Source organism: Ictidomys tridecemlineatus, chromosome 1 (assembly GCF_052094955.1).
Source record: "Ictidomys tridecemlineatus isolate mIctTri1 chromosome 1, mIctTri1.hap1, whole genome shotgun sequence".
In the NCBI taxonomy this organism is placed as follows: Eukaryota; Metazoa; Chordata; class Mammalia; order Rodentia; family Sciuridae; genus Ictidomys; species Ictidomys tridecemlineatus.
The window spans coordinates 7,427,617-7,498,469 of NC_135477.1; the positions used below are offsets into that span (position 1 = coordinate 7,427,617).

Here is a 70,853-nt window from a genome sequence, read left to right on the forward strand (position 1 = left end):
TGTTGGTTCTCAACTGGGTTCCATCGACAGAACTCAGTCTCTGGAGACGGATGGAAAATGACGTCCTCATTTCCACTGACCCTTGGTGGAAATGTAGCAGTGTAGAAGTACCTTTCATTATAAATGAAGAATCCACTTGAGGGACGTGAGCCCACCTGAGACTGTGTTACCAACTGAGATCACAGGTATTTCCACATTGCTCTGCTACTGCTGCAGACGTCTGCAAGATTGTTTAGACTTAAGCTTAAGATGCTCAAGATGGCAACTTTTTGACTGCCACTGAATCTTGCCACTTGGTGGGGTAATAACAAAGAACATATATTACTTTATTGCAACTATATTTTGACATGATTGGTCCCCTCTAGAGTATTTTTGCAACTATATTTTAATATCATTGGTTCCCTTTGAAATCTTATGTATTTCACTTTTCATTAAAAAAAAAAAAAAAAGAAATGTCCACAGGTTTCACAGACAGTAAGCCTGTAGCCAGGAAATAGGTGAAAGACCCTGCTGCCCAGGACTCGTCAGCGTGGATGAAGTTCATCCTTTTTTTGGTGGGGCAGTTTAAGCAGTGTGGAAAAGTGAACAAGTTTCAATAATGTGGGAAGGTGATTTTGAGTATTTGTCAGAGTTTCCAGGAGATTTACTTGCTCAACCAACTTTATTCAGCCATGATGTATCTGTATGCGGCAAATTGCACCCTTTCAGGAAAGTTCCACTAAGTGTATCACACTGTGCAACCAACAGTACAATTAAAATACACAGTGCTTGCTGGGGATATAGCTCAGTTGGTAGAGTGCTTGCCTTGCATGCACAAGGTCCTGGGTTTGATCCCCAGCACCAAAAAAAAAAAAAAACAAAAAAAAACCCACAATATTTCTTCTATAGCCCCATTTTGCTTCATGCTTTTTACATAAATCTCTACTACCCTGAGCCCAAATAACCACTGATCACTTTTTTTCATTATAGGTTAGTATAGTCTCTTTTTTAAAAACAATTTCATTTAAATGGAGTAAAAGAAAACATACGGCAGTGGTTGTTTTATGCGTTGGTGGGTGTCTGGGTTGTTTCCAGCCTTTGGTTATTATAAAGTCACTGTGAACATTCAGCTGCAGGTCTTTTGCAGACATGTTCTCATTTCTCCTGGGAGAAAACACAGGGGTAGAATCGTTGGATCATGTGGTGAGTATATGTTCAGCTTTATAAGAAACCACTGAACTGTTTTCCAAACTAGTTGTATCATTTCACATTCCCACCAGCGGTGATGGGAGTGTCCGTTGGTCCATGTGCTCCACCACACGGCACTGCCCGTCTTTCATCTTAGCTTCTCCAGCGCTGTGTAGTGGTCTGTCAGGATGTTTTGCTTTTCCCTGTCCTGATGCTCACGGTGCTGAGACATTCTTGTGTGCTTGTTGGCAATTTGAGTCTTCTTTTGGAAGTGTCTAAATCTTTTACCCATTTTTATTGGGCATTTGTCTTACATGTTATGGATACAGTTCTTTTTGCCAGACAGGATTTGCAAATATTTTCTCCATTCTGTAGCTTGCTTTTCGTTTTCTTAATGGTGCCTTAGGAGCAGAAGTTTTTTGTTTGTTTTTTTTTTTTAAGAGAGAGAGAGAGAGAGAGAGAGAGAGAGAGAGAGAGAGAGAGAGAGAGATATTTCAATATTTATTTTTCAGTTTTCGGCGGACACAGCATCTTTGTATGTGGTGCTGAGGATCGAACGCGGGCTGCACGCATGCCAGGTGAGCACGCTACCACTAGAGCCACATCCCCAGCCCCAAGGAGCAGAAGTTTTTGATTGCAATGAAATCTGATCCATCGATTTTTAAATGTTATGGTCATGGTTTTTGCATTCTGTCAAATACAGGTTTTTGCATGCCCCACAAATTGAAAAAATTTTCTCCTGTGTTTTCTTCTGGGATTTTATATTTCTAGTCTTTCCATTTGGGCCTATGAAACACTTCAAGGGAAGCTCAGTGCATGGGATGGGAGTGGATCTATTTTTTTTTAACTTATCTTTGTCTGCAGATATCCAGACTCCAGCCCTGTAAGATGAGACTGTCCCACACTCCCTCCTGAATCGTCTCAACACCTTTGTGGAATCAGTGTGTGTGTCAGTCTATTTCTGGATTCCATTCTTTCATATTGATTCCATGTCTAAATTTACACTATGGCTTTATTTTTAAAGATGAATAACTGTGACTGCGAGAGTGAAGATCTTTGTATAAGGCCAAACCAAATAAGTTAGCAGCCAGGCTGCAATGTGGCTCTTGCAAAGGCATCTTAACCCTTTTGGAATTCAGCGAGGAGAGAAACACAGGGGAGACTATGTCCCGGACCCCCAGTGGGTTCAAACGGCACTGACCCTGCCAGCTAACACCTTTCCATCTTCACTCAGCTCTTATCACACGCTGTGCCTGGGCTTTGGCAGTTGAAGATGCAGCAGCCTAACATGCATGGATTTCTTTCTCCTTCTTCACAGTTTCAAGATTCACTCTTATCCGGCAGCTTCCAGATGTTGGTAACTTCAGAATATGATTTATTTTTCTTTCTTTAAGTCAAGGACTTTCACTTTCATTGTGCACTTTATACCCCTTCTTTGGCCTATCTAGATTGCCAGCTTTGCTACTCTTATGTTCTGAGGACACTGTCGTACTGTGACAGTCATCTGCTAACGGAGGAGTGGTCAAGTGCCTGGGCAGGTTGGGCAGCACAGGGCGGCTATGTACAAAGGGATGCTTCACATCCCAGTTGAGATGAGCAAGATGGTGTGAGATTTTTCTCACTCGACTCTCAGAACAGTGTACAGTCTAAAATGTACAAATAATCTGTCTCTGGAATTTTCCATTTAATGTTTTTGAACATGATAGACTGGTAATCATGAACTGGGTAGCAAAACTGAGGATCAGGAGGAACTGCTATAATAAATGTAGACTCTGATGCGGGGGACCCTGCCCCAGCTTGCCTGGAGGGTCCCTGCAGAAGGGAGAGTCCTGCAGGAGGCAGAGAGATGGAACTGGTTCTTCATGCAGGAGCCGTGACACCTGCACAAGCTCCTCCATCCCTATAGGTTCCTTGGCTAGCTGTAAGGTGTGGGTAAGGATAGTGCCACTGTCACAGGAGCATGGGCGGGGGGGGGGGATTGGTGGAGATGATGCTTTTAGAGTGTATGGTATAGCCGCTGGGACACCATAAGTGCTCAGGGGTCTATAGCTGTCCATGCCTTCATTCAGCAGAGGGGACTTCACCCCTGGAGTTGGACCCAGAGCTGAGCCCTCATGGTGAGGGGTGAGGGTGGCCCCTGTGACCAGGACATCCCACTCCTAGGCACAGCTGCTTTCCTGCTTCTTTATACCAGGACTGGGTGCAGAAGTCCTGAGTGGGTCCCAGGGTGGCCCAGGCCCATTAGGAGGAGAAATCAGTGCCAACTGCACTGCTGGGTACAGCCAGAAAGTGGCAAATCCGACATCTGCAGCAGAAAACAGTAGTGATTTTTGAAAGAGAGAACAAAACGACTTAGATTTCCTAAGATTCCAGGAGAGCTGTGTCTTAACCACTGCTCCTGGGGAGGCTTGTATTTCTCTATACCTCAGTTCCTCCAGCTGGGAAAGGGGAGCCTCTGTCGAGTCACCTCTAAGTTCAAGAGGCACCTGATGGCTTTGGGGGAAGTGGGATGCAGCATCAGTGACACGGCACTGAAGTCTCAATGCCCCTCACCAGCTGCGTGAGCCTCACAAGCCATTGTACCTCCCCCTGGCTATGGAAGGAGGAAGCCCCACCCCTGGAGCTCTGCAGGAGAAACTGTGGATGAAGCCCCTAGCACAGCACAGCACAGGCTCACCAGGTTTAATCTCGTTCTCTCTCTCACCTGTGATGGCTTCCTCCACTTTACGACACAGCAGAAAGTCTTTTGCCAGTTGCAGACTCCTTGACCTTGGCCTTTCCAGCTTCTAGAATTGTGACAAATAAATTCTGTTCTTTATAAATTACCCAGACTCAAGTATTGCATCATAGCAACACAAAATGAACTAAGACACGTGGTATTTGGGAGGGAAATAAGCCTCTGTCCAAGCAGCTGTGTTTGCTATAGGTGTCTATAAATTAAGAGATGGTTCCAACGAATGAATACCCACCACTCAGAAGGCTGGGTGAGGCCGGGAGCACCTGGGCAGTGAATGTAGGAAAGGAGAGAATGTACAATATTGGAAGGCAGGAGGGAAAGAAGTATAAGCTTGGGTGAAATCATGGAAAACCAACTTTTCTGATAATTAATTTAGACATAAAAATGTGTTCACAACAAGTCAGTAAAACATGGATGAGATTTTATAAAGGGAGCCTTTATTGGACAGAATCACAATATATATATATATATATATGCATATATTTTAATATATTTCCCCCTGTATTGACCATCAATTCTATCATAAAAATATATTACAACATTTGATATGTGTTCACGAGACACAAGCCATTGTAAACAGACCAGGCAGCATTGGCCTTGGATTCAAAAACCTTGAGTCCCATTTCAACAGAAAACAGCCATTGGCAGGTGCAGTACATGACAGGTCGTATTGCCATGGTAGGAAGGCTTCTGGTATTTAGAAAAAATAAGCAAAGCTGTACTTCTGATTCATAAATTAGAAGAAAGTGAATTAAAGCTACAATGTCAAGAAACATGAGAAGACGATAATCTTTTGCTTCATTTGTTTTATCCTTGTTGTGCAGATGTCTGTGACATGAACATGTGCACACTCGTGGGCACACTGTGATGGGTGCACACATTTATGGGTGTCTTTGCTCCAGCACAAACACACAGATGCACCACCCATTTCCCTATGGATCTGATGTTAAGGAATTGAGACCCTGTATAGAAGGCACCATCTGCAGGTCCCTCTGTCCCCAGGAATGAAATATCTTTTAGTTTTTCTAAATCCTGATTTCCAAAAGTGATCCTCAAGTGGGCAAATATAAAAGGCCTTTCTGTGTGGATTACTAAACTAGCTGGCACGTGCTGTACGGTTCCTTAGCGTGGGGTCCCCTTTTGTCATCCCTGCCACTGTCTCCGTGTCCCCAGCTCCAGATGACATGAGTCCCCCTGCCTCAATCTGCACAGACACCAGAAGATAATGAAATACATGAAAACTCAAGGAATGCAAAGAATTGGACTTTGGTGTTCTGGTGATGTGGAGCCACACGAGTTCTAAGGGTGCCATTCACTCAGCTGTCCCCTCCCTAGTGGGAAGTGACAGTCCTTCCATGGGACACGGGGCTGGGCAAAGCTGCCGTTCTTGGTCCAGGTGGGAGGATTTGCAGGCTGGCCTGGTCTGCTGTCATCCTCTGCCCTAGACACTGTGGCACAGGGAGAGACTTACGGCTTCAGGTGCTTCCTCACCAAAATGAGAAAGGCACACCCAATGGCCAGGCTTCAAATACCTTCCAGGTTCGCCCAAGAATCTGAGACAGGCTTGTCCCCATGTTTAGCAAGACCACCAAGGGGGTCACGAGGGGAAGGCAAGGCACCTTTTTTTGGTGTGTGTTGGAATTCCACGGCTGGGACCTGTAACCAGCGGGCTTCCCCTGGGAGATGCTGGGGGGCTGGCGAGACACCAGACCTCACAAATGCCCCTGTGCTCCAAGAGAGGGTGTACTTACACATTTGTTGTAAAACAGGACTGTTGAGGTTTGGAACGATTTCAGTTTGTGAGGAAACTTGGCATTCAAAGTCTTTCCAAGCAGGGGGTTTGGTTACTATTAATAATTCAAGCAAGGATTTGGTCTGCGCTAGTGAGCGAGGGAAGGCACCGCAGGGGGGCTTTGGGGGACTGGGTGTTGGGTGTTTGGGCCAGACCTGAGCAGTCTCCAGGATAGCATGCCGGAGCATGCTATCACCCCGTTAATTGAGGGTCCCTTGCGATGGTATCTGATTCTCCCCCCACCCACCACTCCCTTTCCATGATATGGGGCATGATTGAGGCCTGGGTCCTGACAGTGGGACTCTGAACCCCATGACTCAAAGCAGACTTCCTATCTCCAAATGCAGATTTGGGGCTCTTGGATGCCATCATGGGCCTTGGGTTCTATTAAACACGCACAATAACTTCTGTGCCAGGGAAGAAGTTTGATGCTGACTGCACTGTCCCTGAGCATGCGTGTGTTATAAGAACAACACACGCCAAACGTCCAGACCATCTAAAAAGCCCTCAGCTACGGTGCACATGGTAAGCAAGCATGGCTCAGGTGGACCAGATTCACATCTGACCTTTAAATGCTGGGTACACACCAGCAGGAGGCCCTGCACCCCCGAGGCACATGCCCCAGGAGATGGAGGCTGCTGCACTGCTGAGCGGCCCCAGGACAACTGGGCAGCACAGTGGCCTCTGCTGTGTGAGCGCTTCCACAGTCCCTGGGGGTCGGTGGCAGTGACCTTTCAGACCCAGCTTGACATTAAACGTGTGGCACTCCCCTCCCGAAGAGCCACATTTGTGCCCACTCTGGATGCAGGGAGAGCACTGCCCTGGACAAATGGCTGGTGTAAGAGTGAATTGTGCTCTTAAGAAAGATGGTGCCCCTCCGATGAACCCACTCCCTAGGCCCTGCCCGCCCCTCTCCCTCCCTGCATCCTCCTCTGTCTCCTTTACTCGCTCACCTGCTCTTTCTTCATTCTCTGGCCCAAACCTCGCTGTCTCTGTGAAGCCTTCCAAAGCCCTCCTTCCTGCCAGCCCAGTCCTCCAGCCCTCTCTGCACCCCACCCCTGGGTGCCACCCCCCAGGGATTGATGCAGCACAGGGCCTGGCACACAGAGCCCAGGAGTGACAGTTCACACTTCCACAGCTCAGGGATGGAGCTGGCAGGTGCCACAGCTCATTCTGTCCCCCCTCCAGGACTGCTGTCTGGACCCCTGGAAGATCATGGCCTCTGCACAGTGGTACCGGGTCCCTACCCAGTGAAGCCACCACAGATCCTCCTCATTTCCTTCCCTCTTGCAGATCCCTGGGAAGCTGGAGAATCCCATTCCTTGGAATCTGACTCCTCCCCACTTAGTAACTCACCCCTGCCCCCCGGCCCCGCAAAAATGCATCTGGCTCCTGCCCCTCCTCCCTGTGTTTGGGGAAGGAGGCACTAGAAGGCCTTCAGCCTGGTGGCTGCCTCTGAGAACAAGAGGCAGGAGGAAGCCTGCAAGCCCTGCCCCCTTCCTGGGGCTGCTCTGATCCCTGACCTGCATCCCCAGGTCTTTAATTTATTTTTTAAAATTTTTGACAAAGAATCTCACTATGTTGCCCAGGCTGACCTGGAACTTGTAATCCTCCTGTCTCACCCCCCCCCCCAAGCAGCCTGGATTCCAGATGTGTGCCACCACGTCTGGCCCCTGCCACTTTCCTTTGACCCGGTCTGAGCAGTCACTGTGATACGGTCCTTAGGTGGGGAACTGTCAAAGCACATTTCTCTCATACAATATCTAAAATGTCAGCCAGACAGATTCCCTGCAGGAACAGGGGCTTCTGGGCCAGTATTCTGGGTATGTAGGTGGCTGCTATGCTCCTTCCTCGGGATTCCTGAGACACACACAGAGGGGAGAAGGCCACAGGGAGTGGGGTGAGGGGTATGGCTGATGGTGGAGACAGTCACAGAGCCTAGGCTGGGCAAAGTGGGGGACCCAACGTCACCAACCTGCCATGCTGGGGGCTGTCCTGCTTTGCATACCCCCGGAAACCTCTCTGCCCCCAAGACCCACACATCTTCCTGGATCTATACCACTGAGATGACAGGGATCAGTGGAAACACTTCTCCAAGCCCTCAGCACCGGGCCTGGTGTCCAGCTCCCCTAGGTGTGCACCGGCTGTTGGGGACAATGCCTTTGAACTACCTGCTCCTGGGGGCCTGGCAGAGGTGGCCATCCTGGAGGAAGCTGTGAACCCACAAGGGCACCACACCCAAGGACTGGTATCCAGAACCATCTCTCCCTGGCCCTGGCTCAGAGGGCTCAACTTCCATTACGAGGCTGGATGGGATGGGGGGAGCTCTGGTCAGGGACAAAGCGTCAGATGTCACCACCTTCCACAGCCAGGCTGACCCGAGGGACGGTCTGAGGGCCCAGGTCCCTCTTCCCTGACAAGGCCCCCAACTCTTCCACATTCTGCCAACACCGAAGCACACCTGCTGCTTACCACCTGAGACCCTGGGGAGGGGCAGCGCCGCTCACAAATGCCCTGGGAGGCCAGGGTGGGCCGCCCCGCGTGATCTGGCGTCTTCCAAAAGGAGGTCTCGGCCTCTCATGGAGAGATCCATTCTGTCCTTCTGAGAACAAAATGATCCAGCCCTTGAATAGAGTCAGAGATGGGACTACTGGAGAACTGGGAAAGCACAAGATAGCGGAGACTTACCAGAAACATCCAATTCTCTGCACAGTCACCAGATACCTATGATCGTCTTTCCGGAGGGAGTAGTTTGAAGATCACCCACGTCAGTTACCTGGGCACTGACGGTTAGAAATGCAGAATCCCAAGTCCCATCTGTCCTCTTAGATTGCTCTTGGACGCAGGGACATCAGAATCTGCAATTTTCAATCACCTCCCTTGGTGACACTAGGGGATAGAAAATTTTGAGCCAATGACTCCGTTCAGGTCTGCCAGGCTTTTGGAAAGGGAGTGGGAGCCACAAACATACCCAGCCCTCTTCCTTGTGGTGTGCATGGGCCAAAGAATGTAAGCTGATCCAGGGGATTTCTGGCACCAAATAAAATGGCCTCATTAAAATCAAGCAAATTGTTTTATCCTGCCTCCGGGTTAAATCCTAACAATGTGCTGCCTTTGGGTTCCTCTGAGGGTCTCGTCGCAGCCAGACAAAGGCACCTCCCTGCACCCTAGCATATACACAGGTAAAAACCAGGACACGAGGGTGGCCCCATTCTTTCCATCTTCTCTCAGGAAGAAAGGCACATGAAAAAGGACCAGCTTCACAAACACGAGGAGAGAGCTTTATTGCTCAGGGAGACAGGAGCCTGAGCAGAGTCCCGGGATAATCACAGAGAGAAAGAAACGGTGCAAGGCGTCCGCCTCCTCCCCGCCCGCCTTCTAAGTGAACCAGGGTGGGCAGCCACCGCGAGACATCTGGGAGGGAGCTGGCCACCGGGCACATGACCCAAATGCCAAGGCACCCATCAAGTGCACTGTGCCCCGGGGTCCCCAGGGCTCTGGAATCCCCTCCTCCAGGAAGAAACCCAAGACAAACTCGGAATCAGGGCAGAGTGGGCACAAAAGCAAATTCTGAGGTGCAGGACCAGGGAAGGAGCCTGCGGGGACTGCAGAGTCAGACAGCCTGTCCCTCGCGGGCGTTATGACAAAGCTTCTTAAAATGTCCTCGCCCCGTTCTGCTGCTCCCCGAGGGTGGGCCTTGCATGTCAAGCCCTGCCCTGGCTGGAGTCCAGCAAACACAGGCCCTTGGGCTCAGTGCCTGAAATCCTGGTGGTCCTACATGTTATACCTGAGAAAACCACGTGACATCAGATCAATTCAATTTCCCAAATGAGGTAGTAATTCAGCCTGGAATAATGAAACGGGGCGGGGGGTATAGATGACTATTTATCCAAAGGTAATCCTAGGAGAATTGATTGCTGATGCAGCAGTTTTGTCGGGCTTCCCTGTGGGTTTTAACACCTGTGTCTAAAGGATAATGACCCCCCGCCTTTGACTTATCTGGGGTTTTGTTGACATGATGCCACTACAACTGGTTTTTATCAGCTTTTAAGCAGTTTTAGAGATACAACGGCAATTATGAAATGTCTCTTCCAAGACATGTGGTGTTGTGGGTGACAGATCTTGCTTCTTAGCTAAAGGAGGAAGAGAGACCTAGCTGCCACCAGAAGTACAGCTCATGCCTGTGCAGAGCAAGCAGAGAGGATCTGCCACAGCATCACTCCAAACCAATGAGTGCTGAAAACAGAGTCTGACCGCCCGCTGACCGCATCCCCGGGCTCGCCCTCTCCTCCCGTGCAGCTTTGGAGTAGTCATGAGAAAAGGGAGATTCTCCCGTCAGGTTCAGTTGTGTATATTGTCTTGGCCCCTGCCTGACTGTAACCTCAACAGCCCTTTTGGCATTGGGACAATGGAGGGTGGACAGCTGCTTGTCACTAGGAGAGCTCTGAAGGGTGTGTCGGCTGCGATTTGGACTTGAGTGGCCAAATGGGCTCTGGACAGAGTGGTTTCGTTTCATCCACACACCGTCACTGCGGCAGTGGTGTGCTGCTAGATGCTTAACAGCCGGCTCTTGGGGAGAGAGGCCTGACTTGAAGCTGATTTTCATGGTACAGAAACTTGCACCATGGCTGATCGAAAACTACCAACATGACAACCCCACTCGCAGAAGGGGGAGGGACGTGCCCCAGTGACTCCCCCAGACAGGCGTGACGTGTCTCTGCCCGCACTGGGAAGGCTCATCTGTCTCCATTCTGGTCTCCATGGAAACCTTAGAACCAGACAACACTTGGCCTGGCTGAGCTGCCTTTTCAATGAAAAGCTAAGTGTTAATAAGAGGGTATCTTTCCAGATAGCCCTGCAGACCCTTCTCTGCCTTTAAATGCGGGGGCTGCCCAGCAGGGAACACCAACAGGCTCTCCCGGCAGGTCCCTGGTGGGCGGTGTCCTGCCCCAGTGCTTCCCAGGCTAGGATGTGAGAGAGTGGGACACCTGATTCCACCGCTCCATCCTTTCCACCCTGAAGGATCACTTTAGGATTGAGCAATAACTGCTCTGTGCATTCACAGACGGATTCAAAATAGAAATAGAAACAGGATGGCCCAAACCTATGCCAACGCATTTTGGTTTGTATGAGATCAAGACAGGAGTTGGTCCTGGATTAGCTAAGCATCACGGTTACACGTTCTGTCAAAGTTTCACTCTCATCAGTAGCACAGGGCACGTTCTGGGTGACCTTGGACACCCTTTGCTTTCTGCAGATAGACTTAAAGAAACTAGGCGATTGAGCCCCTAGGATTATGGGACTCAATGCCTAAAAATAAGGGCTGGCTTCCTGCTCCGGTCAGTCCTCACCTGTCCATTTCAAGGGTGTGCTGGACCACATGCATAAAACAAGGCAAAACATTTCCTGTCAATTCAGGTCACAAATGGGGAGGAGAGAGACCCATCAGCCACCTTCTTCCTGCTTTTCCTTGCCTTCCACATTCATGGCATGTAACTCACAAGAAGGTGACTTCCTGGTCAGACTTCAAAGAACCGAGTACATGTGTCACCTGCCTGTTTAAACCATTTTCATGCTAAGATTGTCTACACACACAAACATTAGTTCTTTTTATTGGGTGTGGGGGATAAAAGTTGAATCCAATATACCGTTCCTAAGACAATGGGTGGGCAGCTGTCAGTAGCCACCAACTGTCCAACTCTTTCCCCATGGGTGTACAGTCCCAGGGTCCCTGCTAAGGGTCCCAGCTGGATAATATTTGGGTTAAAGCAGCCACCACTACCAAGTGGAAAGGAGTCACCAGGTCTGGGCCACAGGTTACTGCAGCCTTAATTTGGGCAGGCCTGAAATGTCCCATGGAGACCGTCCCTCTTCCTCTGCGAGGAGCCCCACATCCAGTGGTCAGCAAGCAGGTGGACGCATGGCTCTCCACTGCCACCAGCACTCTGCATCTTCGACAGTGACCGCACTGTCGTCCACTGGGGACCTCTCAGGAGGAAGGGCCTGAGCACAGCCCGTGGCATCCTTTGGTGATACACAGAACAATCCAGCCTCCGCCCTCAGGGGCCCTAGGCCTGGGAAACACAGCCCTGGGCCGGCCAGGGGGCGGTGGCAGGGTGTCTGCCCGGGGAGCCCAGCCGCCTCCCTCTTCTCCGGGCCACCTCCCTCTAAACCCTCCGCCGGGAGAGTGGTCCTCACTCAGACACCGGCAGGATGTTCTGGCTGTGAGAGTCACCTGTGAGCCCCGAGGAGCGGATGGAGCGTCTGTGGAGGACCCTGTTGAGAATCTCCCGGCAGCTTCTGCGGTACTGGTGTCTCAGCAGGCAGTACACGAAGGGGTCCGAGGCGGCCTTGCCGTAGGCCAAGCACTTGGACAGCACCCCCCAGTGGGGGCCAATGGGCGCCGCGGAGAAGATCTCCACCAGCCTGCGGAGAGAGAGACGGGGACGTCACTGTCACTCACAGCATAGCCATGCACCGACGTGGGCAGCCACAGGCAGGCTCCAGTCTGCACCCACCCACGGCTTCCTGGCCACAGGCCCTTGCTCAGAGACCACCTCTCAGGCAGCAAGAACAACAGCAGCCATGATGGTGGGCAGCCACAGGCTCTTCTTTTATTCTAGACATTGCACCCTCGAACTTGGGGGACGTGACATATCTCTTTATTTTTTTCCTTTATTCTTTTTTAATACTGTGGAGTGAGTCCAGGGGTGCTTAACCACTCATCCACATTCCCAGCCCTATTTTTTGCATTTTATTCAAAGACAGGGTCTCGCTGAGTCACTTAGGACCTCACTAAGTTGCTGAGGCTGGCTTTGAACCCCTGCCTCGGGCTCCTGAGTGCTGGGATTATAGGTGTGTACCACCGTGAAAGCTTTATTTCTATTTCACAGATAAAGAAACATGTCCCAGGAGGTCAGATAATTCGCCGGTCAACTTTGCATGGCTGGCCAACTGCAAAGGCAGAATTTGAACTCAGCTCTGACCAACTCTAAATCCCAAGCTTCACTACAAAACAGACTGATAGCTCATGGTGCTCTGGCTTTGGCTCCAGCTCCGCGGCTCACCTGGTGTGACCCTGGGAATATCTCTCCACACCTTAGAACTCAGGTCTTATATGAAAAGCCAGAAGTGTAGGCGAGATGGTCCCGCCATCTTTCCCAGTGGCAGAGTCTGGCACGACTGCCCCGAGCCTGCTCTGCCTTCCTAGCAAGGCCGTGCAGGAAAGGGGTGGGGGTCATTGGTGACACTGCCTGAAGCTCAAAGCAGGACAGAACCTGCTGGCTGAGAAGGTTGGGATTCTGGGGGGCTCTGATAAGACCAAGGTCCGGGTACCTTGAAATGACCCTCATTCACTGGGGGAGGACAAAAGAAGTCACAGCTCTTGTGTCCAAGGGTACAATTCTCAGGGTCCTCCTGGCACTAGTCAATGATGCCAATGCCAGGTTGTGAGGGGTGAGAGCCTCCTGCTGCATAAACAGACACGTTAGTGTTCAGCACCCTCGTATCTGGCCATGGTCCAGCATGAACATGGGATTTAAAAACAAACAAACCAAGACTCAGAACTGGGGGAGAGTTTGGAGATCATAAACCACCCTCTCCCCTGCCCATTGTAATCAAGACCCAGAGAGGGGAGGATGTTGCCCAACATCACACAGCACATCAGTGGCCACAGTAGATCCAGGCCTGTATTCTACTCTGAGATTCTTGCACCTTCTTCTACCTGAGTATCTGCAGGATGGATCTCAGCAGAGCTGAGCCTGAGCTGAGCTCTGCTGCCGGCTTTAGCCGGACGTCCTGATCCCCAGGGAACTGTGGGGCTCCATTCCTCCCCGGGACTGCCCCTTTCCCGAACAGATCTCCAGCGAGTCCCTCCAGCGAGTCCATCCGAGGCCCTTGGCTGCCTTTCCATTTCCCTCTCCCTTGACCCCCGCCCCCAGGGCACAGTGGATACGTCTCCTCTCAGGTCCTCGGGAGCCTGATGCGGAAGTGGGACTGTGCGCATTTGGGAAATACGTTCTTTTATGAGACCTATTTTTGAGAAGTGATGAATTTAAAGAGACAAAATCCTTGAATTTAGAATCCACAGCTCATGCTCACAGAGAACTAGCTGGGGGCCAGCACACGGCTCCGAGCCTGGCCGGCGCGTGCCCCAGCGTGCCTAGCCTTCTACGGGTAACTTTTGTAACTCTCCCCCAAATTAAAGAGCTGAATATCATCAACCCATCCAGCGAGAGCAAAATCATCATCTGACGATTCTGAAGATTTCACAGAATAAAGTTATTCAGAGCAGTTTTAAATTTCATCATTTGGAAAATGGAGATGATCTATTTATGGCACTTGGAAACCTCTGTCGGCTCCACACGAACACTCCCCAGTTAGGGTCCTCCTTGGGTCAAGCCCTTGATGGACAATCTCTGATCTTACAATTCTCCTGCCGAGAGGATCATTATCCCCATCTTACAGGCAGGGACATCGAGGCTCAGAGAGGCTGGGCAGCCAGCCAGAGTCTCCATCCAACCACAGTCCAAGGCCTGGCGAGGCCACCGTGGGACCTGACTCTCAGCACCCAGGGTGAAGAAGACGTGCTCCGAGGCCCCTCGTAACTCCAAGAGCCCCTTCCCCACAGGGTCGACGCGTGCTGTGCAGGACTTGGCCTCTCGCCTCTCCCTACAGCGCACAGGGCAACGACTGCTCTGAAAAGCCAGGTCTCTCCTTCCTCGGGCCCCAGGCAAAGGGAAGCTGGGTGAGCGCAGAGCTGGACGAGGCTCCCTGTGGTCTCCAGCAGGGGGCGCTGGGATATCCCCCTCCGTGGAGTACCTTGCCCCATCCTGGCTCCATTCCTTTTCGGGGGCTGAGAAGAGGCGAGGGTGTCCATACTGCCCAACTGTTTCTTCCTAATTCCAGATCTGGGTAGGTGTCGGGCTGACCACAGGGTCCCTCCCAGATGACCTTTGATAGAGGGAACACTTTAGCCCATCTTCTAACACCAAGTCCCCTCCGCCACTGCTTCCTACACGGCTTCCTACACCCTCCTCGACAAGACAGGATTCTGTGACTCAGATCAGTCCCAGTCTACACTCTACACTCCTCCATGCTACACGAGTGGCGTATTTCAGTCCCCTGCCCACCCCTCCCTCTGGTGGTCACAGTGAGTTGGTGGCCTCAGCATTTGACAGACGGGGCAACTTGCAGAGCAGCAGCCCCCCACAGGTGCAAGCCCCCCGGCTGCCATCTAGCAAGGGGCCTGGAGTTATTGGGCTCAGGTGTTAATACAGCGAGACAGCATTTCCTCTTGTCACGACACCTGTGATGAGCTAAATTGTGTCACCCTCCAATTCGTACGATGAAGTCATACCTCCAGCACCTCAGAACTGCGACCTTTGAAAACAAGGTCATTGCAGATGTAATTAATGAAGAGCAGCTCTGAGGGAGAGGGTGGGCACGGCTGACCCCACAGGACTAACATCCTCAGGCAAGCCGAGAATCTGGGCACAAACACACACACAGGAAGGACAGCAGGTGACAACGAAGGCAGAGGTTGGGGAGAGGCATGTCAGGGAATGCCAGAGGCCACCAGCACACAGCCAGGAGAGAGGCCCAGGGCAGTTGTCCCTCACAGTCCCAGAAGGAAGCAGGCCTGTCCACACCACCACCCTGGGCCTCCAGGACCACATGTAAGTGCCTTCCTGTTGTTTAAGCCCTTCTGTTTGGGGTACTACTATGGCAGCCCTAACAAACTGAGACCCCAAAGGCACCCACAGGGGTGAGGGATGGTTGTAGCATTTGGATTTCCTGGAGTCCCTGGCCACAACATCAAAATGGCACCTCGCCCCACCCCATTCCTAGAGCCCTGTGTGTACCAAGGACGACACTGGGGGTTTGCCAAAGCTCCTTCCCCAGCCTCCAGGAAGCAGGGCTTGTCCCCATACGCACTGTTCCTACTACCTGCCAGACCTGCCCATTAGGCACCAGGATGGCTTCCCACGTGCCCCCTGGGTGTAAAGCAGACAGGCATTTTGAGCACATGACAAGCGCATCTCCACCCCTGGTCTCCTGTGAGCAGGCCAGGTGAGGGGACAGCACTGGGATGGGAGAGCACAGGCAGGGGCGGGGCTCAGCTTTTTAAGCATTTCAGGCAATTCCAGTGCCAGCACTTTTGCCCTTTATGGAAGAACTCTGGGCTGCGGGGTGTGTGTGTGTGTGTGTGTGTGTGTGTGTGTGTGTGTGTTGGGGATATAAAGTGCCTCCCAGTTCATGCCCCCTAGCCCTGTGCACCTGCCTGCACCTCTACAGCCCTGCTCTCTATGTGTCCCGGGAGCCAGAGCTCTTCTTTGGCAGTAAGCCCCACGAGGCTGCTGGCTAGCCACTCCCAGCTGGCTGTCAGAGGGACTGGACATGGGAGGCCGCCCACCATGGCCCCTCACTCACCGGGTCCTCTCACCTCACCTAGCAAGGAAGGAAGGAAGATGGGGACACATCTTCAAGAACCCTGAGGCATCCTCTGGACCCTGGGGAGACTGATGTCCCCACCTTCTCCATGACAGGAATCCCCAAGGAGAGCAAGTCCTGGGGGAGGACAGCAGCCCCCGACCAGCACTTCCTCCCGGCCCCCGGGGCTCAGGATCTACCAACTGATCACAAGCATCACCCACCCCACCATATCATTCTCCCAAACTTACAGAGACAAAGCCAAAGCGGTGTCGTGTCCAGGCTCCGGGCCAGGACATGAAAGAACCAGGACAGGAACCGACACCGTGGGCACCAGTGACTAGGGCCTGCCCACGCCTGGACTCAGTTTCTGCTTCCAAGAAGCCAAGCACCTTTGCATTCAAATACTGATTTTAAAGCAGTAAATTAGAGCCCTCTCTTCCTACAGTCTGTGCTCATCATCCGTCTGTCTCATTTCTCTCTCTCTCTCTCTCTCTCTCTCTCTCTCTCTCTCTCTCTCTCTCACACACACACACACACACACACACACACACACTGTGCATTTCACAACACAGGCCACAGAACACTCCTTGGCAAGCCAGCTCATTGTCTTCCCAAGACTTTTGGAGAACTTAGTCTTCATGTTTGCAGACCTGAAAGTCATAAGCTGATGCTTGAAATTTTCATGAGGCATGAGAATGGAAAAGCGGTTTTATTGATAGAATATTAACACTCAGGAGCCACCTGCACATTGAACCTCTCTCCCAGCCACATGATCCCATTACTTTGAAAAGCCACAATAATGGAGCTGTCAGATCTGCAGATGCCTCGAAGCCTGACTGCAATGATTTAAGACGGCCACAGTTATTTGTAAGCATAGACCACTGCAGAGATGACGGCCTGACAACTGCTTCTAGATCCGTGAACTTCAGTTCAGAAAATACTTGCGAGTGCTTCTCGAGGAGGCTGCTGTGACTCTGCAGGTCCTGCTCGGTCGCTCCAGGGAGAGTCCTATTGACCCCGGATCTGAGGACACGGGAGCCAGTGTGACTGTGCAGCAGAGGTGTCAGACTCCTATTAAGACCTTTGCGAATGTCCCCCGCTGTCATCACACACCCCCTAGCACAGCTACGGGTGGCTCTCCAGCTGGTGCGGTGGGCTTTCTGAGACCATCTTTATGAGAGCCACTACTTGGTCAGCATGTGCCAACCAGGTCTGCCAACGGCTCTGCCACCAGCGCTGATGGCCTCCTGGGCTCTGCTTCAGCCACACAAGATGCTGCCAGTCAGGTGGGAGATGGGGACAGTGTCATGTGGACCCGCCATTTTTACTCAGAAAATCCATGTGCCTGCTTTACCAGGAGAGCCTGGGTGCTGTCTGGGTTCATGCCAAGGTGCTTTGTTTTGATAGTAGGAGGGGATAAAACCTGTCCAAGGGGCATCTGTGTGTCTCCAGTGCCTGGTCCCCAAGTCTTGGAGTTGTAGCATGGGCCAAAGGATCAATTATAGCCGAGTGGCTGATGCTGACTTTGACCATTGGCTTGGCCACTCCTGCTCATGTGTCCCTGGGCAGCTCACCTCTCTGAACCTAGATTAGGATCCGAGCCCCCATGGGCCTCAGTATTCCCACCCTGCAGGACAGCTGTCCCAGGTGAGGCATGGTATGTGGCGATATCCCTGGACACAGGACAGGTGTTCACCAGGTGGCAGGTATAGCCTCGCAGACTGATCTCCAGTAAAGAGCTGGAGACTTGAAGGATCCTTGTCAACGCTGGCTCCAGGCTGAGACGGGGCTTCCTGATCTGAGAAAGTCGTCAAGCAGATGTGAAAAGATGGGGGACAAAGAGAAGGAGCTCCCCGGGTCAGATGGATCTTCTCAATCAGCTCAAAGGGTGACAAATGTCACAGCACAAGCCCCCTTCTGTGTCAGTATTCCCATCCTGCCAGGTGCCACAGTCTCTAGCCACCATCCGATCTTAGTCCAGTGTCACCCTGGATGAATCACTCACGGGTAGGGTGCAAGCCCGGAACCTGACCAAGGCCCGGCTTCCTCGTCTGTATGAGGGGCATGTGACTAGGTCAAGAGGGCACCTGTCCAGCTCTGGCACAGCCTCAGGCACCGAGTGGGACTTGCAGGGTTCGGCAGGAAATCACAGTCCTGGGCGGGCTTAAGAGACAGAGCTTGCTCTTAGCTTTTCCTTCTGAATTCCCCAACATCCGTCTGTTGCTGCCTCAGTTGGATTTGATTTTCATCTCTGTGGACAGGAAGGCAGCAGAGAGCAGCACTGGCGCCTGCACCGGAGCCGTGCCCTCAGTGCCACTGGCCAAGTGAGTCCCTGGGGGTTCCCGTGTGAGCAGTGGGTGGTGGCGCTGGGGCCAGCGTGGCTTCACCAGAGCCATATTTTGTATTCATGAGGACTCCTGTGCACGGCTTTTCTCCTAGTAGATTGCTGCTTATCCCCATGAAGGATGAACAGTTATGTGCATGTTTTTTTAAAACTCAAAATACATCAAACCCATTTGGCAACATAAAACTGAAAATACATCCATCCATCCACATTGACTTGTGAACCTACCATCGATTTTACTAAAAAAGTATTGCTGGGCACCATTGAAGGAATCAAGCCACAAACAAAAATGGGAAAAGCTGGAAAATGAGATTAACCCAGAGAAAAGTCCAATTATTTGAAGCTGGAGCTATGACCTGTTCTCCAAGCGTTCAAGTTCACCTCGTGAGCCCACGCCTCCCTTCCCCTGATATGAGCCCACGCCTGATATCAGAGGGAGGGAGGACCGTGACCAGGGATGTCATCCACACAGGCCTGAGCCACACACACCGGTGCTCTGGGACCTTGTACCCTCATGACCCACACTCCCTCTGGAGGCCCAGCAAGGCCAGGGCACTGGCCCCGAGGTCATGCAGTGGAGGGGCGGAGCTGGGGTTGGCTTGGGAGGCACACACCACAGCCACGCTGCTGACCACACACTCCACCTCCCGGGAAGGCAAGGGGACCTGTTCTCCTCTGTCACTGCGCAGGGGCTTGTGTCCTGTGAGAGCTCTGTTCTGTGAAAGCTTTGGCTCCATGGCTGGATTAGTGGGTCTCAATCCATGGTTCTCAGCCAGGGAAGATTCTGGTCCCCGGCAGATCTTGGGCCATGTCTGAAGGCATTTTCAGTTACTAAAACTGGGGGGGGGGCTGGAGAGGGGAGCCACCCTCCTGACATCCAGTGTGTGGAGCCCAGGAAGCTGTTAAACATCGAAGAATGTCCATGACGCTGAGGTCTAGTAGACAGTTCTAGAAGGAAGAAGTGGTGAGTCTGCTCTGCACAGACCAACCTGTCCAGAGACCCGAAGGCAGTTCTAGGTCCTGTGTTCATGGTAGGATGAGGCCAGCTGGGTCTCCCAGAAGGAAGCAGCACACCAGGGAAGAGAGAGTGGGGGGCACCGGAGCCTGGCCTAAGGAAGAAAAGAGGACGGGGTGCAGGGAGGCGGCTCCCTGTCCATCTGCAAGGTCTGGGAGCCAAGCGCCTTCTCCTGGGCTGCAGAGGGCAGAACTGGGGTCAGCGGCTGACACTAGAGCAAACCAGGCTTCAGCGTGAGTAAGGACCACCGGGAGGATGCAGAGAACTGTCCACAGTGGGGTCCTCTCCCAGGGTGTCAGAGTGCCAGGTGACTGTGTGGCAGCGGTGCTCTTCCAGGGGCCTGCAGCTGAGGGGTCTGGGGCTCACTGGGATGCTGGGCTGTGCTGTCTCCATGTCTTTCTGTCTGTCACACACACACAACTCTGTACAGACCCCACTTTCTAGGCTTGACAGAAGCTCCTTCTCCACCTCCTCCGAAGTTCTTGGCTACCATCCACTTCCCAGACTGTGGAGCCACTTTGGATACACAGCCACCGGGTGTTTCCTGGCCTTCAGTCCACAGAACAGACTGGGTGATAAGTCATCTTTTTCTTTTTTCTGGCTGAGGCTGATACGGGGCAATGTCATGGCCAAGGCGGGCTGGCTTGAGGAAGGTGAGCCCGAGAACAGCGGCCTGCAGTCGGCCAGCTCGGGCTGCAGCTCTGGGGAGCACAAGACCATCTGAGAACATGAGAAACGTCCCAGCTCCAGCAGAGGTGGCCCACCTGGGTGCAGGACCTGCTCCCCAAGCCTGCAGTGTCTTGGCTGGGGACACCTGGGGCTGCGCTAACCAGCATTCAGCGGGCAGCAGGAGCCCAGGCCTAGAACAGGCCTCTGCTGCTTTTCTTCCTGCTTCCGTGGGTTAGGCCTCTTGGGGTTGTGGGCCTGGGCAAAGGATTGGAACGCTGTGATTTGGAATGCAGTGGAGTTGGGCGTGAGGGGTCTCTCACGCCTTTTTGGTTCTGAGTCTAACCTGAAATGATTCAAGTTGGACTAGGAGAACAGTATGGAGGGTCCTCAAGAAAGGAGATCTACCACATGATCTAGCTGTCCCACTTCCAGGTGTACATCCAAGGGAAATGAAGCCAGAATCCCCAGGAGACACCTACACACCCATGTTTATTGCGGTACTGTTCACCGTAGCTGAGATGGGAAATCAACCCCGATGCTGGTCAGCACATGAAGGGTCAAGAAAATGTGGAATTTTCAGTCATAAAAAGAATGAAATTTGGCCAGGCACAGTGACACACACCTGTAATCCCAGTGGCTTGGGGTACAGAGGCAGGAGGATTGCAAGTTCAAAGCCAGCCTCAGCAACTTAGCAAAGCCCTAAACCATTGAATAAGACTCTGTATTAAAATTAAAAAAAAAAAAAAAAAAGGCTGGGGATGCGGCTCAGTGGCTGAATGCCCCTGGTTTCAATACTCAGTCCCAAAAAAGAAAAAAGAAATTTGCAACAAAATAGATAGAACTGGACAACATTGTGTTGAGTGAGATGAGTCAGACACAGAAAGACAAATCCACACATTCTCCTATGGACGGATGTTAAGTCCATCTGGATGTGGAATAGGGATTACTAAATAGGGATTACTAAAGTAATAGGGATTACTTTGGGGACATCACAGGCTGGACTGTAGGTCCCCAAACAGCACAGACAGCAGTCATACTCTCCAGCACAGTGGGGTGACTGCAGTTCCCAACAGCCTATTACATATTTCATGAACAACTACAAGAGACAGCTCAAAGCCTCCAGACTTGAAGTAATGCTGAGGAGACAGCACTGCTAACGACCCTGATTTGATCAGTGCACACTGAAGACACATTTTGAAATATCACATTGTCCCTCATAAACACACTCAATTCCTACTTTAGTAATAAAAACATTCAAAAAAATGTTGAAGGAGATGGAAATGTTAGCACCCCAATTTGATCATTCCACATTGTACACATGCATCCAGTTATCACTGTACCTTATAACTGGGCACAATTAAAACAATAATTAATAATCATAAAAAGAATCCAAGGCTGAAGAGGAAAAGCACACACAGACTCAGGTGAGTGCCCTGTGTCCCCACTGCATCCTGGAGAAGAACTGGGGCCAGGAGAGGGTGCTCTTGCTAAGGGTCCTGGCCTGCTCTGCTCTCCTAAGCCCCACCCCGCTCACACCAGGGCTCAGCTCACCTGGTGATCACGTAGGGGCCGAAGCACACGAGGAAGGTCCCTATGAAGGTGCTGATCTTCTTGGTGGCCCGCTGCCTCCTCCGCTTCTGTTCCTCCAGACAGCGCTCCCTCACACTGTGTGGAAGAGAGAGAAGGTGACTCACAGGCAGCCTGCCAGCTCACACTGAGGTACTTCTGATAGAGTAGGCACTGGGCTATGGAGCCCAAGAGACCTGGGGTCAAGTCTTGGCTGCAGCTGTGTGACCTGACCGTGAGCAGGCTGTGGGACACTGCTAAGCCTGAGGCCATCGTCTGTAATATAACAACACCCAGGGCCTGTTGGATGTGTGTGCTCTCTTGTACACACCATAAGGCCAGGTCAGCACACAGATGCGTGAAATGCATTCAGCCCATACAGCACGTGAAGCAGGAGCAATTGTGCTTAAGTGAGTCCCAATAAAATCGACTCTTCCTGCGACACTTGCATCATTCACTCACACCTACTATGCACCAGCCCACGGAACCGCTCTTACCGAGCAGAGTTTCTAGTTCTTAACTTCACCCCGATCAGTGGATCAGGCCCGCGGGGTGCTTTTCATCTGCCCTGTTTTTCAGTGAACACCATGAGTTCTGTGAGGCCAAACAGCCTGCTCAGCTGGCCGGCAGCGGGGCTGAACCCCATCCATGTGACTCAAAGCTGGCCTTTCCCCGGGGTACCGAGAGCCTGCACGCGGCACGACATGGGGCTTCCTTTCCTCCACATCCTCAGCCTGTTTCCATCCTCACACCTCCACCCTGCCAGGAGCTCGAGAGCCCATCTTGTTGGGTCACCGATTCCTCCAGAGATGGAGTTTGGAGAAGCAAGGAGACCACCAAGTCCTCGTGGAATCAGGGAGCAGTTTGGAGAAAGGAAATGGGAGCCACCAATGCCTCTGACCACGCCTGCTCCTGCTCTGATCCACTCCAGGGCCTGCCCAGAACTGGTACCCAAAGGCCCGCGAAAAGCAGAGGCTCTGTGACCCACTGTGTGCAGCGACAGGAGGAGTGTGAGCTACAGCTATTTTGCCTGTTATCACAGGTGAGGAGGCCCTGGAGGCAAGCTGGCCCAGGCTCCATGGGCTCCATCTCACGGCACCCAACCTGGGCAGGTTCTTTTAATGTGTATGTTCTAAATAATTCAACTGACTAAAGATGGCCAGGAGGAAACTGTGGACAGCGTTCCCAGGAAGCGAAGATAACCTGGCAGAGCCAGGCACCAGCTGTCAGTGACCTGGTCTGAAAATAGGCCCCCTGCTCAACCACAGCAAGCAGCGGAGACCCCTCTGGAGACCCAGGTCCAGGAGCACCCATCATCTTACTACGTGCTCAGAACTCTTCTACTCAGACTTCCTGTCGCAGATGGACAACGCCGTGTAGGTTTGGACTGACAGGTCCTGAAATTTGCACGGAACTGTTTTCCCTTGACTTTGCCTTTCCAGGAATTCACAAAGGAACTGGGAGCTGAGCTTGGTAGGAACAGGTTTCCTATGGGTTGAAAATGCACTGCTCATGACTAATATTGCTCATCAATTCCTAATCACTAATACAACAGCCACATTCCCAAGTCTTCAGTATGTGCCACGCCAGACCCTGTGACAGGAGCTCACGTGCATTTGTTTATCGGATACTCACAACTCTACAAGCTGAGGGCTGATATCAGTATAGTCCCCATTTTTCAGATAAGGAGACCGAGGCTCAGAGGAGTTAAGTGATTTTTTCCCAAGATCACACAGTTGGTGAGTGGTGGCAGATGTCCTGTTTAAACATGACAGTCCTGCATTCTAAATGGTCTGCAGGGCGCTGTCCTGGTTTTAAAAGGAAAGCCCCAGGTCTGGGAGCCCCTTCTCAGTCCCAAGACCCTGGGTGGTGGCAGGAGTCCAGGCGCTGGCTCTGCAGCCTTCAGCAAAACCTGCTGACAGTCTGAATCACTCTGTCTCCTAGGGAGGCACCAGGACTCGGATTTCTCCACCCAGGACACGTGAAGAACATGGCAGGCACACAGTGGGGCCTAAAGTCACATCCCCAGAGATGGGCTTTAGTCTCCCGACTTTCTGATTGCACTTGAGTGCCTGCAAGTTTTCTACCCAAGTCCTCTGGCTCAGGTGACACTTGCAGGGAGGAGGAGGGAATGCCTGGGCCTCCCCCCTCTCAGGCCAGGGTGTAAGGAGGTGACCAACTCAACTATCTTGGTTTAAAACTCGACGTCCCAAGCCTGGGAAGCCCCCAGACCCAGGCAAATGGGGATCCTGTTTTGCTCAACGCTCAGCATCAGTCCCCACCACGGAGGCCCACTCATTTGACCACTCATGCATTTCCCCCAGGACTTTCAGAGCTATCCATGACAGGTGTGCTGCAAGACGCAAGCCAGTGTCCTGTGCCATCTCTGCACACCGCCCCCACGACAAGCAGAGCATTCTGGGCATGTCCTGAAAAGAAGCACCAAATTCATACACAGGACTCAGGAAGAGGACCCCAGAGCAACCGGGGCTGGGCCCTCTCCATCTGTGACCTGACAGACGGCCAACTCCCAGGGGCTTAGAACAACCCTGTGGGAAAAGGAGCTCTGGCTTAGGGGTCTGAAGCTCTGCCCTTAGCTGTGTGACCTCCTGGAAGTCACCTGACCTCCCTGAACCCAGTTTCTCATTTATCTCAGGGGCTGTCACAACAGGCATAACGAGAGCTGCTGTTCGTCATAGGGACAGATAGGGCTTGCCAGCCACGGCGGGGGACAGAGCTCCTTGGGTCCTCCCAGGAGGAACTCAGGGCCGAGAACCTAGCTGTCTCCAGGTGAGCAGAAGCCCCCTCACCTTGCCACATGGAAAACCTCTCCCCCAAAACACAGAGATCCTTGGAAATAGGGAAGGCTTCGCGGGTCTTCAGAAGGACAGTAGCACTTTGGTGACCTGAAGGAGTGAAATGGACCCTTCACAGGCTCAGATGACCAGGGCCACTCCCGGTGCTGTAAAAACTACGGGGAAATAACTTCCTGCTTCCAGAAGGCCTGGGCAGCAGGGGACATGAAAGGGCAAGCACTCTGCTATCACATACGTCGGTGGTGACCATGGTTCTAGGCTCCAAGCCTCACACCCAGAAAATACATAACGAGTGGAACATCTTGGGAAAACTCACTCCGTCAGCTTTTTTTTTTTTTTTTTTTTTTTTTTTTAGTTGTCAATGGACCTTTGTTTTATTTGTTTAAATATGTGATACTGAGAATCGAACCCAGTGCCTCGCACATGCTAGGCAAGCGCTCTGCCACTGAGCCACAACCCCAGCCCCCAACTCAGTCACTTGTTAAGTGATCTTTTCTAAAGAGATGACGGTGAGCCAGAAATACATTCTAAAATAGATTTTTTACAAAGTGAACCATGAGCATCTTAACCCTATCAGACAAAGCGAGGATGGTCAATGGTGTGAAACATCTCCACTGGCCTGGCCTCCATTCTTGGTTGCTCACCTAGTGGTTAAGAATGAAAAACCAGAGCCAGACCTCAGGATTTAAGTACAGGCACCATCACTTCATTACTGTGTGGCCTTGGGCAAGTTACACAGCTTTTCTGTGCATCAGCTTAGTCATCTCTAAAATGAGAGTAATGAGTCTCTACTTTGTAGTGTTACACTGGGAATAACCGAATCAATGCAAAAGGTACTGAGGACAGTTCCCAGCTCAGTAAGTACTCAATAAATGCTGGCCATTAATTTTCATTCTTCATTCAATAGAAACTTATTCAATAATTCCATACTGTGTTTCAACTTTGCCCTGAAACTCCTCTCCCACTGCAAGAGTCTTGCCCTGAGCATTTATAAACAGGAGCTGGAGCCAGGGGCTGCCCCAGGGGTGCGGTAAGGCAGAGCCAGCAGCCAGGTGCCTGAGACTGAGTCCTAACTCCCTGAGGACTGTGACCCCGCTGGGCCTCCAGGGACCCCAAGAGACTGTCCCTACCTGGCTGTGTGCAGCACAGAGGGCATCTGTAGACTGGGGTCGTGTCTCTGCTGGGCCAGAGCCACTAGATGCTAGGGCCATGACGGCATCCACCCAGCTCACAGCCCCAAGGGAAAGAGGAACCTGCTACCCAGACAGTGGTGTGCGGGTGGGACCGGCATCCGGCCACTGACTCCAAGCCAAGCTGCAGTCGGGAACCTCATCACCCCTTCCCTGAACTTTGGAGAAAGAAGGGGCTGGCTCCACTTTTCCTCCCTGGGATCTTCTACTTCCCAGGTGAGAAGAGGTGGCAGGAGATGAGTGAGGCAGGGGGGTCCCTTTCCCCGGGAAGCAGCCCAGCTCCTGGCTTGTCACTGTCATGGTTTAGGCACAGCCTGGGCGCCCTCGCCCACTCCCAGAGCAATGGCATATGAAACCGCTTGGCGTTGGCTGCCGCCTTCTCCCTCCAGAGCTTTGCAATCCAAGCTCCTGGAAATCTTGGAGCCTGGGAGCCAATCGTGTGCTCATCTGCACATCATGACACTGGGGTCCAGCAGAGGGGGTGGGGACATGTCTAAGGCTACTCGGGAAATTCTGTTCAGGACCAGACCTCATCCCAGGTCTGATGACCCTGGGTTCTGGGGTGTTCCCCCAACCCCACTGTCACCCATAGAAATCACCAAGTGCTGAGCATTCTGACAATCCTGGGCCTGGTGGTGGCACCTGGAATCCTTGGACCCATGGGAGGAATCTGTGGCAGAGGCTGAGCCTCCCCCACCCACAGCTGGAAACTTGGCCAGGGGGCAAGCAAGTCAGCTTTGCAGCGGGGTTGGGGCGGGTCCACCCCGGTCTGTGCAAGACAAAGGGGAGAGGCTGTCCAGCATTGTGACTCCTGGGATCAAAGACAGGCTCCTAGCAGGCCTCTGTCACCAGGTGAAAGGGGTGGCAATTCCGGGAAGGTCTGAAGAGTCATGAATGAGGCAACCTCTGCTGTCACCTTCCAGCCTCAGCTACCTCCCTGCCCTCCACACAGAACCTGGGTCATGAGTGACCCCAGCTGACTGTAGTTCAGCCTCAGCCCATGCTCAAGCACTCACACAGTGACCTATTTTGGTTTTCCGCCTTTTAAGGCAAGTGAGAAGCTGACTCACAGTAGGAAAGAGCCCTAAGTTTGGGCCAGGATGCTGGTACAACCTGACCCTGCATCTTGGGGATCCACACTGCTCCCCATATAATGGCCAGTTCACAGGGAAAAGGGGATTGCCCAGCTCACACTTCCATTGTAGACCAAATTCTCAGTGCTTGGAGCATGGCAATCTTTTCCCAAATGCCTTGATCCTGCTTCCAAAATGTGTGCAGGCATCTCCCGCTGGCCCCGTGCCTCTGAGGGTGGACTATGCGGCCTGAGTGCCCACTTTAGGCCTGAGGAGCAGCATTAGTGAGCAGCGTGTGTTTGTGGCTTTACAGCCTGCAGTGTGCTTCTGGTGCACAGGGCCCCTGCAGTGCTGGGTAGGCCAGCACAGGAGGTGAGGCTGGTGGCCCAGCTCCCCTCTCCCCAGCAAGAACAAGGCTGACCTCCAAGGAGCCTGTAGAGGCTAAACGTGAACTCCACCTTGCAGGAAAGGTGTATTTGCCAAAGTAGGGGACAGAACATGTTCCATTTGCCAGTTAGTGAGCTTAGTTTAGAGCACCTACACGTCTAGACACACTGCTGGTGAGCCTCCACTTGCCTAACTGCTCCACAGACCAGGGCATGATTCTGGACTCAAGCTACTTTCTGGATCTGCTAAATCAGGCGAGTGCCTCACTTTCTGTCTCCCAGTTTCCTCATCTGTAAAGTCAAGGGCATGGTGAGGTTCTGACTGCAATGCCACCACTTGACACACTCCAGAGCCAGCTGTCAGTCAGCCTCTGTGGGCATGGTTCATAGGACATAGAGGGGAGGCCCTGCAGACCCTTTGAATTTTTAGTGGGGAGCCCAGGCTGCTTCTGGGTTGAGTCCTGTTTCAGCATCCTGCTTCTCAAAAGTCCTTAACCCAAACCAATGAGCCTGGCCCTGCAGTGGACTGGATAGAGCAGGCACCTGCATCCATGCCTAGCAGCACCAGGGAGGGGTGGCTGTAGCGGGTCGGGAGTTGGGACTAGAGAGAAGTGCACACTGAGCTGAGCCGGTGGAGGGCTAGGTGTGGATCAGACACTGGAAACTCCCACCTGCCTCGAAAAGGTAATCACTGGAGAAATGCCACAGGCAGGCAGGGGCACGGGATGCTGCTCAGGGCCGTATTTAAAGAAGAGAAGGTCCCTGCCGTTTGGGGGTGTTGAAGAAAGGGGGCATGGCTTGCTGCACATGGCATTAATATCCTGCAGGAAGAGCTGATACCACCAGGGCCTCCTGACAAATGCCACACTGGGTCCCAGGAGGCTAAGGAAAACTTGCAGGGAGCCCAAGCTCCACCAGCCACGCTGGCTGCTGAGAGAAGGCAGTCTGGCTTCTGAAAACCCAGGACTGGACCCACGGTCACACAGGCTCTTGGCACCAAATTGGGTGAGGAGGCCCCGGTGCAGGGATGCAGAGACAGCCCCAGAGCAAGCTGTGCAGTTCTGCATTTGTGTGAAGGAAGAATTTGGAGCTGCCAGATGCCAGAGGACTGGCTGTCAGGGAGTCCCCTGAGGCATGTCTGTCTCTTCCAGGTGGGCAAAAGCCCCAGGGAGGGACAAGGCCATGTCCGCTGAGTGGCCTACTGCTCCACAGCATCCATGGAGCTGGTGCAATGGGAGTTGGGCTCGGCCTCCAGGCCCTGGACGTGAGTGGGGCCTCTGGGAGTTGGGCAGGGCCTGAGGCTGCCCAGAAACCTGTCCTCTCCAACAAGGCGGCTCTGCTCCTGAGCCCTGAAGAGCCTGGGGTGGTAGGTACAGGAGCTCCTCGGGGTCCCCAGAGGGGAGTGGGGAGAGGAGGGCCCTTCCCTAAGATCTCCCCAGGAGCTCTCCCACAGCGTCTGGCTTGGAGACAGAGAGAGAGATTTGTTGCTGGCCCCTGTCCCCTAAATGGGCTGAAAGGGAGACACTGCCACTGCCACCCCCACCCCCACCCCCGCTTCTGGAAGTCGAACAGGAACCAGTCTAAATAGGAACCGATTCTTTTCCCAGTTCCATCTCTTCTCTGCTGTGAGACTCATGGTGAGAGGGCCCTCTCCAGGGCTTGTTCAAGTCCTGGAGTTCAACAACATTTCCTTGCACCTTCTAAGAGCAGTCCTGGCCCGAGCCCCAGGGATGCACCTTCTAAAGTGGAGGGTGATGGGAAGGGGACAGGTCTGCAAGTGTGGCTGCAGCATGTTCCTCCCACATACTGAGCCGGGCACAGGCAGTGAGAGCTGCCGCAGGTGCATTTTGCATGTAACTCTGTGGGGAAGGCTCTGTGGTGAGAAGATTGTTCTAGCATGTAATCAGGAGTGGCTGTTCTTGGGAGCAACAATGGACACATATCTCCACACCTTTAGATGTGCAAGCCTGGCGAGATTCAAGGACCGCGCATTACTGCTCATGGTTGAAAAGCTTAGCAAGGAACCCTTGTTCAGACTGACACCTCTGGTCTGCTAGGTGCTGGGCAGGAACATGTGCCTCCTGGGGACTGAGCTCCCTGACAGACTGAGCTCTGCTCACAACAGGAGGGCCCTAGCTTCTCTCACCAGGGCTCTCTGCCTGCCTCACCTCCAGCACCTATTGGGATACCAGAGCCCTTACCTAGGGTCACAGGCAACAGAAGGGGAGCCTGCTTTCCATGGACATAAACAGCAGCATTTGAAGAGACACACCAGCACTTTCCCTCTTTGCTTTCCTAATCTCATGAGGAAAGCCAGGTGAGCGCAGGACAGCTCGGCTTACAGTTCCTTCCTCTCCCTGGGGGGGATCCTGGGGATGGCAGAGGTTCTCAGCAGTACTTGGGCTTGCTGCCTCCGTCTGCCCTCCTGAGAAAAAGCAGCCAGATGGGGATGGAAGTGGGTGGGCAGGCTGTCTTAGGAGTCTCCAGGCTCCAAGGCCAGGTGACACTGGACAGAGCTTTCTGGAGGGTGAGTGCAGTTCCATCCCCTCAGAGCCAGCAACAGGGAAAGGCACAGCCTGGTTCCATCTGGACACAGGCAGTGCCAGACACTGGAGAGAGGAAAGGCCCAGAGGAGCAGCCCTGCTCAGTTTGAAGAGCCCTCAAGGGCTTCCTAAGGCTCTGGCCACCCTCTCCGGGCAGGAGTCAAACCTTAAACAGTGAACAGAGCCCACTGCCTTCCCGTGTCACTTACACTGACAGCTATAAACACAGTCAAGGACAAGGAAGCCCAAGTGAGTTCTGACTGATTTTGCTTCAGAAAGTGGCATGTCCAATATCACCCAGGTTTTTGGTGGCCCTGATCTGTGGAGTTTAGGCACCTGCTAAGTCCCCAGGACGGCCCCTCCCGACCCTGGCTTTCTGAGGAGGAAATGGAGCTTGGTGGAAGAGTTGCTCCCCCACGATCCACACTGGACACCCAGACCCCCACTCCCACCGACTTCTCGCCCAGTTCCCGGAGCACCGGCTCCGGCACCTCACCTGGGATGGATGTCCACCAGCAGCACGAGCGTCTGCATGGTGATCACGTCGATGCGCTTGCAGTGGAAGCGGGCCACCTTGAGCACCTTGAGGTACGTGAAGCAGAGCACAACGAAGGACAGCAGGAAGCTGAGCGCGTGGAAGGCGCCGGTGAAGACCGCGAAGCGCAGGCGCTCCTCTGGCCGCCGGCTGCACAGCGTGCAGGACGCGTACAGCTGGTGGAAGCCCAGCCAGGACAGGGCGAGCGCGGCCGCAGGGAAGGTGAGCGCGTGCAGCCACGTGTAGGCCACCATGAGCGCAGCGTCGCGGAGGCGCATCTTAGCGCGGTAGCTCAGCGGGAAGACCACGGCCACCCAGCGGTCGATGCTGAGCGCGGCCATGCTGAGCATGGAGTTGGAGGCCAGGAAGGTGTCGAGGAAGGCGGCCAGGCGGCACAGGCGGTCGCCGGCCGGCTGCCGCTGCGCCACGACGCCGGCCAGCGTGAGCGGCATGTTGAGCACGGTGCACAGCAGGTTGCCGCACGTGAGGTTGAGGGTGAAGAGCGCCGGCGCCTGGCGGCGGATGTCGGCGCTGTGCAGGAGGCAGAGCAGCACCAGCGCGTTGGACAGCAGCGAGACGCCCATCGTGCCCACCAGCAGCCCCGCCAGGCCCGCATCCCACGAGTTCATGGTGCGCGGCTCAGGGTCCGCAACCCGGCGCTGCCATGGCGCAGCCGGCGGCCGCCTCAGCCCCTCGGCGCCGCCGCCGCCCCGCGACCCCCGGCCCCAGCCGCCATGGCTCCCTGGAGGAAGCGCGGCCGCCCCGAGCCCCGCGCCACCCCCTGGGCAGACACCTGGACGCGCAGCCACCCCGGAGCCCGCGCCACCTCCTGGGCTGGCAGCTGGGCGCTCAGCTCACCCCCGGACCCCGCACCGCCTCGGTCAAGCGCGCGGTGCCCTGCGCTGCTGAACCTGGAGCCTTTAACGCCCTGGGATCCTTGAAGACCGGCGCTCCCAGCTCTGCCTCTGCTCTGCTCTCTCTCTGCTCGCTCCTGCCCTCGCTCCGTCCCTCTCCGTCTCCTTGCTCTGCACACCCTCTGCTCTCTTGCTGTCTCTGCCTCCCTCTCTCCGCTAGCTCCTTCTCGCCTGCTCTCCCCCTCTGCTCTCCCCTCCACCCCCTCCTCCTCTCCCTCTCCCTCTTTCTCCCTCTGCTGTCTCTCCGTCTGTCTCTCCCACCCCCAATTTTCTCCTCCCCTCTTGTTCTCTCCCCTCCCCCTTCTCTCCCTAGAATCTGACTGCTTCTGTCATGGAAATCCCCACTGGTACACACGCACACACACTCTCTCTCACTCGCTGACACTGACACACTTGGAGGGAATGAGCCCTGAGGCTCCTGTGCAGGGTGACCGCTCCCCGTGGCTCTCCCTCCCCTGCCCCTGCCTTCCTCTTCTGTGTGTCAGACAGGCTGAATTAAGAAAGGCTTTCAGGAAGGGAGGGATGCCTGCGCCGTCACACCTGGGTACCACCTGTCCCCCCCCACAATGCTAGCCTAGAAGAAGGGGTACAGCCCTAGCCCACCTGTCCCACTGCTGAGCTGCCCAGGGATTGTGCTCCTCCCTCTGTGGGTTGAACTGGAAAACTCAGGTAGGCTTCTTTTGCTGAGAGGAGAAGGAGCCCACATCTCTCTCTTGAAAGGCCAGGGGCCCAGGCATCTCCTGACACCTCCTCAGTCTGTCACCAGGGCAGCTGCTGCACTGTGGGGCATTTAGTTTCTGGTGGCTTCTTGTCATTGCCTGTCAATCAGAGATTTAGCAGCATTCTCAGATCAGCTGAGGGGACAGTGAGGCTCACTATGACCTCCCTTTGGCACCACCTTGGCCAGGAGAAGACAATAGCTGGCCCCGAGGGCTCCCACCTGGGAAGCCTGCATGTCCATGGTAGGCCTGACACACAGCATCTTCGCCCCGAGTTCCAGCTGCTGCCTTCTGTCAGCCCTGAAGACTGCATACCTGTCCACTTTGAGTCAGCTGAAGCAGCAAGTTCAAGTTTATGAGGGACCTGATGACACAATGTACCAGAACTCTTCAGGAAATGGAGAGGATGGTGGCTGACATCCACAGTAACAGGTACATATAAAGTCTCAACCTCCCCTCAGAAAAGGGTGCATGACCCTCCTGCTCCTGGACCAGACTCTGGGGAAGATAGTGATGGAGAGATAGGTGGCAGCTCTCGGCCTCCACAGTTAGCCTTCCTCTCCACAAGATACTCCCTGCTCCTGTGGCCACCTGCACCCCATTAGCAACCTCTGTCCTGAGCACAGACAATCGTTTCCTGAAGCCTCCTGGTAGGGCTTGTGGTGGCTGGATGGGACATTTTCCCGTAACTGTTGAGTCGACCCTGAAGGCAGAGGTCTCATCACACTCACCTCCCCTCATCTAGCATCAGGCACAGTGCAGATGCTCATGAAATGAGACAGCAGGGGGGCAGGGAAATCAGTGGCTTCCCCCCTCCGCCCTGCCACAGAGGGCACTCCTCAGCAGTCTTCGTGTGAAAGGCAACTGTATACAGCAGAGAGCTGGAGCCAGCTCCTACCAATTGTCAGCCTCCCTCTCCAGCCCCCTTCAAAGACAGTACATTGGTGGCTTGAAATCTGCCATGCCGGGAGAACTTGCACCCTAGAAATTAGCAAATTGCACAAATCAGGCCTCACCACCCTCCAAGCCTGCGTTGAACATTTACCAGCACATCACTCACAGATTCCATGGGACCCTGGGCCACTCACTTAACCTCCAGAGCCTCAGTTTCCGTAAGTACCTTTTAGAGCTGTGGTGAGCAGTATACAAGATTGTGTGTGTGTGTGTGTGCGCGCGCGCGCATGTGCAACTTTCCAGAGAAGAAAACAGAAGAATGTCAGGAATCTTCCCTGTCTGTTGGTCCCCTCCTGTCCTATGGGGTTCAGGGCTGGCTACGTGTCTTCAACAGACATTTAGAATATGGTGTCAGAGTGAGGTATACATCTGAGTGTCTCCCCTGCTTCCAAAGACCGTTCTTCCCCAGAATAGCTCCTGAAATAAGATGGGTGCTCTAGCACTATTAATGGAGGAAACAAATCAACCAATATATTTGAGGGACACTGTCTCCATCCTTGATCCTCACATTTTAGCGTTTGGCAGAATTAACTAGTAAACCTGGGTGTTGGTTAAAGATTTAGATTCCTTGGTCACACCAAGCATTTCCCAATCAGAGGGTCTGGGATTCTGCACTCTTCATGAGCTCCTCGGGTGATTCTGAGGGTGGTCCATGGCCACACTGGAGGACCGTGCTGTATGAGAAATGGCCAGGTCAAGCAGCTGGATGCCTGAATGCAAAGTGTTAAGTAAAATCCTCATAGAATGTTAGAATTTGCAGAACATGTCCAAACATGATCACACTGTAATCCTGCAACAGTGACAGGGAAAAGAGCTTATCACTGTCCACATCATAGAGGTAAGGGCACTGAAGCCAAAGAGCTTAAGTGACAGAGTTGGCAAGGTATGAAGCCTGCACCCTAGCTCCACAGATTGGCTCCTTCTGTATATTCCAGAGGTCTCTGGATGTCTCTGGGTATATAAGTTAAAAAAAAAAAAACTCAACTTTGAAATATCAAAATAATGACCACCAACAACAGAAGCCAGTGAATACTGTTGTGCTTACCTTCACATGTGCATACATGTGTTCTCCCCCTCCTCCTCCTCCTTCTCTCTCTCTCTCTCTCTTCTCTCTCTCTCTCTCTCTCTCTCTCTCTCTCTCTCTCTCTCTCTCTCTCTCTCTCTCTCTCTCTCTCTCACACACACACACACACACACAATCATTTTGAAGATTATTTGCTTCCTGACTGCATAAAGGCAACATCAAAAGGTTAAAATGTCAGACACTCAGAATATTTTATCTCAGTTTCCTAAAGAAAACAAGCTCAATTTCTTTGGGTTTTAAACAAATTTCCTACCTGCAGTGGGGCTATGGGAGGACTGTTCTCCACAGTGACCATGTCCCCAGCCACCTTGGCCTCAGCCAGGTTGGGCCTTGCTAAGCATAGGTTCTAACATGGTCCTAGACACCAGCAAGGGGTTCACGGTCACTGAGGAAGGGAGATGCAGGCCCTGGCCTGGCCTGGACACAGGTCCGCACTAACCTTCCAGGATGAATCAAGAATGCAGCCTGCGGGACAAGGGGCAACAAGGCCTGGGGGGTGCCTGCCAGGAAACTGCTCCGTGGCAGAGCTGCACAGCAGGCGACTTCAAGCCAGAGAGGAGTCGGCAGTGATGGAATGTTGATGACAGCATTAACATGACTCATTAGATACCCAAACTGGGCCCCGAGGGAGGGCTTAATCAGCAGGGCTCCATAGAGGAGGCCGGATGCACACGCCATTGCCCATGCTTACAGCATCTGTATCATGATTCCATCTCGACCAGTGAAGGAGTCCAGACCCAGAGAGCCCAGTAGTTTGTTCTAGGTTGGCATCAATGGACTGTGATGGCACAGTCAGGGTTCGAATCCAGGTCCACCATTGCACATAAAAACCCACATTCTTTCTACTCTACCAGTATCTTTAGGACACACGCACACACACTTACTACTTTCAACATGGGCTGATGACTACACTGTTCCTTTCCACAGTTATCTTCAGAAAGAGGAAATACTGATATAAACTGAGTGGGAACCAGAGTGGTACCAGGGCTCCCAAGAGAGGTCCTGTGGAGGCAACGTGAATACCAAAAGCACATTCCTTTGGCAAAGCAGAGAGTTCTAGATGTGTGCAAGTTGAGGGGGAGGGGCAATAACTGATGTTCCATGGGGAAGGAGGTGCCCAAGCAGATGCTTAAGAGCTGAGGTCTGGCAGCTTCGTGGAGTTGTAGCTCTTGAGCAGAAGGTGAGCCTCCAGGAAGGAGCCTGGGCCGGGCTTAAGCACAGAAGTTCAGGCCCATTGAGAGGATAGCTTCCTGGCTTCCATGGCCTGGAGCCTTCAGTCACACTGAGGGCACAACCCTGCCAGCCTCTCCACCTGAGCCATCAGCTGGCTTCCAGCATTAACGCAACTGCTACTTCTTGTGATCCCTGTAGAATTCTGGGATTTCCAAGAGTGAACCACAAGTGTTCTTGTTGCACAGATAAGGACGCCAACACCCTAAAGGAGATGTCCTTCCATTCTTTGAATAATGACAGGTGGTTGGTGAGTGGCAGACCAGGGCATGGAATGCTGACCAGGGCCCTCTCACTGTCCAGTGCTCTCTGCTGTCACTATCAGATCAGATTGGCCCTCCTGCCCTTTAGGCACACCCCCAGCCCAGCCCTCACGCTGGGAAAGCAGAATCAACAGAACAGTTCTTCCAACAGCCATTGGGCCTCTGGCTCACTTGTCTACTCTCCTAAGAACTGGTTTGAGGGACGGGTCTTTGTCACTTCTGAGTCTCTGTGGCTGTCTCTGGCCCACAGGCCAGCCCTGGAAGGTGTCAGGCCCAGCCATAGGGAAGAAGGAGCCAGCTGCCTGACAGTCTCAGCTGGAAACTCCAGGGAGAAGCCGAGGCTCCCCTCTGATGGACACAGCCCATGTGGCCACATTCACCCAAGGCTTGCTCTGCTGCGGTGCTCCCTGCCTCATCTCATTTAATCTTCCCTGCAGCCCTGAGCAAGCAATGCTGCAATGACCCCATCATACAGATGAGGAAACAGAGGTTCAAAGAGGTCAGGCAGCATGCTGGGGTCCTGGAACTGAGCGGGGAAGTGAGATGACCCCAACTCTGTTCTGATGCCAGATTTGATCCCCCGTCTTTCCTAATGATGCCAATTAACAAGCACTCCCACTCTTCCTCTTCTCCCTCTCTTCCCAAGCTAGATGCTTGGCTGTAGGCCAGCTGAGTGCTGTAGGAACTCAATATCTGCCTGAGAGCTCACTGTGGGCCAGGCTTTCTGCTAAGCACTTCAAGTTCATTTCCCCTCCTGTGGTCCATGGTATAGGGGCTACGACCCGAGTGTGGATTGCATGTCGGAGGTTTACAGCAAAGCAGCTTCCCCAAGCTCTCAAATAGACTGAGGCAGATCTGAGATGAAATGCAGCTCCTCCTCAGACCAGGGCTTCATGTCCTCCACCACGATTGCCCCACTGTTGATTAGAAGGAAAGAATTGTCCATCTAGAGTCTGCCTGGCCCAGATGCAGAGCTTTTTCTCTCCACTGAATTCACACACACACACACACAGCCAGCCAGTGAGGTCTGCACCTCGCCCCAGAAATCCATTAAACCTGCCAGTGGCAGAGCAGCTCCTTTATTTGCAACTCAGACTGGCTCCAGGAGCAGAGAAGTGTGTGTTTGATCTTCCTGAGTGTTGGACTGAGAGACTCGAAACCAGTCCACAGAGGCTTCTCTTGGTTTGTGCGATCTTCTAAAGATGTCTGGCCTCGCTGATTTCCTATCTCTGGGCAGGAGTGAGGCAGTAGAGCTTGTTCTTTTATCCTGGAGAACTGGAGTCTTCAGGAAAAGTCATTTATTCCAGGTTCTTATCCCTCTCCCTTCCCCCACTAACCCACAACCACTGCCTGTGTCTGGGCCGCCTGAGTGGTTGAAAGCCCCGCCCGCTGCGGTCCTGGCAGATCAGCACCGGGATGGTGGACAGCTCCTCTCCTCCTACACTGCCTCCTGCTCACTTCACCAGCTACAAAAGCACAGAGAAGTGAACACCGGCTACAGAAGCACAGAGCTGGCCTCGGGGTGCTGTGTCTGCTGAGTTCTGAAACTGAGTCTTCAGAGCAACCAGTCTCAGCTACCGTGTACTGAGCAGATGCTAAAAGACTGGTTCCTCCCATTTAGCAAGCTCAGGAACCGTGTCTCATGGTCACATACCCAGTGGGGGCAACACTCGGGTCTGTTGGTTCCCAGAGTGGATGCTTTTAACCACTCAACAAAACTGCCCTATCATTTTGAAAAATGGAATCTTTCAAAGCAGGCCTTCCACTTCCTCTGTCCAACCTGCAGCTCCTGTAACCTGCCTATCACTGAGCCCCTGACAGGCTGCCCCAGAGGAATGGGGAGCCTGACTTGATCTCACTCCATTGGGCTTCCTGGGGGTATCTTCAGGGTCTGTACCTTTGTGAATATGTTACCAGTGTACGAGTGAAGGGGAGACCTCCTTGGCTGGTGATTCCAGGGTCCTTCTATTAATCCTCCACCCCAGGAAATGGGAAGCAGTAGGATGATGTCCTCAGCAGGCCATTTATTAGAGGAGCCCCCAGCCCAAGCCATTTCCAGTACTTTCCAAAGAGCGTGAGACCATGGGTTGGCAGCCCTCTGCAGCGGACAGAACTCTGCACTGCAAGCAGGGAGGCAGGGTCTGGTCTAATCTCTGACCCTAACTGACCACAGGCTTTTGGACAATTCCCCCCACACACGCAGGTTTCCCGTTTGTGACATGAGGTGGGTGGGTGAGGCAATCTCACTCGTGAATTTGCTCGAGGATGTCACAAGAGAGACAGAGGGAGAGGGAAAGGGGACAGAGCAGGCATCCGAGAGCCCTCTTTCCCCACTTGCTTGGAACGGAGTCCCTTCTGCTGCCGTGGCAGCTGAAGCAACACACCACTTTAGCTTTCGAGGTCTGCGTGGGCAGATGTGTGGGGGAGATCGGCTCTTCTCTGGCTGACTGTGCACTGGTGGGAGCAATCTCTGAGCTCAGCTTTCGCCCTTCATCACACCTAAGCGGCCTGTGCATTTTAGGACCTGCTCCCTATACGCATTATAATAAATGCATTCAAGGACAGCCTGCCTGCGGGTCTGCTGGGGGCAGTGCAGGGGCATGGATGTGTGTGTGTGCAAGAGGGAGGGGGGAAAGTCCAACTTGCTAGTGGTATCAGGTGATATTATCCTTCAGAAACTGCAGTGGGAACACAGGGAAGCTGAGGTAGGTAAGTCTTCTTCTAAAGGACTCAGCTTTTGCCGGGCTCAGCAAGATTTAGAAAGCAGGGGAAATATTTTTTTTTTTTATTTTGCATGAACGCCAAGGGGCCACTTTGAAGGGAAGCCGAATGATTTGCTTATGACAGAGATGTAAGGGGATTGTCGCAGGAAGCAGAGTGCTGAGCTCAGGTGGTGCCTCTCTGAGCCCAGCCGGGCCACACCTGCTCAAAAACCACTGGCCAGCATCGGAAGGCCACTCTCCCAGCCAGATCGCACACAGCAGGGTGAGGTCCCACATATGACGTCATTCTGACCTGCTCCGGCCAGATGGGGAGGAGACACCTGGGTCTGCACACTCCTGGCTCACCCTCTTGCTCTGGGTCAGGAAGCTCTCCGCCCCCGCTTCTGCCAGGCCGCCAGTAACCATCAGATCACCTGAGCCTTTCGGCTGTGTGCTGTGGCTCTGATAAGAGAAGCATTTTTCCCCTATGCAGAATTCAATTTTTTTCCTTTTATCTTAGGAGTTTATTTTTTCTTACCAAGGCTTGATTTACATAATGAAATGTAAAAGTCATACGCAGAGCATTTGATGAGTTTTGGTAAGCACAGCGTCCACGCATTCCATACGTCTAATGAGACACAGAGTGTCCTACCTCCCCAGAATATTCCCCATGTCCCTTTCCAGTCAATTCATGTCCATCCCGCCCCCAGCTCTCTACTGCTCTACTTCTATCGTCACAGATTAATCTTGCAAGTTCTAAAACTTCATTGGAATAGAACCACCCATTCCATGCTTCTTTCGATTAGCATATTTGAGGTGTATCCATGCCATTGTGTATTCCATAGCTCATTCCTTTCTGTTGTTGAGGAGAGACCTATTGTATGAATATACCACAGGGGTTTATTTTTTAGCCATTCTCCTATTGATTGACATCTGTGTTATATCTAATTTGGGAATATTCTGAATTAAGCTTCTATGGACACTCTTATACTCGTTTTAAAAACACAGATGTTTTAGTTCTTTTCAGTAAACACCTACATAGACATTTAACTTTATAGGAAAATGCCAGTTTTCCAGAATGTCTGTACAATTTTACTATGCAAGTAGCATTAAAGTAGGTTATCTGTTTCTCACTGAGTTGTAGGAGTTTTAAGATGTGTTTTGGATACAAGATATCTATTAGATATATGTGTTCCAAATACTCCTCGAATCTGTGGCTTCCCTATTTCTTTTCTAAGTGTGTGTGTGTGTGTGTGTGTGTGTGTGTGTGTGTGTGTGTTGCTGGGAATCAAACCCATGGCCACATGCATACACCACTGAGCTACATCCCCAGCCTTTAATTGTCTCTTTTGAAGAGCAGAACTTTTTAATATTTATGAAGTCCAATCTACCATATGTTTATAATTAATGCTTTTTTGAGTTCTGCTAAGAATTATTTTTTTTAACCCAAGTTGGCAGAGATTTGTTTTTTCTTAAAGTCTTATAGCTTTGACTTTTATATTTAAGCAAAGGATTCATTTAAATTAATTCTTATGTATTGTGTGAGGTAAGGGTGAGGCACATCTTTTTTACTTGATATAGTTTTTCAAGAATTTTTTGTTAAATATGACTTGCTTTCTACATTAAATTGCTTTCAGGGCTTTGTCAAACCACTGACTATGTAAGAGTGATTCTATTTCTGTACTCTTCATTGCATTCTGTGTCTTTGTATATTTTGATACAATTCTTTTATGGTAAGTCTTAAACACCAGTGTGAGACCTGTTAGTGAGATCTCCAAGTGCCACACTAAGGTTGCATAAATTTCTTAATTTTAGTCTTTAAAAAAATTGTTGAATTATTCTAAGTCTTCTGATTTTTCCTATAAATTTTATAAGTAGCTTGCCAATTTCTAATTTTTTAGAAATCCCATTGGAATTTTGACTGGACAACATTGAATCTATAGATTAAGCTGGAAAGATCCATCTTCAAATTCACAAGCATGGTGTATCTTTTCGTGTATTCAAGTCTTGTTCGATTCTTTTTAACAATATTCCTCATTTTCAGCCTTGCATCCCTTTTATCTCTAAATATATAATGCTTTTTGACGCTATTGAATACACCATTGTTTTGTAAATTTTACTGTCTGTTCACGTATAACATATAGGAACTATAGTTGATTTTTATGTATCAGTTTTTATCCTGGGACCTTGCTAAAGTCACATGTAAGTTTAGGATGTATGATAGATTTCTTGGGTTATGAATACATATAATTACATGGATTTTGAATATAAGCAATTTTACTTCTACTTTTCTTATATGAATTAATTAATTAACTTATTTATTTATTTTTACCTATTACACTGGCCAGGACTTGTACCATATCCGATGAAGATGGAATAAGCTTTGTTTTGTTCCCATTTTTAGAGGAAAGGCATTCTGCCATTCTCCAGTTGTAATGTCAGCTGCAGGTTTTCCATAGATATCTTTATCACATTAAGACAGCATAATTCCATCATTAATTCACTTGGATTTTATCATAAATGAGTGTCACAGGTAAATATATATGTATATATGCATATCATAGATCATATACATATCAAATATATGTATGTATTAATATAAATATGATTTTGTTATTGACCTTGACTCTGAGGACTTCCCAAAACTTCATTGTTTGTAGGAACATTTCTGAAGACCCCACAGGATTTTCTTGGTAAGTAGTCACATCATCCTCGACACGTATGCCTTTTACTTGTTTTGTTGTCTTACTTCACAGGTCTGGACTAGTCCTATGCTGGGAGTGCTGACAGTGGGCCTCCTGGCCTCACCCTGGTGATAGGTGGACACGTTCAGCCTTTCACCTTTAAGCAGAAGGTCCAACTTCAGATGATTTGTAAATGTCCTATCCTGTATTAGACAAACGAGTTCCTTTTGATTTCTATCTTACAAGCATTGGTATCATGAATGGATGTTGATTTTTGCAGTCATCTATGAAGACAATCGTGTGATTTTCTTCTTTAATCTTAGCATAGTGAATTGCATTGATTTTTGAATATTGAACAAGTGTTTCATTCTTAGAAAAAAATCAGCATTTTGTCTTCATATATTGTTGGATTCTGTTTGCTCATGTTTTATTGGGGGTTTTTGCATTTATGTTCATAAAGGATTTTTTTTAATTGCTAGAGACTTAATCCTTAACCCAGGGGCATTTTCCCGCTGAGCTACATCCCCAGCATTTTTTATTTTTTTTTGAGAAGGGGTCTCATGAAGTTGCTCAGGGCCTCACTAAGTTGCTGAGGCTGGTCTTGAACTTGCAATCCTCTTGCCTCAGCCTCCTGAACTGCTGGAATTACAGGTATATGCCATCATGCCAGCTTCATGAAGGATATTAATCTGTATTTTTCCCTGTAATATCTTTGCCTGGTTTTAATAGCAAGGTAATGTTGACCTCAGAAAACCAGTTGAGAAGTGTTTTTTTTTCTTTCCTAATTTCTAGAATTAGCATTGTTTTTTAAAAATGTGAGAGAATTCACAGACAAAACCATCGTGGTTTCCTTGTTGGAAGGTCTTTAGGTTTTTAACCACTGGTTGGATTTACTCAGTAGCTGAGGGCTGTTCAGGTACCTTGCGCATGTCATCTCCTGTATCTCTCCTGGTGCTGCCCAGGGGCTGAGAGGCAGCCTGGTTGGGGGAGGGCAGCAGCAAGGCTGGCGCCTCCAGAACTCTGGAAGGGAAGCACTTGTGTAGCTCAGCACACAACGTGCCCTTCCTGGCTAAGCTGCTGCCTGTGAAAGCTAAAGAGAGACGGTGTCTTTCCCACAGCGGGGGCCACAAGGTGGTAGAGCAGAGCTGGGACTGGCCAAAGGGTTGATGTGGCCAGAAAGGAGCCCAGCGATGGTGTAGAGCCAGGAGTGGGGAGAGCGAGCCTGGAGCCAAATGCAGCAGCCAGGCTGGGAAGCTGGGATCTCATCGCCCAGCAGTGCTGACAGTTGGTGCATTGAAGGCTCCATTTTACAGAAAGGGATTCAGAGAAGTCAGGAAACTGAGCTGAGTCCTGAGGTAGGAAGGGCAGTAGGACCAGAGTCTGTTGGTTCCAAACTGACGTCCTTTTCCACCTCTGGGCTGGGCCACCCATTTTGCCCACTCCAGAAGGCAGTGGGAATGGCCAATGTGAGAGTCGGGGAGTGCAGTCTCACTGCCAAGGACTTCTGGAAGGTTCCGCTCCCTGTCCAGGTTCTGGACAGTCGTGTTCAGGTGGACTTGAAGGAAGTTTACACAACTGCCTGGTGATGACGTGCAGACATGGTGTCCCCATCATCGGGGCACAGCCCTGGGGCAGAAGAGCAGGCAGAGGACCAACAGACTCCAGCCTGGTCCTGCAGACCCTCAGACTGGCCCCACCCATCACGGCCCCATTCGGCTGTGAGAACCATGTCACAGCTGAGCTGGCGTGCCTGGTCCCTCTGGGCTGGACTCATTCTCTAGGTAAGGTTCACTGCAGAATCCCCAGGGAATCATGGTGCTTTCCTGGGGGAAGGGGAGCGCCTACAGGAAGCCCATCTAGGCTGGCGGGGGTCCTCAGGGTAGGAGGAGATGGAAGTCAACCCCAGAGAACAGGGGAGAACTTGGGCAGAGGCTGCCCTGCTGGAGTGTGTGTGTGTGTGTGTCCTGTGAAGCTCACGCTCAGTGCTTTGGTGAAGATTTAAGGACACACTGATCCTGAGCAGTCCTATGCATCCTTGTGCTCCCTGTCCCCAGGATGCCTGCGTTCTTCACTCACCAGGGAGCACCTGCTGAAGACCGGCTGGCTGACCGAGGGACAGGGGACGTCCGAGCAGAGTGCTGAGCTGGTCCTGCGGAGGAGGACACTACTCCACAGGAGGAGTGCTTTGTGCCAACACACAGTGGGCCACCGAGAGCGTCAGGGTCTCTCTAGTGCTTCCGTGGCAGGAGCCAGGCTTGGTCCTCCTGAGCCCGGCTTCAGATTTTGGTGTCAGCAGGGAAAGCTTCTGAGAGCCCCCAACAGGTGAGGGACACCATTATCTGCAAGCGAAGGACACCAACAGACGCTCTCTGCCCTGTGGGAATGGAGACCATGTGTCAGGTCAATGTGCAGCCACATGGGCAACGTGTCACGTGGCAGTGTCCTGCAGGCACGAGCCCCTCTCCAGTCCAAAGGTGACTCCCACATCTCTCCCCTCCCAGTCTTTGTCCCTGCGAAGTGTGGTGAGACATGGGGAGAGTCAACGGAGAGCTGACAGAGAGAACACTTGTCCCCACCAACCTCTGGAGGTAAACCCTGGAGCCTTAGCACCTGCTCCTTCTGAACATTCTGCGGGGGCAGCCGGGACGCTGGCCTGTGCTTATCACACTGCAGGTTTGTTTCCTTTGCCTTGGGAACAGGTGTGCACCCTGAAATTCAACAGAAGCATCAGACCTCACCAGCCCTGGTCTCTTTTTTATGACTCTGGTTACTGAATTTATTTATTCAATTTTCTCTTTCTTCAAAAAAAAAAAAAAATCCATCACAAGAGGACAGGCGCTCTCCCCAGGGGCTGCCCTGGCACACAGTTACCTTAGTAAGGGCTTTGTGTGCAGAGCAGACAGAAACCCCGTATAACCAGCTGGCCAAAGGAGGCTGTGGGTGCAGGTGGGAGGACGGGTATCCACACAGCCTTGGGGTGCAGCCCCCGCTCCTCAGGTGTCTGGAGGCAGCACTGCAGCCGCGCGATCCCTGCGCTCTTCTCCCCCCATGCACCCTGCTTCTCCTTCCTCCTCAGGGTTCTTCTCCCTACTCGTTCAAACTGTCCGGTGGACCACATGGTAGCCAGGGACTTGTGCACCCAGCAATTTACCTCCAAATGGAGCTAGCCTCTTTCATTGGGGGGACCTTAACAAATCCCGGGAGGGGCTCCCACTGGCCACCTGGTCTGGTGCTCATGCCTCCAGCGCCGCGACTTTTTCTCAGAATGGCTGTCAGAGAAGAAAGATGAGGTGCCACTAGTGTGAGCCACTCAAATCCAGGATGTAACGCATAGTTGACTCTAATTGAGTGAGAAGCAGTTAGGCCAAAGGTCATTTTAAAGATCAGATTCTCTGTAGAACCTAAAGGCAGAGCCAAGTCCACCTTTCTGGGGAGCTGTAACTATGGCCTTACCGTGGAGGGCAAGGGCAGTTGAGCTCCCTGAGGACTGGAAGCATCCCTGCTGGCAGGGTGAGTGCCAGCATTTTAAGGACATGAAAGGACAGCATTTTAAGAAGCCAGGAGGGTGGCCTGAGATGCTGGGTCACTCCTCCTCTGTCGGGAGGGTGGCCTGAGGAGAAAGAGGCTCTCGGGTGGCCACTATGAACCCTGGGGTTCACACTGTGCCTCTCAACCTTCCACTTGCCTCTAGACCGGAGGCTTAAGCAATCACAAAGCATGAAGATCCCGTCCAAAAAAGGCACGGCAGCCCAGGGAGGAGACTCACGGACAGTAAAGCCTGGGGAATGTCTGCGACTGGACCTTGGGTTTGCATCTGTGAAGATCTGCTAAGGAATGCGCAGGTCCTAGGGGCAGCTGGAGGTTGCAGCTAGAGAGAAACCTGCAGCACCAGGATGGAGCTTTCTAATGTCGAGGACTCTTCTAAGCAAGCCTCATACAGCAAATCATTTAAGCTCAAGCCATCACCTGAGATAGGCGAGATTGCTAGGCCCACCTGCTCTTGCTTGAAGAGTGTCCCCCCAAAAGCCATGTCTACCTGAAACCTCAAAATGTGACTTCATTTCTAAAGAGGGTCTTTGAAGATGTACTGAGTTAAGATGAGGTCATACTGCACTGGAACATGCCCCTCATCCAGGGCCTGGAGTCCTCACAAGGAGAGGGACTTTGGGACCCAGATTGGGATGATGCGGCCACAGGCCAAAGAGCTCCAGGGATTGCCAGTAGCCCCCAGAAATCAGAAAGAAGCAGGAAATGATTCTCCCCTAAAATCTTCATGGGAAGCTGGCCCTGCCAACACTTTGAATTTGAATCCCTAGCCTCCAGGACTGTAGAGAATACATTTCTGATGTTTTGACCCCCCACACACACACCATTCCTGGTCATCAGTTACAGCAATCCTAGGACACCACCTTACACAAGAGTGAACAGCACCGACAGGTGAACTTTTCCCAAAGTCACGCAACCAGAAAGAGGGTACAGGTGGAGAGGCAGGAGCAGTATCTGGGGCCAGAGCAGAGCAGAAGGGCACAGCCTGGCCACTGCTCAGAAGCCCAGGCATCTTGCTGAGAGGTAGCAGAGTCCCCTTGCCATCCTGTGGCCTGGGCGGCTTGGCTTCTAGCTTGGGGCTGTCTGCGGTCAGGCATTTCCTTTGCCTCCCTGAGTGACCCCCCTCACCCCTGTACCTGCTAAGGTCCCTCCTTCCAGGCAGGGTCTTGCCTTTGACCTGGCCTCCTGTCCCTTTGGTGCTCATGTGCCCTTTCCTGGAGATGAGGATCCTGCCAACCTGCCAAGCATCTGTGAGAACTGACCAGCACATTGGTGGCTGCCATTCATGCCCTTGGCTGGGTTGATCTTTCTGTGCTCCTAGATTTTATAACTTTTCCCAAACCCCAAAGACTCCATGATCAGCTCCCACACTCCCACTCTCTCCCCAACCCAAGCTCTTCACCATGAACATAGTGGGCATTCATTAGCATTTGCAAATATTGAAACATGGAGGGCCTTGCCTACCACAGTCCCACCTCCTCAGCCCAATGGCGCTCACCTTTTGGAGATTTCCTTGTTATCTTTTTCAGCTACTCATTTTCCTCAGTTGGGATCATAATGTCAATGGCTCTTTTATTTAATGTGCTAATGAGACTGTTCTGCATGCATCTCAACTCTGCCAGATGCCACTTGAGTCACCGCCTGGAGTAGCGTTGGATGGATCTCGTGGTCTGCTAGGCCATCCTGCCCGAGCTGGATGGTTGGGACAGCTATGATTTTTCAGAATTATAAATAATGTTGTAATGAGCATCACATTTTTCATGTACAGGTTTTTTTTAAAGAAAGAATCCCAGAAGTAGAAGTGTTGATGAGGACATGCTGCAGGGTCCTGGTGTCACCAGATTGCTCTCTGAGAGGTGACAGTGGCTGTGCCCCCCTGCACCTCACCACACTCCTCAGCACTGGGGCTTCTTTCTCCTTTTATGGCTTGTTAATTTGATGGGAAGAAATGAGGTTCTTTGTTCTAGTTTGCATTTCCTTTATTACTAATGAGGCTGAACGGTTTCAAATACACCAGTCATTTACATTCCCTTGTTTGTGCATTTTCTATTGCCTCCTGAGCCCACACCTCCATCCCTGCAGGGCTCTTTCTTGGTAACCTGTGGGAATACTTTTCTTGGGTTATTAACCCTTTCTGCCATGCTTACTCACTGACATTGCCCAAATGGATGGGTTTTTAAGTTTTAAATAGTCTTTCATTGTTCCTAAAGTTCTTCATGTGCACCGGGGGAAATGGAAGACACAGCCAAGCAACAATAAAAACAGGGAAATTATCATATTCCTTCCACCCAGAGATTTCCACTTTTAACACCTTAGTACATCTCACTCCTTTTTAACTTCAACCAAATGAGATCATTCTGCATATAACGTTTTATAATCTGATTTTTTTTTTTTCAGTAAACAATCTCCACTTGCCTGTCAGGGTGGAATATTTTTAAGCCATCTCATACCAGAGCACTCTCGAATTTCTCTGAGAGTAGCCCAACACTGTCCTCAAGAGCGGGTTTGTCTGAGGATGCAAGACCACTCAGACCACACACCCGTCTTCCTACGACCCTCCAAGCTCAGTAAAGTCCCAGTTAAGTGTCATAGATTTCTTGAAGATACCAGGCCAGGCCTTCTGTGGATAAATCTAACTTGTCACCCTTGTCCTGCTGTTCCCTTGTGATGTTATTAACTTGTGCCCCTCAACCTAGATCTTCCATGTCCAAAAAAAAAAAAAATTTCCGTAACCTGCATGCATGAGTGACCTCTCCTCTGGTTTTGTCCCTCACTTTCAGGGCTGGGGCCCTCTTCCTGTGAGCTGTGCCAGCCTGTCTCTCAATCTGGCTTCTTTCCATATGGTTGGATGCTGCCCTCCAGCCAGCAGAGCTTGGAAGGATCTTTGCATGACACTGACATTTGAACCCTTCATGAAGGACAGACAAGGCATCTGCTGCCCTGAGACTCCCTGCAGCCCCTGGTAAGGCACCAGGCAGGGGCTGGACGTGGGCCCGAGAGGGATGCCAGTCTGTGGCAGGAAGGATTTCTCCAAGGAGAACCTGAAGCGTGCATTTCACACGTCTCTCTCTTTTAGGGATCACTCCGCCTCAGCCACTTGTCTCAAAATAAAGAATGTGCCAGTCCCCAGCATTAAATCACCTTTCTCCAGTGGACCCTTCCACATGGCCATGGGGTCTCTTCCAGGTGACTGTGTGTTCTTAGGAGCTCACAGTTCGTTCCAAAGGAGAAGCTCAGCCTAGAGCACAGCAGAAAGGGAGAGAAAGAACCCATGGGAAGAGAGAAAAGAGGTCTTTAGGTTTGGAGTGTGGCTCTGCCTGTGCCTCTTGTGCCCTGAAGACCCAGCAGCAGCGCCTGTGTTCAGGGCCTGAGTCCTGGAGGCAGAGCACAGGGTTGGGGCCCCAAGCCCGTGGGTGTGTTGCCCATCTTTCTAAATTCCATTGTTCTCTTGTACAATGGAGATAAAAATAACCACAAGGCAGGAATTCATTACCCAGAAATAACCCACGAACACGTGTGCGGAGGATGCCCTGGTGTCATGCACCTGAGCAGCAGACCCTCAGGTGGGTCTGCCGAGGCTGATGCTTGCAGAACCTGCCCTCGCCGGCAGCAGGCAGGTGAGCAGTGTGGTGGCCATAGGGGGATGCTCCTTGGGTGACCACATGTCCCCTGGCCTCCTGGTGCTGCTCCCCTCCTGCTTTGGTGGGTGGTGGCATCAGCATGACCCCAACCACTGGGAACGATCTGGCCTTCAAACCAAAGCTGTTCACAAAAAGGTTGTGATAATGACAACCACTGAGGGGCCATGTCTGGAGACAGTCCAGCTGTGACCCTTCTGGGTGCCTGGGTCCCTCCTTCATCCTCTTTCCCTTCTCTCTTCCCTCCTCTAAAGGGAAACTCTATTCTTGTGGCTACAGCAGCAATAGAAATAAAATCAACCCCAGTGGCCCGGTTCTGTTCATCCCTGATGGTCCTGGGACACTGGAGGTGGCCTTGCCTCTGAGGGTCAGTGCTCTCAAGGGTCTGCCATGTCCCCAGCCTCAGAGGGTGGAGCAGAGAGTGGCTCTGGGGTGCGTGCCCATGGTCATGATGTGGATGCCACGCTGGAGGACGTAACAGTGGGCATGGTGACGCAGCCTCACCCTCGGGGGCTCAGAGCCTGGTGTGAGGTGGGCAGGTCAGCAAAAAAGTCACAGCCCAGGGTGGTGCAGCCTGGAAGGTTTGCGGGTGGAGTGATGGGTCAGTAGGGACCTGAACTGAGAGACAGTTGGCCAGGTGAGTGGAGGCCTAGGAAAGGAGTCCAGGATCTCCGATGTGCAGGCGGAGGCTGGGGAAATTGCAGAGTGTGGCATGATGACTTCGAGGAGGGTGAGGAGTGGGGGAAGCACCCCAGAGGGCCCAGGCAGGCCTCAGGTATGGCTGAGAGGCACAAACTCATTGCCGAAGACATGGGACCTGAGCAGGTTGAAGCAGGGAGTGGCACAGTCAGAGGGCCCCTCGGCCTAGGCTGTCACTCTTCAGCTGTTTCCATGACTTTGTCTGTTCTGGACATTTCATGCAAATGGAATCAGACAATATGGGGTCTTTGGGATCTAACTTCTTTCACTTAATGTAATGACGATTCACCTATGTTGTAGCAAGTATCTGGACACTGCTTTCTTTTGATGTCCAAATCATTATATGGTTAGACCATGTTTTATGCATCCATCTGTCAGTTGATGGACATTTCCACTTGGGCTATTATGAAAAATGCTACTGGGCTGTACGTGTGCTTTCCATTCCCTCAAATCTCTATCTAGGAGCAGAATTGCTGGGCCCACCGAGTTACAGATGGAAGCTGTGCTTACCATTTTAGGAACCGCCAAGCTGTTTTCCAAATTGGGTGCACCATTTGACATTCTCACCAGCAGCACATAAGATTCCAATTTTCTCCACAATTTTGCCAACTCTTGGTATTATCTGATTTCATTATTAGAAATGTGACAGTTGTCAGAACCAAAAGGGAGTCACAAGTAAATAAATAAATAAGTAAACATGAGGGTCTGAAGGACGGGCTGTCCTGTACTTATGCCGTGAGAGGAAATGCTACAGGTGACTGCCCAAAGTCCACCACAGCCTTGCACTCCACAAGTGCAAAACCATGCTTCTGAGAGCACATCTGCCCAGCCACTGCCTGTCCAGCCTTGGACGGTCCCATCTTTCCCCCTGATCCCTGTAGTTGTAAAGCAATGTAACACTTTTCATTTTACTTTCAAAAACTGTGTTCTCCCTTCTTCTCTTTGGATGTGCCCATGTGTATCCGCCTTGCAATGTTCATTCCCAAAGGAATCCATTATATTTGGAGAATCTCTCTCTCCTCTTTTTTAGGTTGATGTAGTCACCCCAGAGGGCGGGAGGTGGCATGCACTGTGGCTTTGATTTACATTGTTGGATGACCAGCAACCTTGAGCATCTTTTTGTGTGTTCACTGGCCTTTTGTGTATCTTCTCTGGAGAAGTATCTACTCAAACTCTTCACTCATTTTAAAAATTGGACTATTTGGTTTTTTTATTATTGTGTTGTAAAAGTTCTTTATGTATCTGGACAAGAATCTCTTATCATATTTTAATTTGCAAGTATTTTCTCCCTTCAGTGGGTGAATGCATTTTATTAAAGACGAAATTTTAAATTAAACATAGAACTAAACGTGAGGCAATACCTTTCTACTTTTAAATTCCAAATTGGACACTTAGCTTCAGCAAAACGGAATCATCTGTCACATTGAATTAATGCAATCAATCAAATGTTATTGGTTTTAAAGTTTTATTTATATTTCATTTGTAAATTTATTTTGTTTCTGCAGTTGTTTGAAAGTTACCTGCAAAACCGAGGAATTGGCTTCTAGCTTAATATTCAAATACACTTCACATTACAATAAGAATGACTTAAATCAGGCCTTTCCTGGAAAAAGCAGAGCTTCATCTTCCAAACCCTGTCAGCCTGCACACTCAGGTGGTAGGTAGATCAGCATCTGTCCTGCTCACCGTCGCATCCCCTTGGCCAACAGTGTGTTCAGCATATTAAAGTGCTTACTAAAGAACAGCTGGATGAACAGAAGAATGTACCCTAATTTCAGCTCGTGGCCCTGAGCACACTGGAGTAGCCACCACCACACGTGGATAATATCTGCCTGGCCTGGCCCTGTGTCCTCAGCGCGTGGGACAGGAGCACCGTGTGCCACCCCACGTGGGGGCTGCAGCCAGGGATCTACACTCACAAAATGCAGAGCTGCACTCATGCCCTTTGTCCTGTCCCCCAGCTAGAAGCCGCGAGCTCTCGCATCATCTGAGCTATTCGCAAGTCTGCACTGATCCTCGGGGCTAGGCTCCCTCACGAAAGCGGATGAGCAGTCTCTGTTTCCTGTTCCTTAGAGAAAGTGTTGACTTTCCGTGAGCTCTGAGCAGTGGGGGTCTTCCCAGCATCACCAATTCCATGGCTTGAGTCTGCCGTGTGCTCTGCAGTGTGACCTCCGAAGAAACCCCCACGGAAGGAAGCCTCTGCGTGACTCACTTCTCTTGCTTTGGACTGCCATACAGAGCCACCTCAAAGACCTTGCACTCTGCATTCCCCAGAGACCTTCCCCAAGCCCCACATTCGCCCAGAGAGGAAGGTTCCACTCGAGGAGGTCCGTGGCAGAATCACTTGTCAGAAACAGCTGCCTATGGCGGAACACAGGCCCCTGGTGAATGCTCAGCCTGCCGAGGGCACCAGTTGGAAGCTATTTGAAACATCCCTAATATTCCATGTTTTTCTGTGGACAATTGAATTGTTTTGTTCAATTCTTTTTTTTTTTTTTTTTTTGGTACTGGGGATTGAACTCAGGGACACTCATCCACTGAGCCACATCCCCAGCCCCATTTTGTGTTTTATTTAGAGACAGTGTCTCACTGAGTTCTTAGCATCCTGTTTTTGCTGAGGCTAGCTTTGAACTTACGATCCTCCTGCCTCAGCCTCCCCAGTAACCCTGGGATTACAGGTGTGGGCCACTGTGCCTGGCTTATTTTATTCAATTCTTTGCCCAATGTTGGCACAAGCTCCTCTTCCTCCTCCTCTTCCTTTCTGATTCTAAATCATTCTCCATTTTTCTTGCTGGGGGAAATACCAACTTTGGGCACTGTTGTCCTCAAACGTTCAATTTGTGTTCAATGTCGCCCTTGCGAGACAGAAAACATTTTGTTAGATGTGTAAAACTTTAGCCAATTATATTTTTAACTACTTAGGCAAATTCCCAATGTGCAGACAATTGACAGACTGTTTCCATTTTCATTAGGCCATTTGTTTCTGTCGCTAGAGACCAAGGCAGAGCGCGTGGGTTGAGGATTATGCAGAGCCAGTACCTGAGCAAGGTGTTGGCAGAGACCTTTATGCTCTGCTTATTTCCCTGGAGTGTGGAATGTCTTTAAATGGATCTTTCATAACGTGAGAGGAAAAATGAATTCTTCCTAAATTGAAAGGATGCATATTTTGATGCTATTTTTAAAGGAGTTTTAAAATCCGTGCCTGTACATAAATCATGCATGCATCCTGTTCGTGATAAACCCACTGTGCCTTTGGAGGAAGCTGACCACAGTCATATGTCCACAAGTCACTTATGTCCTTAATAGAATGTTCCAGTCTCTGGGGGATCTGGTCCTGCCCATGCGGTGGCGATTTTAGACATCATGACAAGAGACCCATAGTCCCTCTGGAGCACCTGTCACACACCAGGACCCTGCCGGAGCTGAAGTTGGGGCAGATGCTGTGCAGGATGCCAAGGGGCGGGGGAACATTTATCTGGGTCACTATAATAGAGCTGAGAGATCTCTGCGCTTTGTTACAGAGGTAGCATGTTGCAAGAGCCCAGAGGAAGTTTCAGTTCAACTGAGGACCGGGAAAGACCCCGTGGAAGAGGCAGTGTTCCAACAGGACAAAGGAGGGACAAGCACTGAGGGTGTGAATAGGGGCAAGAGCGGGGAACCATGGAAGAGAAGACAGAAGGTGAAGCTCTGGGCACACTGGGGGAAAGGAGATTTCCTCCGAGTGATTAGAGTATTGGACTGGGCGTCCTTAGGTTGGTAACAGGGGAGTTGAAAGGCCTGGGAGCCACAGTCAGAGGCTGGAGAGTGCGGGGGAGAAGGGAGGGTAAACACACCAGTTTGGAGGGTGCATGGCCCTGGGAAAGGGATGAAGGGAAGAAGGCAGGTGGGCCAGAGAGCGGGGTCAGGGCCAAGACCCCACCCCATCTGCTCTATCATGAGGGCCCTGGCCTGTCAGTCAGCTGAGCTGGGGACATATGCTGAGCTGCCCTCGGTGCTCCCAGAAACTGGGCGATAGTGCAATTTGCCTCCACCCACCAGGTGTGGACTAAAGAGCCAGCAGCACAGGTTTGAAAATTTCCTGAGCAAATCAGGACATCTCTGCTCCACCCCATGTGAGACAGCCAGAAAACAGGGACCCTCATCGAGCCAACCTGGCCCCCAGCGGGGACAGAGGAAAGATACTGGTGCCCAGGAGGCTTCTTCTCAGATGACCCCGACCCCTTTCCTACATAAAGAGGCATCTCCCAAGGTATCAAGAGAACTACCCTGCCCCCGTCAGAGCTGGTGAGACCCCAGGTTCCTGGTCCCACTGGGACTTCCCCTCTCACTTTAGCAAAGGATGGTTGGTTCATGGGGGATGCTGACGGAGGCAAGAATGCCTCAAAAGTCTCAAAAGTGGTGTGGAGGGGACCGACTCCCTCTGGGGTGACTCAATATCATCCTTCTGCAGAGAAAGTTCCTCCGTAGGTGAGTCCCCAGTGGCCTGGTTCCCTCCACAGCCTCTCCTGTGCAGCCTGCGTCAGGCTCCACCGCCCTGGGGCTGGAGTTAGTCTTTAGGGCATGAGCCCACCCAGGACAGGTCTTTCTTTGACCATCTGGAGGTTAGAACTGTAGGCTTTTCCACTTTGGAGAAACAAGAAATTCGTCAAGTTCAGTGTCACCCAGTTAGGACACCCTCAAGCATTTCTCAAATGTCTGGCCCTCGTCCTGGCTCCACTGCGTCCAGCGATGAGAACCTCACTGAATCAGTCACACAGGAAAGTGGACCCAGAGCCCAAGCCTGTGCGTTTCCAAAGCTACTTATCCCTCAAAGTCAAGGATGGCGATTTTGATCATTTCCATAAGTACAGTTCAGGGTCAAGGTGACCAGCCTGAATCTGTAGCTGAAAAGGGGAAGGAATCCTCGCTGTGCCCCTGGACGCCCACGGGCAACCAGAGCACCATTTCCTTTTGCAGCCTAGTGTCCCTGCCTGTGCAGAGCGTCATCTTCCCAAACCTGGGCATGTGCAGTGGTCTCCTGATCCCCTCCCCCAGCTGGCCCCTCCTGTTCCTGGACATTGCCCGTAGCACCATCAGATTGAGTCCTCCTTCTGTGCAACCAGGAATCTTTAGTCCCCTCCACCATCCACACCAGCGGGTCCAAACTCCTTGGTGGCATCTGTGGCTCTAACTCAACAGCCACGGCCCTGCCTGCCCCCACCAGCCCATGATTCTGCTCCCGTGGAGTCGCTCGCTCAATACCTGGCATTCTTACCTCTGTGTTGCCCCTCAGGCTTGGCCTTCCTGCTCTGGACATCCTTCAGGACTCCAGTCAAATGCTACTTTCCTCTGGCAGCCATCCCCGCCCCTGCAGCCCATTGGGCCTGGGCTGCACCCTCACCCTGGGCCCTGCTCTGGGCTGCTCCCCACTGAACGCCGTGCTCTGGAGTCACCGTCCCTGCACCGAAGGGTTAGTGTGCATCCTGCCTCCTCTGCTGACGGTGCTCCTTGACGATCATCACGACTTGTCTGTTTCTACGTCCTCAACGCCCAGCACAGAGCAGATGGCCAGGATGCACCAACCAAATCACGAAAGGACGCAGATGGATGACTGGAGTGAGTGAATTGATAAATCAAGATGGAGTCGAAGCCTGCGTGCCTACATGGAGCCACAATGCCCAGATCAGTGAATGCCACTCAGAAGGATAGCAATGGCAGCTCTGCTTGATCCCAAAGCCACTACAGGGAACAAGACACGACCCCTACCCCTAGGAGTCTAGTTGGGAGAAGAGACAGAAGCATTTGATGAGGGCTAGTCTCTGACCTGAATATGTTTTGAAACCAGTCCATCTGGGGGAACTCTGCAATCAGCAAGACTCAGCCCAGGCCATTCACCGGGCAGGATTTAGAGTCAAGTCTGGAGTCTCCTCTGTGTGGGGCTGTGCTGCGGGTCCAGGCCTCCTGGGCCAGCAGGTCTGCTGGGTGAGCCTCTCTCTTAGAGAACCTAGGGGTGACGTGCACTCCCTCCTCTTTTGTCTCATTTGAGTCAGGGAGATGGTCCTATTGTTTCCACTTTAGAAAGAAGATGCAAATGTCTACAGAAAAAGCCTCGTAGGTGAGCTGGGGCTGGGGGGAGTGCCTTCGTCACCCTAAGATGTTTTCCTGTTCCCTACATTGTCTGATGTTCCCTGAGCGCCTGTCTGTGCCAGGCACTATGACAGGTGCCAAGAGCAGGGTCACACATAAGACCTGGCCCCTGTCCTGCAGGGGGACCCAGCTTGGTGTGGAGAGATGCAGAGGAAGCACCATTTTCCCTAGATGCCATCTAGCCCTCCCTAAATACCGAGGTGGGCATGGCGTCCGACATCCAGTCACCCTTCCGCCCGACCTTCAGTGGGTCCTCAGTGCGTCAGTTCCGAGCAGTTACTATCGCCTCTCTTCACCTGTGCGGCCAGCTCCTGGGGAGTAGACTGGGTCCTGCGCATCCTCGAGCTGTCAGTGGGTCTCTGCAGCACCCACTCTGGACGTGCTGCGGGCACTGCCCCTGTGGTGGGTGGCAAGGACTCTGGATCCCCACCTGGGACGTGAAAGCAGCTGCACTGTTCACTCACGATGGTTCCACCAAGTCAGACTACCTCTGTGCACCTCAGTGTGCTCATCCATAGAAGGGAGCTGATTGCTTCATCTCAAAGAGGGTCGGGTATACAGAGACAGCCCAGGGCTCAAGGGCGATGACTCCTACCCAGGACCTTCACTTCCAGAGTAAGGCTGCAGGAAGGGCTTCAGGCCGCGGTTGCCCACTGGGAGTGCCCCTGCTCCCTTTGCCTTCTGTCCCCACCTCCAACCCTGTCTCCTCCTTGTTACAGGGGGACTGTCACTGTGAGTCACCAGGACTAGCGTCCCAGCCTGAAGGGTGCGGGTGGGTTCACGGTGGACTTCAGGCTTGAGACGTGGATTCAGGGAGGAGCTGTGAGATGGCTTCATGTCCAGGAAACATCAGAACTCAGCTTGCTCATGGCTCCCAAGAGCTTGGCGTCGACTCCTGTCAGCTACATACCTGCTCTTGGAAACTGCTGTCAGTTGGGCAGGTCACAGCCACCAACTTAGTGAACTCTTGCTGAGTAGCAGCAGTGGGGACCCTGCGGAGCAGGCTGCAGGCTGGCAGGGCAGGCTGCCCACTTGGAGTCTACAAATGCACCCAGGCCTGACAGTCAACGGACAGGCGGGTTTTAGTGAGTGTGGCTCACCTGAACTTCACATTGGCTGAGCTGAGGGCCGCCGTGCCAGGTCCTGCTGTCAGTGACCCACAGAATTCCTAAACTCCAGAGAAGTTGTGGGCATTTTGAAGACCACACAGGACACCTCCTACTTCCTCTGGAACTTTTCTCAGTCACGTTTTTCCAGATGCTACCATTGAAGTGAGAATAACGCCTCTCCAGGCGTCCCCTGCCAATCAGAGTGTCCCTAGGATCCCTGGGAGACCTGCTGGCCAGCTGGGTTTGAAACCCCTTCCTCTCGTGGCGTGCAGCAGGCCACCCAGTGTCTTGGCCCTGGCTTTGCTTTCAGCTTTCTTGCCTGACCCTGAGGCCCACCCCCAACTCCTTCTCCACTTCAACAGTGACTGGGCTGCGCGGGATCTAGGAAGGGGTGGGCAGTGGAGCACCACAGATCACAGGCGTCCTTGCCCCAGGACGATCAGGGATCACACTCCCGCCCCGTCTGATCTCTGAAGGGAGACAGACAGTCCTAGAGCCCTCTCTACTGACCGGGACTCAGGTGAGGGCAGTGCGGACTCCACCCTACTCAGGGCTAGACCAGTGTGGGGACAGGTTCATGCCTCTGGGTCCACCCAGGGTGCTGCTCTCTCCTTCCCCTCCCGACCGTTCTCACCTGATAACCTCCTAAGCTCGAGGTGCTCTGCCTTCTCGGTGCTCTGCCAACACCAGAACCCGGATGAGGGAGAACCCCCTCCTCTATAGCCTGCAGAGGTTGGGTCACAATGCTGCTGTGACTTGCTCCCAGAAAGGCTCTTTTATTCTCAAAAAAGACAATAAGGAGCTTTGTAAGACACAATATGCCACAGAACTTGAACAACCTTACCTGACAGTGACAGTCCCCACATGACACTCACAGGCCTAGTGACACACAAACGCCATGCTCCTCTCTGTCCCAGGGAGGTGCCCTTCTCCTCCCCACGCCTCATTTCTCACCTGCAATGGGAGTGCAGACCCAATCCCCTTCCAGGGCTTCCCCGGGAGTCTCCTAAGGGGGATTTCTCAGGAAAGGCACCTGTCCGTCCGTCCGTCAGAAGGGCCTGTTTTCTAAGCTGTCATGTTCCATTCGCTCCAGGGAGATGGGGAAAATTCTGGACAGGACTGTGTCTACAAGGGACACACTGGTGACATCTGACACATGCCCTGAGTCACTTACCAGGAAAGCCAGGCATCTCCATGTCACCAGTGGTAGGAAATGTCACCCAGGAGAGCCACACAAAGAGCAACGACAACTTTTGTGGTTGTTGAGCATCACATCTCCAGGGCTGGTTCCCCTCCTTGCCCACAGCTCCTTCTTCCACGGTGGCTGCCATCTGTTGTCAGTCACATGCCCAGTCCCCAGCCTCCCTTTCCCAGCTCCGCAGGCCCCATCCCTTTCCCAGTCTCGGCAGCTCTCAGTGCAGGGGCCCCCTGGACTGGCCTGGACTGGCTCCAGGGGAGAACTTGCCACCAGCAGCACCTCTCAGGGGACTCAAGGCTGAGGTTTTGTTCTTCCTAACACCAAAATGTTTCCCCAAGTTATTCCAAGTCCCACCTGCTTCAGTTACGCCTGCATGCATACAAAATGAAATCAAATAAAAAAACTTGCCAAACTGATGGACATTTTCTTGTTCTTTCAGTTTTTGTTTTGTTATACATTTTGAGGGTTTATGACTGAATATGTATCAACTTAGAATCCTTACTTCTTCTCAGGGAAACTTTTCTTTACCATCACGCATTGATCTTCTTTATCCTTAGGGCTTTTCTTTTTCCCTCAAAGTTAATTTGGTTTACAACTAATACAGCCACTGCAGCCCCTATTCATGAGGGCCTGCCTGACCCAGGAGTTCTCCTTTGCTTTCACCTGTTTCATAACCTTATGTTTTATTTCCCACTGAAGATTTCTAAAAGAAAGAAAGAGGAAAAAAAGAAAGTCTGTATAAACCTCATTCAACACTCCACTCAGTCATTGCACTCAGCTGGTGGGTGTGGAAGGAAGCCCTTGCACACTCCACTACCCAGCTCACACATGCATGGAGGCTGCAGAGGGCTTTCCTAATTCTCCAACTCCCAGGAAAACAGCTCCACAAAAGGTCAGTCTCTCTGAAATTACAATGATTCTAATACAGCATCTGATAAGAAATAAAGATACAGCAACAATTAGGCTTAATGTTTATGGGCACAAAAATGAGATCATTGTAGAACATTTAAGTAGAAAAACTCCAGTCTGTAGATAAATGCCAAATTATGTTTTCTAATTTTCAAATTAAAAAATCTAAATCAAGTTTTCCAACACATAAAAATTTCATGTTCATTCAAAACAAAATATCAATTCTGTGTATGTCGCTATATGTTACCGTATGATTTGCAATTATAAAAAAACAGAGTTAGTGAACAGATTCAAATTACTCAACAGTTTGGAAATTAAGTAATGTACATTTTAAATCAACCATTTAAAAAAAAACGTGATGTGTACCTAGCTTTGGTGTGTTGACTCTTATTTTTTTAAATGACAAACCATTTCTTAAAAGGCAAGTATTATGTGTACACCATTTATTTGAATAAGGTAAAGTTCAAATGTAGTCCATGTGCAACAGCTTTTTAAAAAACATGAATTTAAGATGCTTAGAATAGAAAAATATGTAAGGGAGCAAAAGTACACCATAGAAATACGATGAATTTTCTGTTGAGTAAACAAATATTTAAGTATTTTTATTGAAAAAAAACAACTTCTAGGAATTTAAAGTTGAAAATGTAAAAGTATTAGATATTTTTGCTTCCCTGACATAAATCTTTTCTGTATCTTTAGAACGCATGAGTCTTAGAATCTTTTTAAGTACAAAACCACAAAAAAATCAAAGACAGAACAGAAACATATATGGAAAGGAGGCATTATTCTATATTGAGATTTTCAATTTTATTTGCATTAGTTTTTATTGTTCATTAAGGCATACAACTCCACAAGCTCTTCAGACAAATGGGAAAATACAAAGTTAATGTCTCCCACTTATTCAAGTGTCTCTAACACTTGAATTTCATTACTTAGGCATTCACCCATGCCTGGAAAATGCTACCTAAATCTTGCACGAACGGCAACTATTGTAAAGAAACATATTTGAACCATAGAATTTTGGTCATGCACCACAGCTCTCTGAAAATGACAACAGTTTTTACTGATATTACAAAAACCATGGCTACTTTTTTGGTAGAAAATATTTAATCAGCAATATCGCTCCAGTATCAATTACATGAAGCACCAAGCTGCAGTAAAAGCATCTGCAACCCATTCAAAATCATCTTGGTGTAGCTCGGGCAGAAATAATGGCTGATCAGTCTCCATTTCTGCTGTCCCTAATTCCCTCCTGCAGTACCATGCTCTATTTTGTTATAGTCTGAAGAACTTCATTAATATTTCTTGAATTCTTGAATTCTGTCCTTCTTTGTTTTGTGTGAAGACATCTTTTTTCCCCTTTATGTTTGCAGGATTTTTCACTGGGTATAAAATTCCAAGTGGCTCTGTTCCTGCCCTTCAGCTCTAAAGAGGCCATTCCACTGCCTCTGGCTTTTGTATTTACTGCTACAGAGTCCAAGGGGATGGTGGGAAGACGTTTAATTAATAACTTAATATTTTATAGATAATTACCTATTCAGATATTCTATTTATTCTTGAATCTATTTTGTAGTTTCTGTCTTTCAAGAACTGTGTTCATTTTATCTATACTGTCAAAATATTGGCATAAAGGTATTCAAAGTTTTTCTTGTACTTATTAGCTGCTTAATTCTATAGCATTTATAATATGATTGCATTCCATTCCTTCCCTGCTAATGTAGGACACTTGGTAGTTTTCCTTCTTTCTTTCTCTCTTTTTTTTCAGTGGTGCTTGGGATGGAAGCAAAGGCCGCCCATTTCCTAGGCAAACACTCTATACCTGAGCCTCCTCCCCAGACCCCTTAATTCTTTTCTGATGTAGTTTCTTTAAAAATGATGATGGAACTGTTCCTTGGTTAATGAAAGACATTAATCTAAAGATCCAATTTTCAGGGATTCCAGAAAAAGACCTACCTATAAATAGATGTATTTGAACAAAGGTTTCAAGGTTCATCAGTGGTCAAGAGGCAATATATTGTGTTGGACAAACTAGACTCACAAACAGGAAAAAAAATGACTATTATATCATTCTCTACGCAATGATTAAACTTGAAATAGGTTCTTGACATAAATTTAAAAGTGAAAGCTATAAAACTTCTATTAAAAAACATGAGAGAAAATATTCATCACCTTAAAGTAGGCAACCGTGTTTTAGGACACGCAGGAAAGTGTAAACCAAAAACACTTTTTTTTTAATTCATCAAAATCAAAAACTTTTTCTAAAGTCATCTTCAAGAAATTAAAAACAGAAAACTATAAAGTGAGAGAAAATTTTTATAATTATATATTTGAAAAACATTTTATATCCAGAACACCTACAACTTAATGATAGAACACAACCCCAAATTTGGGAAATTGCATGAGAATCAAAGAAACGATTCACAAGATGTATAACTGATGTATAACCATGAAACACTGGTCATCAGAGGAGCATTTTCCCTAAAACGTCAAAAATACACTTACCATATGACCCAGGCATTCTACTCCCAGGTTTTTATCCAAAAGAAATAAAAGTCTACGTCCACAGAGATATTTTTACACGGTGTTCTCAGCAGCTTTACTCGTGATCCCCCGAAGCCAGAAACACAGCAAATGTCTATCAGCAGGAGGACGGATGAGCAAATTGTGATGTATTCTTATGATGGAATGTTACTAAGGAACGCAAAGAAATTAACCCCCCAAACACAACGCATGGGAATCTATAATATGTAAGGAACCAAAAAAGACAAAGAACACAAACTATATGACTCTATTTATATAAAACTCTGTGGGGGGGGGGGGACCCTGAATCTAATCCACAGTGACAGAAACCAGGTCAGAGGTGAGCTGGGCTGGGGTTTGGAATGAGGTTGACCGGGACACTTTCGATGGGATGGCAGTGTTGATGGTGATTGTGGTATTGCTGCCATGGGTCCAGACATTTCTCAGACATCCCGGAACTCTACAATTCCAGAGGGCGTGTTTGTGATGCCTCAGTAAAATCAGAATGGAGAGGAAAGCAACATGGGCCTCTCTCCAAAGGAAAAGTGTCTTGCAGGGGAAGAGATTGGGACACTGTCAGTGGAACTTTCCTACTCCCAATTTATCCAAGCTTTTGAGTCTCTTCATTTTATATCTCAGTAAAAAAATCTAATTTTCTTGGCACAGTTGTATTTCTGGAGCTGTAATAAACTTCTCCGGTTTTCTCTCTTCATAAATATAACTCACACCCAATTTGACAGTCAGTTTGCTTTCCATCCACTGGACATTTTGGCCACTCCACAGAATGGGAGCCTCTCCACGGGATGTGGTTGGACAGGACACCACCCCTGGCCAGCCCGAGTCCTGTGTGACTGGGAGAACTGAGTACACAGCGAAGTACTGTGCGCGCAGCAGGGGAGCTTGGGAACGCCAACGACTCACTCAAAAATTCCATCTAGAATTGCTTCTCGGTGTTGGGAGGTCTGTGGTGGGCTTTGGTAACAAGACTTGGCTGTGGTTGAACTGTGACCCCCCCAAAGGAATACGTCAAAATCTCACTCCCCGTTCCGGTGAAGGCTAGTTTCTTTGGAAGCAGGGTCTTTGCAGATGTAACTGAGTTGTGATGAAGTCGTTCTGCGGTAGAGTGGACCCTAGTCAAATAAGGCTGGTGTTCTTACAAAAAGAGAAAAGCCGTCAAGAGACACTCAGAGAGGAGAATGCCCATGAAGACAGAGAGGCACAGAGTGAGGATGACCACGTGAAGACAAGAGGAGAGCCCGGAGGGATGCTGGCACAGCCAGGAAGTGCCCGCGGCCACCAGGTACATATAAGCACCAGCTGGATGTTCAATGCCATGTGGGTCGGTTGTGAGTTCTTGGTTGTGTGTGCCCAGGCGAGGGCCCCTCTAGGTCCCTGGGTTCCAGCTCTGACGAGCAGCCCTCCCACCCTGACCGAGCGCAGGACCACGAGCAGCCGGTGAGGGACTCAGGAGTGCACAGCACCTGGGATTACGGCCATCCCAGGACACCAGAGGTCTTACCGTCTAGAGAGTCACGCTGAAACGTTTGCAGATGAAGTGACACGTGGTCTCTAATCAGGAGAGGCAGCCGGAAGACCAGCTGCGGGATGTTCTCAGGGGTTCCCTGTCTCTTTCAGGAGGCTGCCGGCTGGGGGCAGCCATGTCCTACGTGGTGGGGGGCAGGGCGGCACCTTTGACCCCTCGCTGCTGCTGTCCCTAAGGCCAGCTGCATGGCAAGCAGATCGCATTTTCTAAACAAATGTTGTTGTCGGCCACTGGCCATGTTCAAACTTCTGTTGCTCTTCAGCAGAATACAACAGACACTAGTATGGCAGTGTGTAAAAAAGCGGATGTGTCATCGATGTGAATCTGCAATATGGGAGTTCATCATCTGCTTGAATCAAATGTATGAAATATGATATGTCAAGAGCTTTGTCATGTTTTGAACAATTAATAATAAAAAAATTAAAAATAAATAAAGCACAATATTAAAATTATTGCAAATAAAATATGTCAAAATAAAAAAAAAAAATAAACCAAACTCCTGTTGCTGCCCACCTCTCCCTTCTCTACTGGGTGTTGAGGACATGGGACAATTCAAAGCACCAAACTCGCCTTGGCTGCATCAGTAAGTAACAAAGGGAGCATCCAGATGATGGCCAAGCATGGGAAATCGGCCTGAGACCACCCCCCTCCCTGTGTGTGCTGAGCCCCCCTTGGAACCGGTGAGTGTGCTGGGGCCTCCTGGACACCCCAGCCCATGCTCCTGTGGGATCTGCTCCCAGCATGGCCCTGCACCTTTCCCAGCTCCTCCTCTTCCTTCTTTCTCCCACCGACTTGCCCATCATGTCCGTGGAAAGAAGCCACCGGGTCCTTGGACATTTGCTTCTCTCTGGCCAGCATGGCTGTGGGCCCGGCAGGGTGGTGTTGTGGATGTGGTCAGCCTCCTGGTCTGGGCAGACCGTTCCTTCCCTCCTGTTCCCAAGCACACCTGCATTTCCCTGGGTCCCTAGACTGGCGGTCACAGAAGGCAGGTCTTGGAGGTGTGTGCAGGGCAGGGCCGAGTGGCCAACTCTTTCTGGGCCAGAGGAGGACCCCACTTCTCCCCTCCCCCTGACCCTGGCATGGGACCCCACACTGTCATCAAGGTGGCTTCGCCTGTGACCGTGTGGTTCTCACAGGCAAGACACAGAACCCTGAAGGTCTCTGGGGGTGAGAGTGGCTTCCCAGCAGTGACCTCCTTGCTCACGTTTGCCGGGAGGGCTTTCCTGCTCATCACACGTGCTTCTGAGAACTGCAGTGAGCTCAGGAGGCGGGAGGGACTCTACTGCATGGAGCGCAGGATCTTTGTTAGCAGACAGCTGAAGGCAAGGCCCCGAAGATGCCAGACCCAGGAGCTCCAAAGTGAGAAACATCAAAGATCTTATTATTTATGACCTTCCAACAAGTCTCTTACTTCTTGCCTCAATTTCCCTGTAATATGGGATTACCCTGGACCCTTTGCCAGGGTGACGGGAGGACACCACAGTGTTTTGTAGACATAAAACCTTCCCCGCCACCACCTTGATCACTTCTGTGATGGCGGCCACCGTCTCTCACCACCGTCCCTTCATGCTTCAGTCACTGGTAGTGAGCAGCTCACGGCCAGAATCATCCCATCTGCACCCTGGCTGTCTGTCATTGTGCCCATGCCCACGATCTCCAGACTCGTAATCAACGTCAGCACAGCTGTCACTGGTGGGAGCCCCTCGCCCCATCGTCACCACCTTCTCCATTCTCAACGTGTCACCTTCAGCACCGTCACCTCCTCCCTGCTCCTTGCTGTCTCCACCGTCATCATTGGTACCCTGGCCAGCTCCTTCCTCCTCCAAACCTCCCTCACAGCCAGTGGTGGGCTGGCCTGCGGGTTGGCCACCCAAGTCCCCTGCGTTGGAGGTTTTCATAAACCAGACAGCCATAGAGAAGTGCGAAGAGCCGTGTTTGTGTGAATTAATATGCAGATTCGATTCTGGTAAAAAACATTCCCTTTCTGGTAACATCGAGGGAAAGAAGGCAACCTCACAAGGTTGCTTAAGGCATGATTCCCTTAAATCGAATTCCCAAATAAAATTGTCGGATGGGAGGGACGGTGGTGCCCTGACTAAGGATGGGCAGGGGAAGGTGGGCGTGTTCTACCTGCCAGGATTGTGCCCAGGCGGCAGCTCAGGATTTGATAATTTGACATTTGCATTTTCTTCTGCTGCTTCATCTTAAATTGATCAGCCAGATGAAACTCAACATTGCCAGTCCTGATTCAATGTTTAAATTGAGCTGGAAATCGAACCCAGGGCATCCCATAGGCTAGGCAAGTGCTTTACCATTGAGCTTCAACCCCAGCCCCAACACACAGATTTTTTAAAAAAATAATCTGAATAAGGAAAGTGCCCCATTCCAGCCCCTGTGCAATAAGTTCCATTGAAGACACACCATGCGCTGCAGTGTCTTTAAGTGGCCCTGCTCAGGGGACCTCTGGGCCTTGTCAGTCCTTGGGTCTTGTAAACAGTGGCTGTGATGTTTTCAGTTGCTTAAAACTTGGCTGTGTCTTCTCTCTCCTTCTCTGTCAATCCCAGCGACCACAGCAATTGGTTTGCAACCCTAGCTACGGAGGTCGGGTAAGTGTTCTGACCTGCCAGGATTGTGCCCAGGCAGCAGCTTAGGGGAAGGGGTCTGTCACCTCTGGCTTTGCGTCTTCCAGCCCTGGTTCTTACACCACATACCCTGTTCATCAACACAGATGACCTTTCTCAGAAGCACTGGCATCCTGGGCAGAGCCGGACGCTGAGAACCCTGTTTCCTTCTGCATCTTTCCTTAGGGCCAAAAGAACATGCAATGCCCCGATGGACCTCCTGTGACATTTTACCAAGGCTCAGCTTGGAGTCGGTTTGGATTTGGTAATTTGACATTTGCATTTTCTTCTGCTCCTTCATCTTGCATTGATCAGCCGGATGAAACTCAACATTGCCAGTCCTGTTTCAATATTTAATCATTCGGCTCTGTCTGGAATGTCATTAAGCTAAAATAGGAAACTTATTTTCTCAAAGCACTTTGAGGAGGACCTGTTACTTTGCTCAGGCTGTCTGCCTCTCAGCACAAAAATAGACATTTTCCTCCGCTCTCTCCCTCTCTTTTAACCTTTAATCCTTACAGGTTAGCTAGATGCCAAAATATGATGGCCTCACAGCATCCAGCTGCCCAGGTCACTGAGCATGTCCTGGTCACTGAGCATGTCCTGTGATGTAGTGACAGCTGTCACTGCCTGCCTCTGGCTGGTGAGGTGGGGGCCTGCAGATGAACAGAGCTGCTGAACCCCAGCAGCAGTAGGCATGGAGCAGGGCTCTGGGTCGGGCTCTGGAGCGACACCTTTGCACATAGCATCTTGTTCAGCATGTACTGAGTATTTTCTGATGCAGAAACAACCACTGGTCACTGCACAGGCCAGGAACCACACAGTGCAGGGGAGGCAGATCCTGGGACTGGGCTGGGCTGGGAATTCAAGGAGGACTTCCTGCATTAGATATGGTGCTGTGGCCAGGACACAGTTAGGGGGGTTCCAGACAGAGGTAAGAAGGGACACCCAGGCGAGGATGGAGACAGGGTTGAGGCTGTGGGAAATCATGGAGGAGGGGGTGTCTGCCAGCGCCTGAACTCTGCCTAGCCAACCGCACCTGCCTCAATTCTTGCTCAGCCACTTGCTGCTCACTGTGGCTCCTGACACCACCCATGTCCCTCCTGAGAATCAGTTTTCTGAATTCGTCTTTCTCTCTCTCTCTCTCTCTCTTGCTATGCTGGGGATTAAATCCAGGGCCTCATAAATGCCAGGCTATGATCTGCCACTAAACCACATCCAGCCCCAGTTTCCTATCTTTAAAATGGAAATGATCCTTGCAGCCTGTGAGTCACAAGACGATTCCATGAGCTGAAATTGGCTGCACAAGAAGGAGTGAGCAGCAGAGCTGAGGAACCAGGGTTCAGACCCTGCCCACGGCTGCAGGAGCCCTCATCCCGGAGGACAGCCCTGAGGATTACCAAAGGCTCTGAGAAAAGGCTCAGCACCTTCAGGAGAAACATCAGGGGTCTCTGCTGTTGGAATGCAGAGCACAGCCCTTGGATAAGTCACTCCCAAGGTCTGGTCCTCTGTCCCTCTGTCCCAGTGAGCAGGGATATGTCATCAGAGCTGTGAGTGTGCCCTCTGTTCATCCAAAGCAGTGTAAACAACACCTCCTGTCAGTCCCTTCCTGGCCCTCCAAGGGGCAAGGTAGGCACCTGCTCCCAACCAAAACATGTCCTGGGGTAAATGACCGGTGTCGGTGACAAGTCCTTGCTTCCCAGAATAGTGAAGTATAACACCTGAGAAGCACTCCCAGGCAAGTGTAGAGTGGAAAGTAGAAGCTTTATTAAAGGACAGCAGAAAACACTTCTCCCTGGAGGAAGAAGGGGACCAAAAAAGAGGAATCCGTGGGGGCTGGGGTTGTGGCTCAGGATAGAGCAGTCGCCTTGCACGTGCCAGACCTGGGCTCCATCCTCAGCACCACATAAAAATAAATAAGTGAAATTTAAAGGGTAAAGTTTCTAAGCTGCAAAGCCTGAGTTAAAAAGTAAAGGACTAGGTATTGTAAAGTTTCTGAACTGCACACAGAACCTGAAATTCCTGAGGCAGTTAAGACAACGCCCGGTACTGACCATTTAGTTGTTAAATAACCTGGACCCTGTGCAGTTTGGCCCATAGGCATTCAGGGCCCAAACCAATCAGTTTGAATGTATCCCCTCTTTAGGAATGACCAATCACCCCTGCCCGACCTGTTCCCGCCAATGAATGTGCTAATCATGTATGAGAGTTGTTGTTCAATTTTCCTGTGCCTCATGATGATTTGCTCTGATGTATGCAAAGCCCCCCCCCTCCCCAAAAAGTGTACTTAAGCACTGCTCAACCCCTGCTCGGGGCTCTTGGCCGCTCTCCCATCTTGAGTGAGCCTGGAGCCCCAGCGCACTGGATTGGATCCTCAATAAACCCCTTTTGCTGTTGCATGAGTCGGTCTCTTGGTGGTCTCTTCCTCCGATGTTCGCCAGACCCTTACAAAATAAAAGTATTGTGTCCAACAACAACTAAAAATATATGTGTGTGTGTGTGTGTGTGTGTGTGTGTGTGTGTGTGTGTGTGTGTATATATAATATTAAAAAACAAAAAGGTGGAATCTGTGGAAGGGCGAGCTTTTTTATAGCTAAGGTCTTCTTTCAGCTTTCTCCCATTTCTGTCAGTGCTCCTGTCCTTTGTTCCTGCAGTGATAGAATGCAGGTGGGAAGGCCTGAAAGGTGGGCTGAAGGAGTAATCTGGGCAGGAAGGGCCTGGGGCAGCTGTGATTAGCACCCCCCATTTGCTGGAAGTTGCTTCATTAACATTTCCTTAGGACAGGCTCTGGGCCTTGGGGACATTAACATTTCAATCTCCCCAAGTGCTGCTCTGCTTTCCTGGTTTCCATTCTCAACATGGCCTTCATTTTATTCATCTTACTCCATATTAGACCCGATTTACCTAAGTACACTAACTACCTATCTTTAAATTGGCTTCAGAAGGGGATGAAGAAAGAGAAGAGGTGGTTCCAGGTGAGGGTATCTGGAACAGGTACTGGGTGAGGGGACACTGGTGGTGAACATCTCTGTCCTCACCCTGTATCCTCTGACCCCGCCCCTTCCTTATTCAACAGGCCTCATGGGCTTGACCAATGACTTTGACTTTCCTTAGTGGAGGAGGGTGTGGAGGTTCCAGAGAGGTGGGAAAGAGTTCTCCTTTCGCAACGTTAGCTGGCCTCTCCAAGCCACCTCTTCCACCAAGGACAGGCTGAATTGTGTTGGTCCTTTTTGTTCCTGAAGGAATAATTCATATTTAGTCAATTTATCTGAATTGCCAAATGTTTGAGAGCACACCTCTCTGGACCTCTCATCAGCATAATGAAGATGCAATTTCCTACGTCCCAGGAGGAGCGAAGACGGTGGCCGTGCAGTGACGCAGAGCCTGCGGCTCTGGGACATCCAGACTGTACATGCTCCATCTGCTCTCATTAGAGGCCACAGCTGCTACAGGCCAGAGGACAGGTGGGGTGCAGGGAAGGCCTCCCCAACACTCAACAAATCAGGTGTTCTGCTGTGGGCCCAGCCCCTGCTCCCTCCCCATTTCTTCTCCTCTCCTTAGGAGCACCCTAGGCCACCTCAGAAGTCCTTAGGACATGCCAGCTCTTCACATGACAATTCCCAGTGCACTTCCTGAGGACACAAAGACTGCATTGCTTCTGAGGAAACCGAGGCAGAGGCTGTGAGCCCTGGTCAAGTTTTCTCATTGCCCGGGACACTTTGAACAGCCTTCCTCTGTTTGGGTAACTTCTAGCCTGTGAGCCTTGCTCCCCAAATCCCCTGTCCATGGCAGCTGGTAGGGGTATTTGACCCAGGCTCCGCCTATGGGACACAGGCAAAGCAGCTGTGTGGATGGGGACCTCACAGAGGCAGCCGACTTTGGGGAGTGACGCTGTGGACAAGCCAGTGCTCTGGCAGTAGGAGCAGCAGGAGCACGTTGGCAGTGGGTGTGGCTTCTCGCCAGGCCACTTGGGCAGCATTAACTTCAGCAACGCTCCCAGAAGCCAGTTCTCCAGCACCATCCCCCAGTTCTGTAAGACTCCAAACGTTCATTCAATAAGCGGTCAGCTTGTTCCCTCCTCTGTTGCTGGCATCTAAAATCACTGCCCAATTAAACACCACACACATCATAAGGGCAGTGCTAAATCGACTCCCTGTGCCCTGCTCCGAGACCCACAAATTCCACTCCTACAGCAACGTCCTAACAGAGACCCTTCCCCTGGGCACAAGTTCATGTGATCCAATTATATCCAATTCCTTTGTTCAAGAAATAACACCCACCACATCTCAGACCCTGGGCCACAGTCATGAACAAGTCATCCAGCACCACAGAGTGAGCCTCACCATGAACAGGACACAGACAACTAGCCAAGACAGCTTCAGATTGTGATCATCGTAGGAGGGCGGTGCTATTCAAACTCTGGGAGACGACTGCTGAAGATAAAGCCATTAAGGGAAAGATGGCCCAGGTAATGGCTATGTGGATAGCTGAAGGCGTCTGCTGACCATGGCCTCTCTCCAGCCTCATGTTCTGCTTGGGTGTAGACTGTGGGGCCCCAGCTGTGTGCCAGGTTCCTGGACAGTATCAGGCAGCTTACACCATTGTATATGCTCCAGCTTCACTTCCAGGTCCAGAGACGGCCAAATTCATGGTCTCCTGGTCTTTCAGGGGCCCTGTAATGGGCACATCTGGCTTCTCCTCCATGTCTACATCTTCAGGAATTCTTTTTCCCACGGTTTTCCTCAGGGAGATCAAAGATCTGGTTAAGGCAGTGGGAAATCCACAGAGCCGCTTGCTCCGGCTGCTCAGGCCTGGCTGGAAATGCAGGGCCTTGGAAGTCAACACCATCCAACTTTACTCTGTACACTCAAGGCACCTGTCACTGTGCAGCTCTGTCAACAGAGAAGAAGTGGCCGACTTGCTGCTTGCAGCTGGCGTTTCTGCTGATCACTGAGTGGAAAATTAGATGGCCACCTGAAGATTTTGAATTGAATTAAGTTCCTCCATCATTATCAAGAGATGCCATGACTTTATTGTATGTATCTAAAGCCTGCTCTGGGCTTTGTGTCAGAGGTGCGTGCGTGCGTGCATATGTGTGTGTGTGTGTGTGTGTGTGTGTGTGTGTGTGTGTGTGTCTGTGTAGTACAGTATGACTTAGCTGTCCTCATCTCTTACTAAATGACTGACAGTTATCACAACTGGGCTTGCTTTTTTTCTTCTTCTTATGTAAAAGAAGAAATAACTTTTAACGTCCCCTTTTTCCAAGCCCTGGAGTATATGGGTACACCATACCCACACAGCCTCGTCTCTAGTTCCCAAATTAAAATTGCTCCAATGGGGTGGATTACACTCCAGATGAGACTCCAAAGTAGACCTTGTGGTCCTTATTCATCTGCCCGCTCTGTGCAGGACTGGGAGGAAATGTGTCGAGATTCACTGTGGGGTGGTCTGCAAAAACGGCCACCAACCATTCCCCACTCCTGAGTGTGCATGTGATTCCCCCTCACCAAGGGCATTAGGGTTGGGGTTCTTAATCTTCAATCCCTGCTCTTGCTGTGACTTGCTTCAACTCAGAAGATCTGGAAGGAGTGACAATATGCCAGTCTAGGTCCTAGACTGTAAGAGGCCTGGCTTAGAATCCAGCTCTGTACCAAAAGTTCCAAGTTGGATTATTGGATGAGTAGAGAGACCATGTGGAAAAGAATAATGGTCTCCCACCACTCCCCGCCTCCAAGAGTCAGCCAGGCAGGGCAAGTGCATGTGTGGGGTCAATTTGGACCCTGCAGCCTCAGGTGCACAGCCCGACCTTGGACCACTGGTGGGAGAGAGGAACCTTCCCCTCTGGGCCCTGCCCAGACAAAATAGGGAGCAATCAAATAATTTCTGGTTTGTGGTGGCTTCTTCCAAGGCAATAATTAACTGAAAAAAAATTCTTTTTTTCTTTTACTTAAAAAACTTTAATTGTGGTAAAATATATACGACATAAAATTTGCCATCTGTCTTGGGTTGCTGTAACAAAATCTCATCAACAGAGTGAATTCTAAATAGCAAAACGTTATTTCTCATGGTTCTGGAGGCTGAGAAGTCCAAGATCAACGTCACCAGCCAATTTAGAGTCTGATGAGGG

General features: G+C 50.9%; 1 protein-coding gene across 3 annotated transcripts; it reads right to left on the minus strand.

Annotated features, from left to right (window-relative positions):
- Window positions 1–238: 238 nt before the first annotated feature.
- Gpr26 (G protein-coupled receptor 26) lies at window positions 239–31,387 on the minus strand. Of its 3 annotated transcripts, none has more exons than XM_078024740.1 (5): window positions 30,229–31,387; window positions 21,710–21,823; window positions 11,932–12,122; window positions 3,872–3,953; window positions 239–1,568 (listed from the first exon to the last, which is right to left on the minus strand). In XM_078024740.1, exons 1-4 carry the CDS (start codon window positions 30,894–30,896, stop codon window positions 3,892–3,894), a joined length of 1,035 nt encoding a protein of 344 aa, XP_077880866.1. In that variant the 5' UTR covers window positions 30,897–31,387; the 3' UTR covers window positions 239–1,568; window positions 3,872–3,891. The 3 variants fall into 3 exon arrangements, with proteins under 3 accessions (XP_077880866.1, XP_077880877.1, XP_005320806.5); XM_078024751.1 differs by lacking the exon at window positions 239–1,568 and adding an exon at window positions 1,613–3,472; XM_005320749.4 differs by lacking the exons at window positions 239–1,568; window positions 3,872–3,953 and having other exon boundaries at window positions 4,320–12,122; window positions 30,229–31,385.
- Between the last annotated feature and the right edge of the window lie 39,466 nt (window positions 31,388–70,853).

Bases quoted from the DNA above. Each gene is read 5' to 3' on its own strand.
- Gpr26 (XM_078024740.1), bottom strand. From the start codon at position 30,896: ATGAACTCGTGGGATGCGGGCCTGGCGGGGCTGCTGGTGGGCACGATG. The intron at 12,123-21,709 runs GTGAGCTGAGCC...CTCTCTCCGCAG, and splicing joins GGCCCCTACGTGATCACCAG to GCTGGTGGAGATCTTCTCCG. The intron at 3,954-11,931 runs GTGACTCTCACA...TCACAATTCTAG, and splicing joins CCGCTCCTCGGGGCTCACAG to AAGCTGGAAAGGCCAAGGTC.